The 72,089-nt window shown below is 40.8% G+C and overlaps 1 protein-coding gene and 1 pseudogene across 1 annotated transcript; both read right to left on the reverse strand.

The window, feature by feature from the left end:
- Positions 1-25,616: 25,616 nt before the first annotated feature.
- Positions 25,617-27,906, reverse strand: LOC147429348 (uncharacterized; annotated as a pseudogene).
- LOC147429349 (uncharacterized) lies at positions 26,581-27,135 on the reverse strand. The gene has a single exon (XM_086495008.1). The coding sequence runs from the start codon at positions 27,133-27,135 to the stop codon at positions 26,581-26,583; it is 555 nt and encodes a 184-aa protein (XP_086351134.1).
- Positions 27,907-72,089: the final 44,183 nt, after the last annotated feature.

Genomic DNA, 72,089 nt, shown 5'->3' on the forward strand with positions numbered 1-72,089 from the left:
TTTTCAGACCTTACCTGGATGATTTTGTCTTGGTTTTCTTTGATGACATTCTGATCTATTCTAAGAACGAGGCAGATCACGAAGAGCATTTCCGCAAAGTACTTGATCTTCTTCGAGAACACCAACTTTACGCTAAAGAGAGCAAGTTCACCTTTTGCTCACCAAAGGTCAATTATCTTGGATTTGTCATATCCGCAGAAGGGATTTCAGTGGACCCAGACAAAGTCAAGGATATCGTTGATTGGCCTCAACCATCCACCGTCAGTGAAGTAAGAGGATTCCTTGGCATAACGGGATGGTACAGGATTTTTTTCAAGGATTATGCACGTATTGCTGTACCTTTGACGTAACTCCTGAAGAAAGGAATGAGGATCGAATGGGAGACCGAGCATGAGTCTAGCTTTGCTAAGCTAAAAGAATTCTTGGTCTCAACTCCTATTTTAAAGCTCACAGATTTTAGTAAGGAATTTGAAGTAGCGACCGATGCTAGCAAATTTGCTCTAGGCGGAGTTCTTACTCAAGAGGGAAGACCGGTGGTGTATACTTCGCAAAAGCTGAGGGATCATGAGAAGAACTATCCTAATCATGATTTGGAACTTTTAGCGGTTATACATGCGTTGAAGCTATGGAGACATTATCTTCTCAGACGCAAGTTTCAGCTGGTTACAGACCACAAGAGCTTAAAATGGATTTTTACTCAACCTATTCTCAACATGCGACAACGGCGATGGATAGAGCTTTTACTAGAATACGACCTTGACATAAAGTATAGACCAGGGAAGGAGAATGCAGTTGCAGATGGACTTAGCCGAAAATATTTTCTTGGAGCTATCTCTATTCCAAATAACCCTATTTGGGATAGAATCAAAGAAGCATCCTTGGTAGATCCAGAGTACCAACGTATAGTATCATTAGTTCAACAGAATAAGATGCCTGAAGCTAAAGATTAGTCTCTTATGGGAGGATGTCTTTACTACAGACATAGGCTCTGTGTACCCAGAGACCCAGCTCTAAAGAAGGCTATTTTATATGAAGCACACGATAGCCCTACATCTGGACATCTAGGCTATGCTAAGACTCTTCATGCTGTCAGAAGGAGTTATTTTTGGGATGGAATGAAAGGAGACATACTTCACTATGTGAGGCAATGTCTTTCTTGTCAGCGGATAAAAGCCGAAAGAATCAAGTTACCAGAGCAACTTCAACCTCTTGACATACCCCATATGAAATGTGAATGCATCAGTATGGACTTCGTTACAGGATTACCTTCTACAAGAGTTTATGATTCTGTTTTCGTTGTTGTTGATACGCTCACACAAGTGGCCCATCTAATACCTGTAAAGACAATCTTTACTGCTTCATATATTAGCCGGGTATTCATCAAGGAGATTTTTAGGTTACATGGTCTACCCAAGCATATCGTCAGTGATAGAGATGCCATGTTTACATCAAAATTTTGGACTTCTCTTTTCCAATCTATTGGGTCACAATTAGCCTTCAGTACAGCGTATCATCCACAGACAGATGGGCAAACTGAAAGGGTTAATCAAGTCATTGAGGACATTCTCAGAGCCTATTATTCGCAAGAACCAAAGAAGTGGTTACAATACCTACCTTTGGTGGAGTATGCTTATAATTCTTCCAAACATAGAAGCATTGGAATGTCACCCTTCAAAGCTCTTTATGGACAGGACTGTTTAGCACCACTGAACTTCTCAGATCCAACCATCAAGGTAGAAGCCTCTAGGAAGATGTTAGAAGATATGGAAGCTCAGACTAGAGCTATTCGCCAAGACATTCAGGCCGCTCAGGATAGAATGAAGCACTATGTAAATAAGAACCGTTCGGAAAGAACTTTCAAAGAAGGGAATAAGGTTTTTCTATGAGTCCGACCAAAGAAAAGCAACTTATCACTAGGTAGATATAAGAAGCTAAGCCCAAGGTATTGTGGACCATTCGAGATCGTTAAGGTTGTGAGTGACCAGGCCTACAAGCTAAAGTTACCCGCAAACTTGAAGGTTAATGATGTGTTCCACGGGAGTTCTCGAGCTCCAACCAGACTATGTACTTGAAACAAGGGAAAGGAAGTTACGCAACAAAACTATCACGGAGCATCTAGTAAAGTGGAAGGATTACCCTGAAGAAGATGCAACTTGGGAGGACGAACCAATGCTCATAAAAGATTACCCAAACACATTCTTGAGATGAGGACATCTAAAATTCTTCATGTTGGGGAGGTTGTAAGGTCTCTGACCCGAACAAAAAGAGCACCCTTGTACCATGGAATGAACATAATGGAAAAAGTTACTATTTTTAGCAGTTTTTCAAATTTTGTTAGTGCCATGATGTTTAGAATGTTTTAAAGCTTCGAAATGTGAATTAAAATAATTTTTGTTAAAAAAATCCAAAAATAGTAAGTTTTTGGTCACCTGACCCGTCCAGTTTTGACCGTCTCGAAAAACTGCACCCGTACACCAAATTTGAAAAAAATGCATTTTCGGACCCTGAGGGCTGCTAAATATAGCAGGTACTCGGACCAGTACGCCTTAGTTAGAGCTTAGTATAGCAATTTACGGCATTAAAATCCGACTCGTATGGGCCGTTTTAGCCTAAAACCAATTTTCCCTAAAGTTGTGCGAGGAGGCACCGGGGCTCGAGGCTGTGTGGGAGCAGGTTCCATGCCACTTTGAGCTAGCTTTAGCATCTAGGGGGTGCCTTCTTGCCTTGTGGGAGTTGTAGGAGAGTTTCCAAGCTAGAGAGTGGGTGTGAGAGCCAATTAAACTAGCCAACTGGATACTTGGTGGGAAGGTAACTTGACTTGCCAATGCATGGAGTGAGTGCTCACTCAGATGCTTATAGCAGCTAGGATCGATTTTCAGCCTTGAGGAGCTTATTTAGAGGTGTACTCTCACACACACACACACACACACACACACACACACACACACACACACACACACACACACACACACACACACACACACACACACACACACACACACACCTTGGGGAGGTGTTGTCGGCACACACAATTTTTGGAGGAGAAGCAAAGGAGGGAAGTGCTATTGGATTCTTGTCTTGAGAACTCATTTGGATCAGAAAATCGAGAGGATTTCAGCCCCTAATCACGTGCCCACGACCGCGAGGCGGGAACGAGCAATGTGAATGGAAAAGGAAAAGCTCCTATGGACGAACAAGCACCGGCCATCTCACGAGCCATCGACGAAGAAATGGAAGAGGTAGGTCACAATTTTATTCAAGTTGTTTAATTTAACATTACACACGTTTAGCTAGGAAAGAACATATTCACAAACATGTTGGAGAAATCTGACGGAAACCTCGGCATTTGAATTCATTTGTACATTAAAGTCTAAAGTAGGAAAGAAATGATTGATGGATATACTGTTTGCAATAGGAAAGAATGTCTGCTAGGGAAAATTTAGCTCGACATGTTCATTCTATTTCCAATGTTGAATTAGTCTTGAACCCCCTCCTGATCACAGGGGGCAGAGTTCCTGGTTAAGGGCTCTTGAATCCATGACTTGCTTTCTATGCGGTGGATACCCACGACTTGCTTTCTATGCGGTGGGAACCCACGTCTTGCTTTCTATGCGGTGGGAATGTCCATGTCGTGCTTTCTATGCGGTGGACATACCTAGTTGTATGGGCAACTAGGGGACAAAGGGAGGAGTAAACTCTCGCTGGAGGGGGGATGTTGTACCTCCAGAACATTAGAATTTTAATGAATAACTTTGAGTTGAATTTTTACTAGAGTTTTTGTCTTGGTGCCGCTTTGCAATACTGGTTGAAGGGCTGTCTTAACGAACATTGTGAATCGGAATCTAATCAAGGAATGTTTATGTTGAACAATCATTGTGGTAGTAATTAGGACACACAAGGAAGTGTGAGTGTGGGGGTGGAAAGTGGGGTCTTGGCTCAGGTTGCCAATTCCTATGAGAAGGGTGGTCCGGATTGGTTGGAAACTCTCTGTCCCCATAGTGTTTAAATTGATACTAGTAATACTCATTGCCCCTAGAGCGGCAAAGTCTCAAGTGTACGTGCCTCTGAAACATGGAGAAAAAGGCACTCGCGATTTCTCTCCTCTTGGAAGGTGGGTCTTAGGATCACTAGATAGGTTAAGTACGCTTCCCCTACAAGGTGGAGCTAGATCTCATTACTAGTAGGCTCGAACTCGATTCACTTTGTGATGAGAGATCGTCCGCTAGTTGAACGCTGAACACCTTTGTTTGCTTCCTCTATAGAGCTTAGTGGCCACCAGGTTCACCCATCAGATCCGCCGTTTTATACGGCGGGGTGGGGACCTCACAGTAGCCATGGTGTCATCAAGAGAAAGATGAGCTAGACTTGGAAAAGTAAAGCTATCACTTGTATGCTCAGATTGCACTGAGACCCTTGGCAAAACAACATATGGGGGATGCATCGAACTTACCGAGGGAGTCTCCATTTGCAATAAGTTTGGTTGTTTAGCCTTCCCTGTATCCAAGAATCTCATGAGACCCGTTGAAGGCATATGGATCCCCTTGTTCTCTCTCTCTAGCTCAATAACCCTATGGATGACCTCACAAACTCTTTGTTGTTGATCCTCCACAGTAGTAGCACCCGTTGTGGATTGTAGGACATCTAAGCAACCCACATGATAGGTATGACCTGTGTATAGGTCGGTTAGAGTTTTCGTTTGTAGTTTGTACTCCCAGTTCTCATTTAGGAACGCTCCATCTAGTCTTGCGGTGCTAGGGGTGTCCTTTGAACTAGATGCAGTGTGGCTCTCTATGGGTTGACCCTTAGTGGTCGTTAATTCAAGAGCACTCGATTGCTCTCCTAGCAAAGATATTTCCATAGGGGCTTTCTCTTTTAACTCTCTTCGTTGCTCCGCCTTGCGTAGGGTCTCAATTTCCTTTCCCCTAATCGCGATGATATATCGCTCACCCTTTTGCACTTTGGCAAGGCTTCTACCATCAGGTAATATGACCTCAGAGGGGAATAGCTTTGAAGAGTCAAGGGGTGCAGTGAATGGAGTATTCACGTGCACACTCTCTAAGAGAATGGGTTCTACGCTGGTCATGAATAATGGAAAATTTACTTCCCCACCCCCCTCATTTACATCATTAGCTCCATGTTCAGAGTGAGTGGCTCTACTAAAGGTTTCCTTCAAGCGGCTAAGCACGCTCGGCCCAGACCGTGGACCCATGGCATGCATGTCTTGGCTTGAGCTATCAGGATTAGGCATTGGGAAACCCTCCATGACGTGGTAGTCAGAGGAAGAGTCAGTAGCCGCGATGTTTGGGTCTTGGTTTGTACTACCTTGGGTCCCCGTGAAGGGCCCGGAACCTAAGGTAGGTGGATATTGAGAACTCGCGTAATTCAAAATGCTCTTTAGTTGCTCGGACTCTAGCACACAACCAGAGCGCATATGCATGTGCCTTTGGTACCCTACAAGCGTCGACGAATAACCTTGAAAGTTAACCTCTTACTTTTTTAGGCGTCCGTTTTCACTCGTTTTTTGATGTTCTTTAATGTTTTTAAATGATCGGTTTTTGTATTAGAGCGTGTGATAGCTCAAAAAAAGCATATTTCTCACAGGATCGTGGTGTGCTTTACAGCACCGCGTTCGGTTACTCGGAGCTCCGTTGGTCCTCAAAAAGGTCGATTTTTACCTACACGTGAGGCTAAAATACGTAATTTGAAAGGGGGATTGACGCCTGAGCCTGAGCGTGGGCTTGGGCTTGGGCCTGGGAAATATTCCTAAGCCCGATCCTACCTTTAAATTTGTTTATAAAAAAAATTTAATTTTAATTTTTTATTTTTGGATAAGGTCGCCGCGGCCGCGCTGTGCGCGCGAGCACACACACACCTAACCTACCTACTTACAACTAATACAGCTACTGTTACACACTAACACACTACTATAGTAACTCATTAGGTAATAGAACTAGTTACTGTACTTTACACAGAACTAACATTATGGATCTACTACCTTAATCCTAACACCTTATCACAGAGAAAACACCTTATGAACAGAAAAAACACAGTACCTTTCAATACCTTATTAACAAAACAATACACAACAGCAAAACAAACTCCTTATCAACACACACACCTTCCTTCTCTACCTTTCCTACATTTCAAAATGCACCACAAAGTAGCATAGTGCTACTTGAGCTTAATGTAGGGTATTCCCCGACAGCGGCGCCAAAAATGTGCACGTTTGTCACACGTGTCAATGCAAGGGACTTGACGATACATTGTGTACGAGCCACAAATGGCTCCAAGCACACAACTAGACTAATCTAGCAAGCTCAAGAGATTAAGGGTGTGTCAGTCACCGCCCTATGCTCGCTTCGTAGAGGATTCCTCGCCGCGAAGAAGAAGGAGCCGCCGCTGTGCCGCGCTCAACCAATCCACCGTAGCCATGCCATCTTTGCAATGCTCGATTGCACTCTCTCTCTCTCTCTCTCTCTCTCTCTCTTGCGCATACACACACACACACACACACACACAAGGATATGATGATGAAGAAGATGGAGATGGAGCAAGAGCACGCCTCAATTGCACAAATGAGAGAATAAGTGATTTTTAGGTTTAGGTGACTTTTATATGAGCTCGTCCCATTCACACTTGGGTGCCCATACTTAGCCAACTAACCCTTGAATGTTCCTGTTAGAGTGCGCCTCTCATCGGCGATCACTCTTACCCTTTTCCTATTGGACCGACAAGCCCTGTCCCTGACTCTACCAAATAAATAATATGGCGTTTGTCGTAGTGATAGGAATGTGCGTGAGGGTTAACTGATGTGAGTTGTTTTTTGTTTTCCAAGAGATTAACAACCTCCCTTAGACTCTATGCACTAGTCGAGTCAGCTTTGTCCCATGGATTGACAATCTATTCGTGATTCTCGCTACATCTGCAATAAAATAGGAGTGAGGTTAGACACCCGTCCCACATCAAAGTATTTGGATGCAAGTATTTTATGCACATAGATAGAAGTCTAAGGTCAAAGCTAGATGAAAATTTCAAACAGTGTCTCTTCATTGTCTACGAAGAAGCGGACTTTGGATATCCCCTATGGAATCCCAAAGATGATAAAATCTTTAGAAGTAGGAATGTAATTTTCAATGAACACAATATGTACAAAGATTACTTGGAAAGAAAATAGACAAAAGGTACAGGTGATGAGTACATGGAGCTTGAGGACGGTGAAGACTCAAGAAGTACAAGCGGTGACAACATGCAACAATGTCAACCAGATGAGGAGCCTCAACCTATATCCCGTAGATCTATGAGAGAAATTAGACCTCTAGAAAGTTTTGTTCCTTCCTTCAACCATCTCTGGTCTTAGATTTTGGAGATCTAGAATCATGTGAAGAAGCTAGGCAACACGAATCCAAAGAAGAATGGATGAAGAGAATGCAAGTGGAGATGAAATCATTATATTGCAACCAAACATGGGAGTTGGTTGAGTTTCCTAAAGGTAATGGGGCACTATTGAACAAATGGGTGTACAAGCTGAAGGAAGAAGAAGGTGGAAAAAATTTTAGGTACAAGTCCAGGATCGTGGTAAAAGGGTTTTCTCCAAAGAAAGTTATTGACTTCAATGAAATCTTAAGCCTTGTGGATGCTCGTGACTTAAAGCTTGAGCAAATGGATGTAAATACAGCATTCCCTCATGGTGACTTGGAGAAGGAAATTTACATGCTTCAATCAAAGGGCTATGAAGTAAAGGGTAAGGAGAAAATGGTTTGCAGATTAAAGCACAACTTGTATGGTCTAAAGAAAGCATCAAGATAGTGGTACTTGAAGTTCGCAATCGAAGGATGTTGGATCACAAATTCAGAAGATGCAACTCTAATCACTACATCTACACGAAGAAGTTGGGAGATGGAAAGTTCATCATCCTAATATTGTATGTTGATGACATTCTCATTGTAAGTGCTAATATGCAAGATATCAAAGACCTAAAAGAAGAGATGATCTTTTTTAACGAAATATTTAGGTGCTACAAAGAGGATACTTGGTATGAATATATCAAAGGATAGGATGAAAAAGACACTAAAGCTATCTCAGGCAGATTACATCAAGAAGGTGCTAGACGGTTTGCAATGCAAGATGCAAAATTGATTTCTACACCTTTGGCTAGTCACTTTAAACTAACCAAGGATATGTGTCCAAAGACACAAGAGGAGACAACCTATATATCTAAAGTTCCATATGATGTAGCGGTAGGTAATCTAATGTATACTATGGTCTAGACAAGGCAAGATATTTCACATGCAATGGGAGTTGTGAGTAGGTTCATGGATAATCCAGGTAAAGAGCACTAGCAAGCTGTAAAGTGTATAGTTAGGTATCTAAAAGGGACAACAACAAATGCTTTGTATTTTGGAGGCACTGGCATTTTCTTGCAAGGGTATGTTGATGCATAAATGATAGGTGACAAAGACACTCAAAGGAGCACTATTGGCTATGTCTTCACAACTGGAGACACAAAAATAAGTTGGGCTTCAAAGCTGCAAAAAGTGGTCTCACTTTCTACCACGGAAGCGGAATATGTAGCAATGATGGAGGCAATCAAAAAAATTCCATGGCTTCACAAATTCTTGGAGGAGCATTAATACAAGCAGAACAATTATGTCTTGTACAATGATAGTCAAAGCGCCACTCATCTTGCAATGAATTCAGCCTTTCACTCAAATAAAAAGCACAATGAGGTGAGATATCACTTCATGCGTACTCTTTTGGAAGAGGGACAACTAAAGCTAATAAAGGTGCACACGAGTGAGAATCTTGCAAACATGTTAACAAAGGTGTTTAACAAGGAGACGTTGAGATTTTGCTCATCTTCAATTGGCATTCAAGGATAAAAAGCTAGGATAGAAAGCAGTCATAGGTTTGGTATGGAGATTATTCTCTAAGTAGGAGATTGTTAAGTATGGACCCTGATTCACCCCTTGTAATTTTTAGTCTAAAACACGCATATTTGCAAGACCCCCATGAGGAGGAGAATCCATCGTATGTAAGACAAATCCCTCACCAAAAAACCAAAAATTCAATCGTTGGAATATTCTCTTTCATCGAAATATTATGGCCGGATGGCGGTCAGAAAGTGACTGGAAAACGATTCATCGATCGATCGGTTGGCCAATGGCTGGTGGCCATGGTCAAAAGTCTTTGGCTGGTGTTTGAATTCAATGCAAAACTAGTTGCGGCTACACATGGGCAAGTGGGAAAATTTCAAGCGGACTTGTCTACCTAAGGACGGTCACACATGGGCTCATTGGAGAGTTCAAGGTGAACTTGTCTACACAAGGGCGGCTACACTTGCGGGTGTCTCTCTTGACAGAGGTCAGCCCTTTTGGCCTATAAAAGGAGGCCTCTTCTACACACAAAAAAAATCATTTTGAAGTTGATGAAGCAAGGTGTATGTGAGGTGTTAGGTTTTGAAGCCCATTTGGAGATCGTGGAAACATACCCTGTGTCATGCAGTTACATCTCCAGTTGTTAATAGAGTTTTCATGGAAAGTTTTTTTCCTCTATATATGTAATGGTTTTTCATTAATCAAATACAATAGCATGTTTTTCTTTTGTGTATCGAACTACTCTCTCTCTCTCTCTCTCTCTCTCTCTCTCTCTCTCTCTCTCTCTCTCTCTCTCTTTCCTTTCTGTTGCACCACGCCATGGCTGTTCATTGACTACATCCTCCTTAGCTGGGATCTCCAACAACTGGTATCAAATCCCAGGTGGTGCCTTTGAAGGGTGAAGCTTTTCAAAACATTGCCCTATTGTGGCATTGGCAAGGCAAGCTTGAAGGAAGCAATGCTGTCAAAACCTTTCAAAATGCAGTCGCCAAGAGCTTCCAGGCGGGTAGCATCTCAAAACGCTTGTGGCAATAAGCAACAGTTGAAGCCACGCTCCTTGGCTGGTGGTATAGTAAGTTGGCATCTCAAAATGCAATGGTCCTAGGTACTCCCAACATCCATCAAAAGAAACATCTCAAAACGCCTTGCGCATTGGTGGTGGTTCCAAGCGTTCCAAAACGTTGTCTGCAATGGTCATAGTTGGCAAGCTCTCATTAGAGGTGAGTTTGTTGGCAATTTTTTGCATGCTTATCAAAACATTGTTCAACAAGAGCTAGTTGACAAGAATCAACCTCTCAAAATCTATTAAGCCTATTGGAGGTATAGCATAGCAAGTTCTTGAAAACATCTTGAAAATCTACCAGTTACGAAAGTTTTATCAAGGTGAAGGTGCCATCTTGCATAGCTTTTTCAAAAGGCAATCTACAGCAAGTATTGGCATCACATAGTTGGCTAGTTCAAGAGTATCTTGAGATGCTTCCATTGGCTTGGAAATGTTGATTATTTTGACAAAAGAGATCTTAGCAATGTCATAGCAAAACATTATATCAAGCATGGCATCAAAATTGGACAAGTTCAATGGATCCGACTTTCATACTTGGAAAATCAAAGTGAAGGGATATCGGATGCGAAAGAATCTTTGGAGCATGGTCAAGACCCTTTCAATGGATGATGGAGGCACATTGGTTGTAGTTACCAGAGCGTTATCTCCTGAGCAACAATGCAAGGACAAGTAAGCATTAGGTATTATTCGCACATCTCTTGAAGGTGACTTTATTTATTATTTGGATAACATTCAATCTTCAAATGCTACTTAGATGGAGTTAGAAAAAGTTTCTGGTCCCAAAGAAAAATACTCAAAAGTGAGCCTTAAAATGGAGGTATATTCTCTTACCATGCATGATGATGAAAACATTTCCACTTTAGCTAGTAGATTAAAGAGCATCTGCATCAGTTAATTTATGTTGAGACCCCCGTGCTAGATGAAGATCTTATAGCTGTTTTCCTACCTGCAAAATTTTGTCACATTGTAACTATTTTAAAGGAGAAGGATCCATTTCCTTCTTTGGATGATATTGTTAATTCATTGCTAGAAGAAGAGAAACGAGTATCACGTGCCAGTTCTTTCGTAATTCCCATTGCATATGTATCTAGTGGTTTCACTTTGATTGCAGCTTTAACCAAACCTACTACCAACACTAGACATTGTGCAATCTATGGCCGTAGCAATCACCAAACCAAGGAATTTTTTTGAAAAAATCCTTGCATCCATAGTGAAAAGACCAATCATCCTTTGAATCAGTGTTTTAACACTAGAATGGTAACCTAACAGGACATAAAAGTGTCCTTTCAGGGTTTTGGGGAAAAAATCCAAAACCATAGTAGATCCACTCATTTTGAAAAATCCTTTCATGAGCTTATAGTTCAATAACTACTACATATGGAAAAAATGAGAAACTTGTAATTTTTCTCATCCCTTGGTCACTACAAGCCTCCAAAGTTGATGGACTAGTGCATTTTGCCCAAAACAGCAATTTCTTATGGTTGATTGCATATAAATAAGAGTGGGGATTTTTGTAGGACATGAGATAAAATGCCCCGTTAACTTCAATGGGTTGGTGACCAAAACATATGGTTGCTTTTACCTCACTAATTTTTTTTTGGGCAAAAAAAATAGGTACAAAAAAGTTGCATTTTTGCCATTCTGCAGACCTATCATCAAAGTTTCTATAGTCACGCTCAATACATATACTATATACATGTTTTCTTAGTTCCCTTTGGGCATTTCGATTCAAAAGGATCCATGGAGCATGTCAAAAGGATAATGGATCTCTTACAATTGGAACCTTGGGGGCAATGATAAAATGCTAAATACAGCAAACATGAAAAAATTGGGTTTAGCATTATGACCTCTAGAAACCCATAGAAACTACTCAATATCTAGACAAGTTTGTAGTCTATGATTAGATATGGTTACTACCTACAAAATACATACAATTGGCCTAAGAAACTAGCAATATTGAGAAAGTTATACTTACTACTCTAAAATGTATCGTATTCTTCAGCAAAATCAAAAAACTCAACCATCATCATATACTATGCTATATAGCATATTAGGTCCCCCAAAACTCAAGGAGGATTAGCTTTATGTTATACATTACACTTACACAATCAAAATTGAATTTGGATATCAAGAAAGCCAGCAAAAAAATCATAAAAGTGCTAATTTTGGCCAAAAAACAAGATTATGCAATTCTTGTAAATTGGTCATAACTTTCAATTTTAACACGTAGCTCTCCCTACAAGCATCAAAACATGTTGAGAACTATGAAGGCATAACCTCTTGCCATCTAAACCTCACAAACATGAAGTTTAGAGTGGTATAGTTGCCAAAAATTGAAAAAAAAGCAGGACCCGTTTTTTCACACAGTTTAGGTTAAAAAATGTTGTGCAAGAGTAAGGTTAATGGTGAGATCGATACTCAATAAAAAATGCTAAGCTTTTTTCAGCTCATAAGGCAAATTTGTGGATATATAGCACCTAGAAATTCATTTTCATACTCTTCAAATAATTCAAGCAAAATGGTCACTTAATAGGACACAAAAGTGTCCAAGGACATAAAAGTGTCCTATTACCATTCTAGTGTTAAGAAGAACAAACGATAGCTCAATGTGGTTGATAGTGATGAAGAAGAATCAATGCTTCTTGTAGGTAGTGATGTCTTGTTGTTTCAATTGGTCTTTATATTGTCTTTATGTTAGCCATTGTCATTAAATTTGTATGGGTTATAGACACTGCCACACATTAGTGGTAAGACCTCCCATTTTTGTTTGGGCGAGTTCTTGTTGTCTCACTTTGATAGTTGTTTGAGGGAAGTGCACACAGACACCTATGTTGTTGTCCAGGGGGTGGGGAGGGGGGGACTTCTACTCATAGTTTTAGGTGATTGAACTCTACCATGGTCTATACCAACCCATTGTCAGTGGTTTGGGCTTGAGGGGGGGATTGTTGGGTTTCGAGCCCATTTGGAGCCCATGGGAACATACCCTATGTCATGCAGCTACATCTCCAGTTATCAATAGAGTTTGCATGGAAAGTTTTTTACTCTATATATGTAACATTTTTGCATTAATCAAATACAATAGCGTGATTTTCTTCTGTGTGTCAAACTGCTCTCTCTCTCTCTCTCTCTCTCTCTCTCTCTCTCTCTCTCTCTCTCTCTCTCTCTCTCTCTCTCTTTCCTTTTTGTTGCACCACACCATGGCTACTCCTTAACTGCATCCTCCCTAGCCAAGATCTCCAACATGAGGTGGTGAGAGTGAAGTAAGGTGGGAGTTTCATTAAGGGTATAATCCCTTTGTAGCCTATTTCTAGTTTGAAGTACAAAAGCCACTGAGTGGCTGCTTTCTTGTGGATGTAGCCCACATTGGGTGAACCACGGATATCGTGCACACTCTCTCTCTCTATTATCTCTCTTGTGTGTGAAAATTATCTCTCTCCATTAAGTAAAACACTCTAATCTCTACTAATCTACGCCCCTTTTCCTATCACAATTAAAGGTGGACAACTAAAAGTTCCATTTGCATACAACAAAGACAAATGGAAGGCTAACCTACGAGCTTGAAAGTAAAAAAAACCATGTCCCAACACAACATCTATCTCAAATTCTCGGCAAAAAATATATCCTCACCACACAGGCATGCAAGAAACCAAGCAATATTGGGTAGGAACAAGCAAAAAACAAGAAAATGATCTGCACACCTCAAGAACCAGCTATGAAACCGAGAAGCAAGAAGAAAGTGAAATGGGTGTGGTAGCCAAAGAACTAACCAAAAGCAAAGACATCAATCAAAATGGTTTATAAGTGGGTATCAAAGCTTCAACAACCACCAAATCTTCCAACAAAGCAACAACCAATCTCTCAAAAGATTGATCAAACAGAAGAATATGGTTGCTTGCAAATGAGTATCAAAGAACGCACTTAGTTTCCTCAAAATCTTCTACTCAACCAAAAAACAAAGCAGGAAGCCTCGATATCAAAAACCCTTGAGCACTCCGCTCAAGACCCTTCTCTTGCACAACATCAAGTTTTACAATGCATTCACATCACAAGCATGGTAGACCCAATCAGATATATGCATAGACATGACCTTTTTAACCCATGCATCACACTACTCGGGCTACACATTGTCGTTTGAGGACTCCAACTAGGAGGGGGAAGCCATTTTCAATGTGGACCCAAAAATATAACTTTAATTAGAAAAAGGGTAATTTTTGAAGTTTTTGTATGTTAACGTTAGATTTTTTGCAAAATCTGTTGAAAGTTTCCTTCTAAGTACAGAGAATGGAGAAAATGTAATATGATAATCCCTAGGTGTGTGTACATAGTGTATATATCATCAAAAAGCATAAATTTTTTGTAATTTTTACTCTTTTTATTCTTTTTATGGTCAAAAAAGTGATTAAAATGGAGCAATCCACAAAAATATTTCCAAGTATGGTATTTATGCGTTTTTTGATATTTTTATTTTGGATTTCTATCTTTTAGACTAGATTTGTAATTTGTGTCTCGTGTGAGACTGTGCAATGTGAAAGTCGCTGAAAGCTCAAATGCATGAGCCAAAAGAATTTGGACATCCAACGTGTTCCACCATTAGTTAGTCATTTTTAGAAGCCTTCTAGGCAAAAAAAACCTTGACCCATCCAAAATTTTCAAAAAGCCAAATATTGCTTATTTTCAAAGCCTATAATCCATGTGCATAGCCAAAATCCACTTGTTGTGCCAAAATCCTACCCAAGATAATAATCGTGCTCGTTATCTCATATGTAAGTTTTTTTGTCAAAATTGGTTTTGTGTGATTGTATTTTGTTTTTATGGATTTTAGTAGTAATCTTTGGCTTCAAGCTTGAATTTGGCAAATCCCAGCTCAAATGGTGCTTCAAAAGATTGTCCACTTTGAAATGTACCTGACTTGTTAGATCCCGTGCAAAGCTCGCCAGTCGCAACAAAGAAGAAGATCACAAAGCAAAAACTACAAGAGCTTCCCCCATACCAATTTTGAGAAAGAGTCTATCAAAGTAGAAGAGAAAACCTGTGCAAGAGAAGCCTAGTTGGACAAGCACCATGTGACCCTTTTCCATGGAAGATTCAAGTATGTGGATAGCCAGGCGGTAGGGCTCCAACTACCACCCAAAGAAATCAAGGACGTAGCTCAAGCTTCAGAGGTCCAAGAATCACATAGAAGGTTTCTTGCTACCATTTTACAAGATTGAACCATGTGTCATGGACCTATAGAGGGATTATGATCTCCTTAGCTCAATTCAAGAATATGGTACAACCAGAATCACTGACCCCATTGGCCAAGCTATAAAAGCCAATATAGCTAAAGATATAGTAGTAGAGGCCCTAAGGCTACCGACAGAGGGTGAGTCTATGTCATCAAAGGAAAAGAAAAGAACAACAATTTCCACTGTAACAATACCGCAACCACCTTCACAAACATGATCCACAAGCCAGTAGAGGATCCCACCAAGCTCTTCCATTAGCACTTCCATTTCCTTTCTAAAAGACCACCAAAGTACACATGTCCAAACCATGTTGTGGCATTAGCATTTACCACATCATCTTGAAGGCTAGGCTACCAATGCCCATTGACCATGCTTCCTACATGGTCAATACACTTAAAAGCACAAAGAAGAGTAGTGGAATCTCTTATTTAGGAGCTCTTAAATTCCTATCATGGATTGCATACATGTAGTTGGCATGGTTGACAACATATCACTTGTAGGGGTCAAATTGCACTCGCACGATCAAAATCCCTAAATGTAGAATTCAAGGGGTCCTGTGATGAGTACATTGGTGGCTGACTCAACCAAAATTGGCAAAATTGGCATCTTTTAGGGGTGCAATTAATATCCTTCTTTATTTTGAGGGTTTTCATGGATAAGCCACCTTAAATGGATTAACCATTTAGGTCTTATGATGACCATTCACCTCACCTGCACAATGCAGACTATGAAGACTTGCGCAAAAAAATGGAAAATGACCTGGATTTAATGCTAATGTAGAGCGTATGGGACCTGGTATGCAATAATTGGTGTTGCAGTGATAGATGCTTACACGTATGAGGCTACCTAATGCCCACTACTTAAGGAAGAGGTGAGTACTTGTGAAAGTACTCACTCAGTGCGTGGGAGTGGTTTTGTGAGAGAGCACCTGCTGTTGAGTAAGATTAGATTAGCACCTTGCACTATGGAGAAGGGAAATGCGATTATCAAAGTTGGTTCTATTGAGATTGGTGCTTATTAGTTCATAATTGTTTGGATATACTTGTTGCGTGCTCATGAAGTCTACATATTGTAGCAAGCCAATATTCTCTATTGTCAGTATAAGAATCACAAAACTATTGATAAATATATATGTTGATCTTATGGATGTACTGGTAGCCAAAGGGCTCTTGGACAATGCGTTCAAATGGACATAATAGGCTGCATCTTATAAAGGGTTATTATCCCACTATACCATGCACTATCATGTATTTTTCTTTGAACTGTCACTCCCGGTAGGGATATAGTGTGACAGAGATTGTAGGTGATCTAGTCGGACTCAGGTAATGGTGATAACTGTATTTGGCAACAATATGTATATGGAGATACTTTTTTTGAGTAGACTCATGCAGTAGCATGTATACGTTTGCATGATGTATTTTGGGCAATGTGTCTGCATTATGCATTGAGCATGATAACAAACTGGGAACGTGCAGCTTTCATGATGATTCGAGTAATGGCAGCCTGTATAAGGGTATTGTGTTGCTCAAGAAACCTTGTTTCATCACTGTTGTGAGACTTAGTGTGATGAATGGTTACAATAGCTGGTATGGATTATCTTTGAAAGGTAAATATACCTTGTTTTTGGTGAATCCAAAGCATGCAGCTTTCATAGTAATTTGAACATGGATAGCTTGCATAAGGGCATTGAATTGATCAAGAAACCTTGTTTCACCGATGGAGATGATTTTTGTGTGATGAAAGGTTGATAAGAAGTCCCAACGGTTGGTATGGATTGTTTTTAGAAGGTAAGTATGCTTGGTTTTTGGAGAATCCAAAACAAGATCGTTGAGTATAATTGGCCAATACTTGACCTTACCATGGATATGGAGTACATGGTATGCTCATTTATGTTTTTTGTAAATGTGGCATGCTAGTGTTTTTGGGTACAAATGAGCACTCGTAAAATGCTCTCACAATTACATTACATAACAGAATCTTAGAAGCTTTGGGGTTTTGTCATGACACTGGGGTAGCTTATACATAACCCTTGTTTGCTTGCTTAGTAATAATCCTTCAAGATCTCTCCTGGCTTTGAATAGTTTTATACCAGTAAATAGCTTCTGGTGGAAACAATTTCATGAGTAGCAAAAGTATTGTTCATGACAAGTTAATTAAGTACTATGATTATGTTGCTCCCATCAATTAAGTTCACCCTCTATGTTCTCAAAGTAGTCTCAAAAAAATGTTCTCTCTAATTCTCTTAATTTTGCTATTCCCAAAGTACATAGGTCATTTCCATTACAATGTGTGTATGTGTTTAGGTTACACTACTACTGATAGCACAAGAAACTTTTAGAAAAAAAAAGTACAAGGACAAAAGAAGAACCAGTCAATACTAGTAGACGTATTATCATTTGAGTATCAAAACAATAGTACATCCCAAAGTGACAAGGAGTTATAGTAGTCAAACTTCCTCCCAATAGAGGGCCAAATTTAGGATATTTTTTCAAAAAGTCATGGTCATCAGTAGCACATCCTCAATCATCAAAAAGATAATATAGACCTTTACATACCTGTATCCACAGTAAAGACAAACATCTTGATTAGTGCCTAAAAGAGCATTGCAAGTAAATGGGCCTACCAGTTGTTATCCATGTACATGCCCCAATAAAAGAAAACAAATCTGCTGAAAGTTTAAAAAAACAATTATCGCTGCAAAGATTTTATAGTCTGATCCTCCCATACCCGGTCTAAATTTCACTACAACACCTTACACGATGTCCCATCTTATGCTACTCATGAAACAATTCAGTTTAGAGAACTTGACAACAATTCAGGACCAGATTTAGAGAACTTGACAACAATTCAGGACCAGATTTATGTGGAGCCGGTTCACCCCTCCAATAGGCATTTGTATTTTACATTCTCCCATCAAGAGAGACTTGGTACAATACAATCTTTGTGGGAGAGAGACTTATTTTGGGGGGCTCATGAAGAGGCCTCCTAAGCTCTCTCTCTGCTTGTAGAGGAAGAGAAATCCCATAAGCATGAAGTTGTTGAGTAACTTTGGCTTGCAAACAAAGTAGGGTTGCCCATAGCTTGTTGCAACCTAGTACCAAGGTAATTAACAAACATGGGGGCATCATCATTAGCACCTTCATGTGCAAAATCAAAGTTATCAATGTTGTTGGGGGTCCCATCGTTGCATAGCTCCAATGACCAACAAAATTAGCAATCCGGAGGGATGAGCTACCCGGTTAGGGCACGGAAACACTCACACGATTAGTGAGCTAATCATGGCAACATGAATGATTAACTCTATGAGGTGAGCTTCCCGTCCTATGGAGAAGCTAAGCCCCAATGATGGCCAATCTCCACATCCACTTCTCTTCACCTGTGGGATGCATGTCTAACCTCACCATCCTATCTTATTGCAGTATTAGCGAGAACCATGATTAAATTGTCAATCCATGGGACGAAGCTGAATCGACTAGTGCATAGAGGCTACAAGAGGTTGTCAATCCCTCGAAAAAAAACTAACAACTCGCATCTAACTCAAGCTACACTCAAGTGACTAAAATCATCAAAAGCCAATCGCTCATCGGCAAACAATTCACATCCATTACAGCATCAGATGACATCCAAACGTAACGAAACTTCTAGGACAAGTTTATAAGACCTAAGCACACATGATTACGGTTTCAAACCCCACTTTAGGTCAAGTTCCAAAATCATGATTATTAACAGTAGTGGATTTTTGACCTAGTCGTTTTTGACCCAGAATGCATCTAAATGCTTAGCAATGATGCCCCAATACCCCACCTATGCTTAGTTTTTGATTTGAAAGTGTAAATTCCTAGTTATGATAAAATTGGCGACACCAAAAGCTACAAATTACTGTAAACTGCTTACCTCAATGCGTAGAGCTCTTACCTACGGTTGCAATGCAACAAACGCGACAGCAATGTGACAACCGGGGAGGGAGTAGGAAGCACGAGAAGGAGAGGAGTGAGCGCCTTTAGCTCACGCAGTGTATTTTTTATCCAAAAACTTATTAAAGACTTACAAAAATTGGCTTTTATACCTTAGCCAAGGTTTTTGGTTGGTCAAAACTAATAATCTGTAGTTCTACCAAAGCTGGGTAATGACTGGCTGATACAATCTGGAAGCTTGTAGCCCCGGCTCATTGATTACAGAGTTTATCCAAGAAATTAGGAGTTACAATATTCCTGATTTATCAGAATAATAATTGTTTTAGAAAGAGGACTCCGAAAAATGGTATGCGTGTTAGCTTGCTGCTAACATTCCCCCCCTCATCGCCTGTATCGTCCCTTGACACAACTTTATGGGCTGAAATATTCTTCGGGTCGACGGCTGGCGAGTCGATCTTTAAGCGCATCCAGTGCATCCAACGATCTTTAAGCGTATCCAATTTCTTCTGGTATCTGATTTTTCGTTCTTTGTCGGGCACTTGAAGAAATTGCATGTTCACTCTATTCTTCAGCTCCACCGCTGAGTAGCCTACAAATCTGGATGTAAGGTTGCTGATCACCGGCGCAAATATCTTCGTTTGCCAGGTGAAGAATCTAGTGTAGAAAGCTTCCTCAAATGCCAACATATTGCTTGATGGTAAGAACATAAATCTGGCATAGAAGCCACAAAGGACTTATTCTGAAGGTTGCCCACTCAAATCATAGCATAACCCCTGATTTCCCTCGAGGAATGACATCCATGGGGCGCCTGCTTGCTCTGGCTCATGAAATACTTCAATACAAGTGAGCAGCATTCGGCATATTTTATATAACATGGCGCAGGAGAGATCTGGTAGACTCTTGAAGAAAGACATGGCGCCCGTTAGGGTTTTCACCATGTATTCCTTTGTTGACTGTCCTTTCTTTGGAGCTGGTAGTCTTGGGTAGTTTCACCAGGTTGGCCACTTCTTTGTCAATGACTCATTCTCTTGCCATGTCCTTACTCTGGGTACATGAAAAAATGTGGGATCTCTTTGCAGGGCTACAGGTTCTCTTGTGAACAGAATCAAATACCACGGATTCTTGTTCGGCTAGCTTAACCGCCACTTTGGGTGGTCTTTATCTGCGCCATCTTCTTGCATGTCTTTGTACAGCATCTCTTTTACCTGTAGTAGCTTCACTTTTATGAGAGGGTATGGCAAGGATTGTTGATGCCATTGAGCATTGATCTGATTGGGAGTGAGTTGAGTGACGTTGACAGAGTGTAGAACTCTCAACTCCCAATCCATTGCGGCTTTCCACTGCTCATTCACCTCTTGGGTGATCTTCTCTTTAAGTACGTCCTCCTCAGCCTTTGACAGCTGGCCCATAGGCACTGTGTCTGCATCTGTAATGTTAACTTGAAAATCCTCTTCACCACTCGGCTCTGCTGTGGACTGTGTTTCAAACTCAGCAAATGAGACTGAGGGTATGTCTATCTGTGGCAACTCTGAAGTGCCTGCCTCATCCTGGATTTTTGGCTTTCCATCTCTGAGGAGTTGGTTAACTCTCTTGAGATCTGCTATTTCCTTTAGGAGTTTTTCTTCTCTCTGAACCCTCATCAATGCCAAGTCCCTGCGATGTGAATGTTCCAGCTTTAATTCTAACTCAAGGTCTTTGTTTTTCTTTTCTAGTTCCTTGTACACGTCATCAGTCCCTTTGATCGAGGCCACGGATGGATTTTGTCTTATTTGCCGTAAGAAGATTGCCTGATCATTGATTCGCTATTCAGAGTACTGTAAAGAGGCATTTGCAACATCCAATTCCACTTAAATTTTTTGAGCTGACAGGGATGTTGTAAGAAGTTCATTTGTAACTTCTGTTAGCTGCTCGTCTTTTTGCAGGCATCAGATAATTTGGTGAGCAGATCACCTAGCTCCTCCATTTCTTTCTGCTATCTATCTCTAGCTAGCTGATGCTGTTCACCTTCTGATTTCATCTCTGCACTTGTCTCTGAAGATTGGTGATGGCAGCCATCCTGTCTTCTAACTCTCCTTGGAAAGCGTCAATTACCATATCAAGCTCTTTGGCCTTTGTGCTGCGGCTAACTGCTGCTGTACAGAGTCTCTCCGTCGTCTTGCATCTGCCTTGCATATTCGTTTACTTGAAGTATAACCTCGTCATTTGACTGCCAATCCTCCTGACTTGCCAGTTGAGTGGATGTGCCTGTAGCCGCATGTATGTCTTTCTGCTGCGTCGTAGCTGCTGGTTCTTCTTGCGTGAAGGTAGAGGGTTGGTATTTTTATTTGTCATCCTGAGGCCTTGTTGCCTCAGTGGTTTCTTGCTTGGTGGAAGTAGAGGGTGTTGGCCCAGACTCTGTAGTCTCTTCAGGTGGAGAGCTCACTTCCTTCTCTGGCTGCAATTTTTTCTGTTGTTGCTACTCATGTGTAGCAGTGGCCTCTTGTGCAGATTCACTTTGCTCTGCATGCTTTTGAGTAGCTTCGGCAGCTTTCTCTTGTTTCGGCTCTGCTTCTTTCTCTTTTTGCTTCTCGTGCTGGTCAGCCTCTTGTGCGGATTCTGTTTCTTTGGTGGACTTAGAATCTTTGGCTTCTCTTTCTTAGGTGATGGTGGTGGGCTTGGCATTGGATGGTCCTATTGTTCTGTAGGGGGTGAGGTGGGTATGGGAGACTCGTAACCTTGTTCTTGTGATTCTTATCTAGCCGTCTCCTCGGTTTGTCTCTGTTCCTTCACTTCTTTGGCTTTCCTGGCCACTTCTTCTACTTCCTTTAGCTTGAGGGCTTCAGCTTCTTGGTACATTTTTTCCAATCTCTCTGTCGGATCTTCAGTTCCTTGTATGATGCTTCGTCCTTGGGCCTTTAAGTCCAGTAGGCACCCATTTCTCTGGGTCCTTACCTTATGCTTGTCGGCTGCGCTGGTAGGCTTGTTTCTCTCTTTCAAAGCGAGCTTGTTTTTGAGCTGGCTCTTCTTGGTGGGCGGCCACAACTTTTCTCTTCATTTCTTCTCTATGAGCTCTCTTTTCCTCGTTATCAGAGCTCTCGTTGCTGTGCCTTTCCGGCGAGCTATCAGCTGATTCTTCATTGAATTTATAAGATCTCTTTTCTGACCTTGTAGTTCTTGGAGAGGGTTGTGCTGCCAATATCCATGTATTTTGATCAAGAGCATGTGGTAAATTGTCAGCCATGCCAATGGCATGGTATGCTATCCTCGTCAAGACATCTGGCGCACCCAAGTAAGTGATTTTGCCTTCTTTCTAGGTGCCCTTCAAGGTGGTGAGGACATACTGCACGTGGTCTACTGGTTGCCTGGATGTTGACTTTAGAACTTGGGTAAATGTGGTGGCAACCGCGTGATTTGGCATGGTGTACCGTGGTGGCCTTTTTGCCAAGAAGTGGAAGTGCTGATGGTACAATCTAGCTGGCTCTTCCACATGTTTGTGAATAAAATCTGCGAAGGTAGCCGCGGCTGTCTCTTTGGTAAAGGTTCCTGCTGTTTTCCTGTCTCTTGCTCTCATGGTCATTCCTTCTGTAGGCAGTCTGTGTGCCTCTGCCACTATATGTTTAGTGATGACCACTTCGACCTTGTTTCCATGAGTGTCAGTGCGGATAGAAGCTCATAAGCTTTCTGAAAATCCACTCCGCAAGGCTCTTGTTCGTAGAAGTCTCTGAGTCCAAGCCTACGGTTGGCTTCTTTGGTCTCTGGCTTCGCAGCAACATCATATACTTCTTTGGGTAAGAGTTGCAACTCCACCTGATTCCCCTCTTCCCTCTTGAATCTACCAGTGAAGACTGTAGTGTGATGCTCTTCTAGCTGTTTTCTGGAGAGGTATGCTGCCTTTGACTGAATTTGGGTCTAATTGATATGCGGGCAGTTCCTGCAACTTCTCCTTTTGGTTGAGCTTCTTCTTGGCCCTCTCTGCTGCTCTCATGGCTCCTGTTTAGTGTAGAGTGCAAAGTTAGCAAATTTATTGGAATTTTCTTTGAAATGTCCTTTAGTCTGAAATGCTGACAATTTTGGTCAAATTTGCTTTAAATCAATTTTTGAACAAGCATAGATGCATAAAAACATGCAAGGAACAAAACTGTGAAGTCAATTTTTTTTTTTGCAACCAAAGTAAATAATCACGGTTATTTATAGCTGAGCAAAATTTTCAACTTTTTGCAAACTTGGCTTCATTGGCTTGAAGTATATACCAAATACATGCTCTGAGTGAAATATGGGCTCATTTGGATGCATAGGGTGAAAATGATACCAGATTTTGGCTTTAGGTCTATGAAATAGTAGATATAAAGGAGATTTGAGATTTTGCGCTCCAAATTGGTTCAAACTTGGCTAGTGGGCTTAACATGTAATGTACTTTAGATGTATGATGGCAAAATATCCAAACTTCCCAATTTTGGCTAGAAAGTAAATAATCGCGATTATTAACTTTTCTTCCAAAATTAACACTTTTTGGTACAAACTGGTTCTAAGCATTGTATAGACCCTATATATGAGATATAAGGTGATTTGGATCAAGAAATGTTGTCCATAACCAAGAAATTGGCTTGCAAGGACTTCTTTGCATTTTTTGACAATTTTTCAAGTAATGGGTGGTCATTTTGGCTTATACTTGATTTTTGGCATGCATTAGGTGTGTACACATGATAGGTGAGGTGAGGTGACAATTTTAAAGCAAAAATGATGCAAAAGTAAATAATCGCGATTATTTACAAGAGTGACAAATTCTTTGCAAAACTTACAAATTTTGACATAGACATATTCTATACACCTAAAACAAGTCCTCGGACTTGTCCACAACATAGTCATGAAACAACCTGTCCAATTCTGGCTCATTTGGAGTCAGTTTGACCCCGTATGTCGAATTTGACGCTTTGTAACCTTCGAGCTATTTTCTGCTTTTCGAGGGGTTTGCTTGATGGATTTCACCAAACCAATCATATACATTGTATATGAACCTCATAAGCAAGCCATCTGTGGAGTCAGATCGGAATTCTGGCATTTGCCCAAAAACCTAGCTTTTCTACTGGGGACCCCCTCGACCCCTGCCGAATGGTCAATTGATGATATAGAAAGGTTCTATTATGTTATGGAATGCTATGGTTCAAATCCCATCTGATTTGGTCGAACGATTAGTTTTTGATTGTAGGTCTTCGTGCACTACTCGGTTTCTAGGGTTTTTTCTAGGGCTTTAGACTAGCTACCGGCCGTACAAAATGGATCATTGACGAGTAAAGAACTTACCCCTCATGTCTCGTGTGAGATGGTGCTGAAAATGTTCAACTGTAGGCCCCAAAAAATTCGCGCGAAAGAGGTCGAAATCTCACTCTGCAAAGACTGCAAGTGGAAATGAGGTGGTTTTAGCCTACCTTGGATATCTATACCCGGACTTCCCGAACCAATTTCCCCAGATTCCCCCTTTAGTCCTACTGGGCCGTGAAATCTATGTTAGACTCAAAAATTTCTTTGATCGGATTCTTGTAGCTCATTCTGTAAGAATTTTACAAAAGTAGGCTTGGCTGCCTAATTTAGGCTTCCCGCTTCTATCTTCTGATTTCATTGAAAATTTTTGTGCTTTTCCGCCTCATCTTTCTGATCACGATCGTGTCTTCTATTTTTCCATATGAGCTTCCCTGCTATTTATTATTAATTGTTGACCTATTTATTTAAAAAAATCAAAGAAAATAGCAAAATGCTCTAAAAAAGTGAAGTGAAAATCCAATAGTTAAGAAAATCCATTGAAAAACATAGCTTTATTGTTTTTTGTTGGATTTTTCTATCTTTAAGCCTCATCATCAATAAAAATGATGAAAAATATCTAAAAAATGACTATTTTTGATGATTTTCTAATAGTATATACACTATTTACACTCATTGGGAAGATATTATCAATGAATTTCCCCTTGATGATGAATTATAAGGGTATTATTAGGTAATTTTGTAAAAAATTACACATTAACATCAAACTTTTTCTTTCCTCTTCAAACATTGCCCTTAATTACTTAGTACTTAGTGCCCTTCCACCCCTCCTAGGTGGCGTCAGTGAGATAGGATTTGAAGGGCTAGCCCGAATGTCTAATGACAAGCATGTGCAGCTTATGCCCTTCTAAAATGAAGGGAAAATTTTACAAATGCCCTTCTGATGAACAAAAGAAAAATTTTGCACCATTCTACATCAAAATTCCAAAAAAACTAACATTTCACTTATCTTATACTCTCATACATTAATATTTCACTTATCTCACACTCTTCCATGCATTTTAACCATTCTTTTAGTATAACTTTGACAAAATTCATTATTCAAACAATGTTTTCTCAAACCACGGTCCACGGACCACAACTTGGTAAATTTTTAAAGATTACATAGAAATAGAGCAAATGAAACCAATAACATAATGAATATGAATTCATTTTCATCATTAAAGTACAAAATTGAAGAAAAAAACTGTCTTGAAATAAGATTAAAAGTTCTTAGATACCAATACAATGCAAAAGAGCCCTCGATAACAAAATCATATCGCTTGGCTTGAATATCTAAGAAAATAAAACTCCATAGTAACAATCAATTTGTTTCCAAGCTTCCTATCCTTCGCTTCCTCATAGATTTCCACATATCATTCTTCCCACAATACATCTTGAGGGCATGAAGCCTTCGGAGTATTGAGTCCAACAAACATTGCTATGCCCAATGATGCAAGAGACAGTCTATTACGAGACTTGTTTTTTATCTTATTCATTTTTGAGAAGCCTCTTTCACAGGCAACTGATGAAAGTGGAAGTAGAAGCAGAGCTCTCCATAATTTCATGGTCCATGGAAAAGAAACCTCCCATTCTTCATGGTTGCAACAATCTTGCCAAGCTAAATGCATACTCTTACCTTTCAAGCAATTACGAGTTCGTGTGATAAAAGATCTGCGTTCTCCTTTGCATTCTTCTTCATTAATGAAAGAGTTGGCTCCTTTTCCAAAATGTTTGCACAATACACCTAGCCACCTTATCATAAAGAAATCTAGTTTCTGCAAGTCTTGATCATAATCCTTCGGGCTAAAGTACTTTGCCGCTTCAAACAGATCAAAATCAACCTTAAAACAATTTGACAATGAATCCACCAAGCCTTTAATGTACATAATTTCCATGTACGCCAGATTACTCACCACCCCGTGCAAAGTTTCATGTGGATCAAGAACATCCTTGTCACACATAGGACCAAGATGTAGTTGATGAGAATGTGAATTTCCTGAGGAATCAATGTAATCAATGATGCCATGTTGATTTATCGCCTTTGTCAAAAAAAGTTGAGTATACATTGCCTCACACCCAAATACATTCCCTAGAAAAGCCATTTGCAAAGACTCTATAGTAGCCTTCAAATGATTACCGATAGTAGAAATATCAATGTGATCCTCTTGAAGTTTTCAACTCAAGACATTGAGCTCTCCAAGGACATCTACAAAGAAGTGTAAAAGGAACTATATTTTGTAGTTTGTGAGGTATGCATACAAGTCCGTTTCTTTTGCCTTCAAGACAGTCAGTAAAGCTGGCATTAAGCGCACTACCCTTATCATAACTTTCCCTTTTGAGAGCCATCGAACATCGTGCATTTTTAACAACTTCAGTTTTCCATTACGGCCAATATTGAAGTCCTTTACAACTTCTGCCAATGATAGATGTCGCTTTGCAGACCTGGAAGCCCATTCATACAACTTTCTGACCACTTTGTCCACAAATTTGAATTCCTTGTATAGTTTGAATGCATAACCTGCAGCTAAAGACTCCCTATGTGCAACACAATGAAAACTCAAAAGATGTGGCACAACCTTCTTTAATCTCGAAACCACACCATTATTAGCACTTGTCATAACACTGGCACCATCAGTTGCAATGCCTATCATTTTATGCAATGGCTGCTTCATTTTGACTAGGAATGCCATCAAGGTAGAATACAAGCTTTCAGCTTCAACATTTTTGACATGCAACAAATCCACAAATGACGTACATATAGACCCATTGCCATTCTCCCGCATGTAAGTAACATAAAGAATCATGTATTGTTGAGTGCTTACATATGTACTCTCATCAATTTGCAGAGAATAAAAGGGACTAGCAACAATTTCCTCTTTTAGTCTCTCCCAATAGACCTGTTTGATGGCATTTACAAACTCTTTTAGTCTCTCCCAATAGACCTATTTGATGGCATTTGCAAACTCTTTTCCTGCACTTGTGCTCGTATAAGCAAAATATTCACTTTTAGTTGGCATATTTGGTGTCCGCATAAAACGCTGGAAATTGCAAAGCTTTGAAAACTCATCAAAAGGCAAATTTCTACGAACCACAAACCACAACATTTGCATGACTGAGATGATTCTATCTCTCTCCTCATCTGCTAACACTTCAATGTGTTTCTCTATGGGAATTGTGGTTTTTTTAGTGTGAGCATTCCATATTGCCTTCGCATCTGAATGCGGACCTGACGTCGCATGCTCATCTAATGCAGACCTTTACAAGGTTGAAGATCCTTCTCCACTAAATTGAGTCTTTTTATGTGCAAAGATGCACCACCTACATTTGAATCTCTCTTTTCCATCATTATCACCTGTTGGAAAAGCCCAAGGATGAGGTATCCTCCAGCTTTCTATCCATCGTCGAACATACTTCTTTTTGCTTGAGCTACCTTCAACCTCAGTGTTACCTAAAGCTGTAGTAGCCGCCTCACCAGCCTCTTTGTCAAGAGAGTTGAGGATCATGCAAGCCAAGGACTTCTTGAATAGTCCTCTGCTTTTTATTTTTCTTGGGTCGTCCAAGAGGAGCCATCTATCAATAAATTCCAAAAACATAGTATAAACTATCTTTATAACTACAAAAGATATATTTCCACTATACAAAATAAAAAAACTTGTAATACATCGATTGAAAAAAAAAAAACATCTTTGATAGCCAACATACTCAAAGAGGAAGTTACATCTTTGATAGTCAATATCCTATTACAAAGAGATTTCACTTTAACTCAATAAAAGGCTGGCATCATTTCTACCAATGGCCACAGACATTTGGTCCCATCCAATTGCATGTGGCTTAAGTCTGTATGCAATTCTTCAAATGACATCCTGTTCTTGTCCTGTAGAAGATACCCAACTTTAATAATCTCTTGAATATGGTATGCTTCACTTGCTGAACGAGATGATAGCAAGTCGGTTCTGTATTCCATAGAAAACTCTCTACATAAGTTAACCATTTGATCAATAAGCCAGGCTAGTGAATATACATCAACCTCTCTGGTATACACATGATCATTCTGTGTGTCCTTCAATAGCTCTGGAGCAATCCAAGGTTTAGGCTTATGGGATTTGGTTTGACAAAAATTGAGTGACTGTCGTCTCTCTGATTCAGGCCTCATGGCTAATCCCCAATCAATGATACCAACTCGAGGATCTGAATCCCTTGTAAAATCCAACATAACATTGAAAGGATGCAGATCACAATGAACAACACCTACTTGATGGATATAGGCCATTGTGTGTATTAAAGCAGCTATAATATTTGGAAGACTATTCGCAAAAGCCATGACTCAAGTTAGTTCTCCTTCATTCAGCTTAGCTGCTTTGCCTTTACTTGAACCTGCACCATCTTTCTCTTCCTTTCTCATAATTTTGCTGAAGGTACCTTTCTCAGAAGATAGACTGTGCATCATTTTCCCAATGCTTCCTCCATTGAAGTATGGAAAAATGGCTACCAAAGGCTCATAGCACGTATGTGCAATACTACGCACAATCCCACTGTGTCGAAGATCAAAGTTGACCTCATCTTTGAAGGACTTTAGTTTCTGTCTTGGCATTCCTCGATACTGCTTTGCTGCATAAGTATTTTCACTTGGCAGATACGAAATACCATTAATTCTTACTTGGAAGCATGTACCAAAGGAGCCGACACCCAAGTTCTGTAAATAGTTGATGGAAACATGTGGTATTCTAAGAGTCATGGTACACTCCGAGTTTCTCGCACATCTTTGCAAAATATTCCCAGTCGGATGCCCATGGCAATCTATCTTTGACTCTAGCTTCTCTTGGGCATAGTTGACTTGCTCCCTTTGCAGCTTTTTAGATAGCACAAATTGTGAATCTATATCTTTGGCACGCTTACTCTTCTCTTTTTCAGCACGCCAAGCCAAGTCCCAAGCCTTGAGATTTATCAGCTGAACGCCTTCGGGAAGAGCTTCATATAAATCACAAGCGCACTTTTCCATATTACCAATGATGCTATAAGCAGACTGGTGAGCTTTGTCTTTACTTATAACAAAGGTTTCCTTGGAGACCGCGCTTACAATTGCTTTTTCAAGAATTTTTGCTATTAGCGTCTCGTTTTGCACAATACTCTGCACCTGCTTCTCCGATAAGTCACTTATCGTCTTGCAGAGAGTTGAACTTAGAGATTGAAGAAATGCTTTCTTCTTACCTTCTGCCATAGTGACTATATAGATGTCCTATAAAGAAAGAGAGAAGAGAAGTCAACCTACATATGTGTAGATGTTTTCGAGTGTACCTAAAACGATCACATTCCAACATCTACCTTGATCTAATGTGACACAATGATATACCATAAATCACTTTGAATGGTAGAAGAACTAAAAGGCAAAATTTGATAGCTCAAGATGGCACACCCGATCAAGCCATATGACCATGTACCTAAAACGATCACATTCCAACATCTACCTTGATCTAATGTGACACAATGATATACCATAAATCACTTTGAATGGTAGAAGAACTAAAAGGCAAAATTTGATAGCTCAAGATGACACACCCGATCAAGCCATATGACCATGTGATAAATTGAGACTATATTTGTAATTATATACGAAATAAATACATTATGTATGTGTAACACACATTTCCAAGGTGTCTGCTATCCTTGTTAATGTAAGAAGAGACATAATCTATGCTTTCGTAAGAAACTAAAGCTCAAGATAACACACCCGGTCAAACCATGTGACCATGTGGAAAATTGAGACTATAGAATTTACAACTGCATAGAAAAGAAATTAACAATAGTAAAAAAAGTCACACATTATCATTTGGTAAGAATGGATAGCTCAAGATAACACACCCGGTCAAACCATATGACCATGTGGCAAATTGAGACTATTCTAATTTCTTCTACATAAGTCTATTTCAATTTTGGATTGTCCCAATACCTATATACACGTTTACGATTGATAATTGATACTAAAAGCTTAAAGAAATCTCTACAACAAGAAACGCCTTAGAGTTTCTTTCATTTCGGTCTATAAACAAACTGATCGCTTATGCTACTTCAAAAGAACTTGAAAATAAAATTCTTTAAGTCTTTGAAAAAGGCATCACACACCTACGGCCTCACACACCCGGCTTGAGACTTAATGTACATTCTTTATCAAGTTAGTACCACACTATTAGTAAAAATTGTGAGTATGGAAAAAGAATTGAAGATTACAAAAAAGTTTAAGACTAATGCATTAAAAACACTTTAAGTGTGGGATACACGTTTTAATGTTTGAATCCAAACTTGCCTTGAAAAAAAATGACATAATATAGCAAGATTTAGATTAATCGCCAACAAATGCTTTAAATTATGATCTAAAAACCCGAATAGTTCAAGTTTATTGTTTGCCCCTATTCGCTTTGATTAAGAATTAAAAATGATTTTGGCAATCCTGAATCCCGATTCTTTGCAGGCTGTAGCAATGTGCATTGTGCAATGTGCACCAACCTTCAAGCCAACTTTAAAGACAAGTAAAAAAAAAAAAAAAAACTAAAGGCTGAATGCTAAAGAAGCAAGCTTACGTTCTCTATCAAGCTTAGTCTTGAGATTCGAGAATCGAGATGGAATCCCAGCAGCCTCGCACTGCGTAGGTCTGCATGCAATTAGGCTACACTCTGCAGCTCTCGGCAGGTCGGAGAGTCGGAGACGCAGGTCTGTAGGCAGTCGCAGGCTGCACTGTGCAGCTCTCGACAGGTCGGAGAGTCAGAGACGGAGGCGGCAGGAGAATGACACAGGTGGCAGCAGGTTGAAACTTGACGCAGGCGACAGCAGGGCAGGCCGCAGTCTGTATAGAGTGCAAAAGCTCGGCTGCTCAAGGCTGGGATGACGGCAGGGGGCGCACACGAAGGCTGCTTCCTGACTCTCGTGACTCGTGAGCTATGGAGTACTCACTGCTCAGTAGATAACGAAAGAGCAGAATCCCGTTAATTTTAGGGATTTGTACCTTGTACATGTGTTCACACCATGGTCACACTTTAAAATAAGTTCAAAGGTCGCGACTCACAACTCATTGCTCAGTGGCAAGTTGAAGGCAATTGCTCAGTGCTCACAATATCATCAAACTCCAAATCATCACTAAACTTACTATAAAGAACTCGTAAAATTTGAAATCGGTTTTTGAAGGGCAATGGGATGACCGGCCCTTCTAATGACAGATTAGAGCAATTTTCTTCCTTCGCAATTGAAGGGCAACTTCAATTTGATCCCTTCAAATGCAAGGTTCTTCACGGCTTAACCCTTCCTATGCAGGGTTAAGAGCCATTTGAAGGGCAGAAGGGCGTCAAAAACTATCGCTGGGTGGCGTACTCCGGGACTACTGTGTGCATGGGTTGAACATTTGTGTCTATGCATAGCCGTGGTTGACTCTACCATGCTATGAAGATCAATGCAATTCAAACCATTATGTTGTGCAAGAGCTGGGTCTTGAGTAATTAACTCAAGGGTTTCTGATATCGAGGTTTGTTGCTGCTATCTTCCAAAGAGCAAATCTTGTAGCTTGTGTGCTCTCTGTTTAATTGTCCCATTAGGATTCTTTAGCACACTGATTGCTTGAAATGTTGGTGGCACTTTTGTTTGTTGTCGAGCTTTTTCTCGCCATTGGTAGCTTGGTCTGCTTGGTGCTGTATGGTGTGGTGGAGTCTTTTGAGACTTGTAAATACTGAGTTCCGTTTCTGTCCATGTACATTTTTCCTTGTTTGTTTGCCCTAATCTCTTCTTCAAACTCAATCCCATGGTCATCAATGCGAATAGCATACTCCTCGTTAGTGTCCAAGTAAACCTGTGCTCCATGACGGTTAGTCTTGTAAAAGGATAGTATATGCTTATAGCGCACTGTCGTTCCGGTTTTTGAGTGAGTCGAGTAAGAAGACATTTCGGATGTTGAATTTGAAAAAGTGTCTGAGACTTCTTCAAGAATTGTATGCAAGGAATTGCCTTGATTCACGGTTTCTTTGGTGGATACTCTACTCGAGGTTTGTTCGAGTATGCCTTGATTTCCTACTGCACGACTCGATCTAAGGTTCATATAGACTTATGAAGCCCTGGATAGAGTACTCACCTTTGGATTGACTTGTCGTCAATTTCCACTTGATTCGATTGCAACTTTCTGTCAAGCCACTGATTCCTTGTCTGCAACCTGATTCCTGTACAAATTTGATCGAGTTAGATATTCTTCTATAAAGACAATAGAGCTTTTGACAACTCTCGTGATTGGTCTATGTGTAACACTTCAATTCGAGCTATAAGAGTCAAACTGACTATCAAACTTGACTTAGCGAAAATTCAAAGGTTTGATCTGCTACCTGGAAATTGAGTGAACATGTACCAATTCTGATCCGATTGAACCCAAAATTACACTGTGGCTTTATATTATGTTGGCCTAACACTGTATAAGTTCAAAAATCAAAATTGCTGTCTCTGGATAGCAGAAGTAAATAATTGCGATTATTTACTTTTGTCAGCTTTTTGCACTTTTTTGATTGGTTTGGCAAGTATACAACTTTTTAAAGTCCTTGGACAAATTTCAACAAGTTTAGACAAAATCTGATCAAGTTTATCAGCTGTTTTGTGTCCGCGGACTTTGATTTCGAGAATCTGGCTTAAGTCTCACTCTTATTATCCAAATTTCACCAAAATTGATTTGTGAGGTCTACTTGATGTGCTTGACCTTGTCATACACTCAAACTTGCAAATTTCTCAAGTTTTGAAGCAGATGTAAATAATTGCGATTATTTACTCCAACTATATTTTTACAACTTTTTGCCCCAACTTTGACGCAGATATATTAAGCACCTTTAGTTAAGGTCACTACCAAGTTTCAACAAGTTTCGATAATTTTTGGTCAAATGTTCATCAATTATCCGTCCATAGACTAACTTTGCAAATTTAGTCACAATTTTCAATCCAATGATCCAAATCTTACCAAGTTTGGTTTGTGGGCTTATTACAACATGTTAAAACTAGTGGTATGCTGACTTGGTCAAAAAATATGAAAAATAGAGTAGATGTAAATAATCACGATTATTTACTTCTGACAAGTTTTTGCAAATTTTTGGTCAACTGAGCATGTACACATGTTTATCACATCAATATGAGCCTATAAATCACAAGTTTGGACAAATTTTCCCCAATTTACACTCAAGATTCAAAAAGTCAGTACAAACTTTAGTTTTTACTCAGTTTTTTTGCTAGTTTAGTGATCCAAATCTCTTGGACCTTTACAAAAGTTGTTTATACACATACAATGAGTCAATGGTATGAACCTTGGTCAATTTAGAGCAAAAAGTTAATAATCGTGATTATTAACTTAAGGCTTGAAATGAACACTTTTTTGCAATTTTTTTAAAGACAGTCTGTATATAAGCTATTTTAAGCCTATGAATCAAGTCAAAACTTAATTTGGCCTAAAATGTCAAGAAAAAGTAAATAATCTGAGTTTTGGCCAATTATTGAAATTTTTACCTTGACGTGTCTTTGAGCTTACCAACTGGTTCAGACAACTCTTAATCTTACTCTCCAATCGGATTGAGTGGTTTCGAGTCTTTTCGAGCTATTTCTAGTCGTAGACCTAAAATTTTGCAACTTCCAATAACAACCCACACTTGATTCCTTCAGAGAGAGCAATGATTTGAAATTCACCTCGGATCCTAATTACCCTACTCCTAGATTCTCATGGAATGGGGTTGTGGAAAGTATCCACAAACGCTCGTTTTCTTGTGTTTTATCTTTTTTCGAGCACTGACCTTAAGACTTGTCTCGTCTACCAATCATTCTCAAAATCCTAATCTAATTCTACAATCCTACAATCCTAAAGGTACTCAGCAAGTACGATTACTTCAAAGCTACCTCTACATAGCAAAAGACGACAATCTTAATCTATGCGGTTTCTAAAAGAAAGTTTTGAACTCTAGGCAAATCTAAAGGAAGTTAAAGGACAACTACACAAGATGCTCGTGTTTTTCCCTAGTTTAGGTCTCTTCGATCCCCGGCAACGGTGCCAAATGTGGGACTCATGTATAACCTCACCATCCTATCTTATTGTAGTATTAGCGAGAACCACGACTAAATTGTCAATCCATGGGATGAAGATGACTCAACTAGTGCATAGAGGCTACAAGAGGTTGTCAATCTCTCGAAAAACAACTAACAACTCGCATGTAACTCAAGCTACACTCAAGTGACTGAAATCACCAAAAGCCAATCGCTCATCGGCAAACAAATCACATCCGTTATAGCATCAGATGACATCCAAACAACGAAACTTCTAGGACAAGTTTATAAGACCTAAGCACACATGCTTATGGTCTCAAACCCCACTTTAGGTCAAGTTCCAAAATCGCGATTATTCACAGCACTGGATTTTTGACCTAGTCGTTTTCGATCCAGAATGTATCTAAATGCTTAGCAATGATGCCCCAATACCCCGCCTATGCTTAGTTTTTGATTTGAAAGTGTGAATTCCTAGTTATGATGAAATTAGGCCGCGGGTCGGCGATGCCAAAAGCTACAAAATACAGTGAACTCTTACGTCAATGCATAGAGCTCTTACCTGCGGTTGCAATGCAACAAACGCGACTGCAATGTGACAACCGAGGAGGGAGTAGGAAGCGCGAGAAGGAGAGGAGTGAGCGCCGTTAGCTCACGCTGTGTATTTCTTATCCAAAAACTTATAAAAAACTTACAAAAATTGGCTTTTATACCTTAGCCAAGGTTTTTGGGTGGTCAAAAGTAATAATCTGGAGTTCTACCAAAGCTGGGTAATGACTGGCTGATACAATCTTGAAGCTTGTAGCCCCGGCTCATTAATTACAGAGTTTATTCGAGAAATTAGGAGTTACAATATTCCCGATTTATCAAAATAATAATTGTTTTACAAAGAGAACTCTGAAAAATGGTATCCGTGTTAGCTTGCTGCTAACATCACCTCTAATTAGCCCAATCACACACGCTACAATTGCAAGACGCACACAACACTAATTTTATCATGCAACACAATAATTGCTAGCACACACATAGATCTATCGAGCACCATACTCCAATCAAACCTACATGCACACAAAAGAAAAAGAGGGCAATTACACAAGATTAGAGAGGAATAACCACTAATTAGTTAAGATCTAGCTAATCTAAGGCATCATAGGCAATCATAAGAAGCATGAGAGAGGCATAGTGAAAGAGAATCAAGCATTTATTAGTGTTAACCAAGTCTCATGAGCAAGGAGAAGTTCAAGGACTCCATAGCCACACACCCCAAGAGCTCTCACCAAAGAGTGCTCTCAACAAATGAGCTTGAGAACCCTAATTTCTTTTACACACTACCTTATATACCTAGGGTAAAAATATGCAATGTCTGGGTGCCCAAGGCCTTAAGGGCTCCACCATTTGCTGAATCTGCAGCCTAGACACACTAACTAACCTGTTCTTTACAGCTTGGAACTCTCATTGAGCCCGTAACACTTTAAAATATTACAATGTCTTGAAATAAATCGAGAATTTACAATACATGACCATTTTGGAAAAATGTAGAAAACGTGTAACTCCAATCTTCACTGCTTCTTTGTATTCATCCTTGATGTGCATTCGTACGTCTTTGGTCTTTAGCAGCTTCTGTTAACTAACGTTGACTGTGCGTCTTTGGTCTTTAGCAGCTTCTGTTAATTTACGTTGACTCAATTAACAAATGTTCATTTTACTCTCTTGGTTATTGTCAGCCATGATAATTATACTTAACCTTAGTTGCTACTCTTCTTTGCCTTTCTTTGAAAATCAATTCTCAAGCAGCCACACCTTGGTTTAGACACTCTCGATTGCAAAGACTAGTGGAGAGGGTCTAACATTTCTTGGTTGATTATGGTTTGTGTTGATCTTGCTCGTAGCTCAATAATGGTTAAGCCAAAGGCAAGCTCTGAGAGGCTCCATTATTAAGACTATAGTTTCCAACATCACACTTGGAACCAAGTCCTTCTCAACCAGGATAATAGATCCCTATCCCACTTAGCCTATTGCAATAAACATGCCCAACCTTTCATGGACAACTAAAGGACTTCTCTTCTTAAGCAAGAAAAGAGAAACCAATAGCTCTCATACCAATGTAATGGAAATGGCCTATGAACTTTGAGAATAGCGGGATTAAGAGAATTAGAGTGAGCATATTTGTGAGACTACTTTGAGAACATAGAGGGTAAACTTACTTAGCAATAGCAACATAATCATAGTACTTAATCAACTTGGCATGAACAATACTTTTTCAAGAGAGAGAGAGAGTTTAGAGAACCTGACAACAGTTGAAAGACCGAATTTATGTGGCGCCGGTCCCCCCTTCAATAGGATTTTGTATTATAGATTATCCCATTACGAGAGATTTGGTACAATACAATCTTTGTGTTCCTTGTGACCTAGGTGATGCAATGAAGATGTAAATCTTCATACATCACGAGCATCACATAGACTTTGTAAAAAGCATTAACTATCCCCAGACTCAGTCCCAAGGCCTCAAACACCTTCCAAAGATGAAGAGAGCTAGCAGGAAATGAGGGTAGGGAAGAGGACGAAGAAACATTCATAGGATAATGAAATAGTTCCTCACTTATCATCACTTCTCTTGCTTATCATACATAATAGCATAGTAATGAAGATGGAAAATATGCCAAGCTTAAGCATTGGAGCATGGCTCTTGGTTGGATTTTCATTCCATAGCCAAGAGTGTTGGTGTAGGCTCTCAACTTCTCTACAATCTTGGAGAAGGAGATGGAGATCTTGCACGTTGCAACTCACACAATGAGAGAGAGAGAGAGAGAGAGAGAGAGAGAGAGAGAGAGAGAGAGTGGGAGAGTGGGAGAGTATACCCCCCAAGATAGCCCCCTCCTTGATTAAGTCGACCCCCTCTTCTAGCACTAGCTTGCATTTGATTGGACCTCCTCAAGCATGGCCAATCACATGCTAAGTGCATATCAAGAAACATGGGTAGCCTTGGGACAACTATCCCCCTTTCCCCTTTGAGAGAGAGGACTTGATAAATGTATAAAAAATTAAATAAATTAACTAAATTATCATTGGAACCCTTGGGAGGCCAAACAATAGGCTTTAGGTACATTATGAGGGCAACATGAAGAGGAACTTGATAAGTGTCCTATTTTTCATTTATTTGTACCAAGCTTGTCTTGTGTGAGGGTGTGCGTGTTCTCTCTCTAGCTTCTACAATGAGGGCTTGCCCCCCCTTGAGTAGGGATTGTTGAGATGTCGAGCTCAACATCTTGAGCTGGCATCCACTACGGGTCTTGGTCGCTGACGATATTTACGCACTGGCGTGTTAGGTGACCGACACGGAGGATCTCTGCTAGCGATTCTACAGCTGGACTACACTTATAGTGCCAGCCTAGTACGCTTCTAGCGAGTTCACACTTAGTGACCACATGTTACATATGTGCAACTTTTCAGTTTTAGCACTTAGTCATTTTGTACTCTCTTTTCTGTGTGAAGAAGAAGAAGAAGCTTTCCATCTCTGTGTGCTTTGTGCTTGTCTTGTGTAGCTCTCTTGCATCCTCTTTCTTTACATGGTATTAGAGCCTGGTGCAGGCAAGAGAGGCTAAGAGAGCAAGAGCATCACAATCCCTTCGTTCGCAATCCATGACCAGATGTCGATTTTAGGGGTTTTTCGTACAAGTTTCTGAACAGGTCTCCAAAGTGCAGTACACAGAGATTTACTGTACAAGTACAGTGGTTCGTGGTCGAGGCCCAAGTGGTTGCAGGGGCCAATTTCGAGAAGGTCAATCAAATCAAAACAATACAGGTGGCAGGGGAAACCAGTCTCAAGGCAGGGGGAGTCAAAGAGGTCGTGGTGCAGGATCAAGAAGGCAGCAACATACTGCAGATAGCAGAGAATGTTGGACTTGTGGTGGTGAAAGAGGTCACATGTCACGTGACTGTCCAAAGGGAAAAGCAAGTGGAAGAGAGAACATGGCAACTATGCATCTACTAGTAGAGATGCAGATGATAGCAAAAACGAGCGCATGTTTGTTATGCAGCATGTAATGAATACAATGACTGCAGAGAACTCCACCCAAGATGATGTTTGGTATGTGGATTCAGGTGCCTCTAATCACATGACGTCTCGTGGAGAGTGGTTTAGAGATATGCGCAAACCAGATGTGTCAGGCTATGCGCAGACAGGAGATGACACAGCTCACCCCATTGCTCATGTAGGGGACATACCTCTAAATACGAAGAGTGGGAAATCAAAGTACTCAGCAGATGTACTTCATGTCCCAAACATTACAAAGAATCTTGTTTCTGTTGGAAAAAAGGTTGAGCAGGGTTTGCAGGTTCGCTTCAATCCGAATGGCTGTTATGTAGAAGATTTCGAGAATGGCTGTAAGCTGATCACAGAGGGCAAATGTGTGGGTAGAATGTTTACGTTGAATGTAGACATGCCTGAGGTAAAAGCTGCATTATTTGCACAGGGCACAGGTGTTGTGGCTGATGTTGACATTTGGCACAAACGCATTGGCCATGTCAATGAGTAGTGATTGCGCAGCATGCAATCAAAACAGATTGTAAAAGGTTTGCCCAAATTCAAGGTGGATGGTATGCATAAAGTGTGTGTAGCATGCCAGTTTGGAAAACAGTCAAAGGGCTCATTTCCACATGAGCACAATGTATGTAAAAAGCCACTTGAGGTGGTGCAAACAGATGTTTGGAGTCCAACCGATACTGCAAGTATACATGGTTGCAGGTATTATGTCTCTTTCATTTGATGACCATACAAGGAAAGTATGGGTCTCCTTCATGCGTAACAAAAGTGAAGTGTTTGGTCACTTTCAGGACTTCAAAGTCATGATTGAGAAGGAGACAGATATGCAAATCAAGACATTGAGGTCAGATGGAGGGGGAGAGTACTTCTCCAATGATTTTTCAGTTTTTTTGCGAATGCATGGTATACACAGGCAGTTTACATGCAGATATACTCCATAGCAGAATGGGGTACAGAAAGGAAAAATAGGCACATTGCAGAGGTCGCACGTGCATTGATGAATGAGCAGAACATGCCTCATCATTTCTGGGCTGAAGCTGTAAATACAGCTGTGTACATTATGAACAGGACACCTACAGCTGGGGTGCATGATGTAACGCCTGAGGAAAAGTTTACAGGTACAAAGCCTGATTTGGCACACTTGGAAAGGTTGCATAGCTTACGTGCATGTACAAGATGCGTTGTGTAGGAAATTGGATCCTAAAGCAGAGAAATGTATTCTTGTGGGATATTCCCTTGAACAAAATGGGTACAGGTGCTACAATCCTACTACACGAGAATTACGAGTAAGCAGAGATGTAGTCTTTGATGAGATGAGCAGCTGGTACAGTAATGCACATGGCACTATTGGGGCTGATGTAAAAGATAATGTGGTTGTACAAAATGTGACGCCACAGTCATAGGTTTTGAGTGGACCACAAGATTCGTCTTCTCATGGCTCTGTCAAGAAGCCATGGAATGGTAGACTACGTACGTAGGTTACTCCACCAGCAGGTACAGGGAATGTATCACGAAAAGGAAAGGAAAAGGTTGATGAACCTCCCTTTATGGATGATGCATCATCAGGGTTTTCACATGTAGATATGGATTCAGATGGTTCTGAACAAATTCTTGATGAGGAATTTGGAATTCCAGCCGTCAGGACACCTGGTGTAAGGAAAGTACAAGAAGATGCTAGAGGGCAAAAGAGTGACCCAGGACCGCGCAGATCTAACAGAGTCAGAAATCCAGTTCAGAAATTGACTTATGATGGGTATCTAGCGCATCACCAAGCCTACATGGCTAAGGTGATACAGGATGTGGAGCCCACATGTTTTGAGGATGCAGTTGGAAATGTGCATTGGGATGATGCAATGAATGAAGAGATGGTTGCATTGGAAGCAAACGACACATGGGAGTTGGTGCCATTGCCAAGTGGAAAGAAAGCTATTAGTTGTAAATGGGTGTATAAAACCAGCATAAGGCTGATGGTAACATTGAGCGTCACTAGGCAAGGCTGGTCGCAAAGGGTTATGCAGAGACGTATGGCATAGACTATGAGGAGACCTTTGCTCCAGTGGCAAAGATGACGACTGTGAGAGCTATCATAGCAGTGGCTGCATCTAGAGGATGGATTATGCATCAAATGGATGTAAAGAATGCCTTCTTGAATGGTGAGTTGCAAGAGGAAGTGTATATGGATCAGCCACCTGGTTATGTCGATCCAGGTTACCCAGATTATGTATGCAGACTTCTCAAAGCTTTGTATGGTTTGAAGCAAGGCTCTAGAGCATGGTATGACAGGATTGCCACGTATCTTGTCAGTATTGGTTTTAGGAGAGCTCATGCTGATCATTCACTCTATGTACGTGAGAGTGATGTGGGGATTGTGGTCATTACCATATATGTAGATGATCTTATTATTGTGGGTGACAATGCTATGGAGATTGACCATGTGAAGGGTCTTCTCAAACAGGAGTTTGAAATGAAAGATTTGGGCGAGTTGCGCTACTTTCTTGGCATTGAGATGATCAGGACTCCAGAGGGTGTATGGCTGTCACAGAGACAATATGCTTTGGACATGTTGTCAAAGTATGGTATGGCTGATTGTAAGCCAATTTCTATTCGCTTGGATGTGAATGCAAATTCGAGTGCAGAGAAGGGTGATGTTGTTGAGGATGTCAAGATGTACATGAAGATTGTGGGTAGTCTAATCTACTTGACTATCACGAGGCCAGACTTGAGCTACACAGTAGGCTTGGAGAGTTAGTTCATGCAGCTTCCGAGGAAGCCACATTTGGATGGAGTGCGACGCACACTTCGGTATGTGCAAGGGACTCTTGACTACGCATTGTTCTATGCAGCAGATGTGCCATTAGCATTGTATGGGTATACAGATGCAGATTGGGCAGGTAGCATTGTTGATAGGAGATCTGCGAGTGCCTTCATGTTCTCTTTTGGGAGTGCTACTGTTACTTGGAGCAGTAAAAAGCAGCCTACGGTTGCTTTATTGAGCACAGAGGCCGAGTACAGAGGTGCAGCAATTGCAGCGTGCGAGGTAGCTTGGCTACACACATTACTTGAGTACTTGGGAGTGCAGGTGGACCAGCAGATTTTCATCCATTGTGACAACCTCAGCAACATGAAGTTGGCTAAGAACCCAGTGTTCCATGCCAGGACCAAGCACATAGAGGTCCATTACCAATACGTTCGAGAGTGAGTGTTGGCGGGCGACATCGACTTGGTCTACGTCAGCACAGAGGAGAAGATAGCGGATATCTTTACCAAGGCCCTCGGAGCTGAGAAGCTTCGATGTTTCCGAACTATGCTTGGACTGTGCGACATGCAGATCTAGAGGGGGAGTTTTGAGATGTCGAGCTCTACATCTTGAGCTGGCATCCACTATGGGTCTTGGCCGCTTACAATATTTAATCACTGGCGCGTTAGGTGACCAACACAGAGGATCTCTGCCAGTGATTCTACAGCTGGACTACACTTATAGTGCCAGCCTAGTACGCTTCTAGCGAGTTCACACTTAGTGACTGCATGTACATATGTGCTACTTTTTAGTTTTAGCACTTAGTCATTTTGTACTCTCTTTTTTGTGTGAAGAAGAAGAAGAAGCTTTCCATCTCTGTGTGCTTTGTGCTTGTCTTGTGTAGCTCTCTTGCATCGGATCATGTTGAATTTTTGAAACACCTCAAGCCCTTGAAGCACCTTAGTCATTAAGCACCTCAAGCACCTTAGTCAGCAAGCACAACAAGCACCTCAAGAACCTTGGTCAACAAGCGCGACAAACGCCTCAAACTTGGGCCGGGTTCTCACCTCAAGCACAGCCCTAGCTTGCCTAAGGTCAAAGGACTTTTAACACTAACCATTGTAGGTCTTTAATGAAGCTAAACCTAAGGTCTTTAAGGTCCATTAGCTACCCTTTCTCTTTGACATACCATCTCTCATTTGGACCCCTTTACCATTGGTCACGTGTTGAGATAGACATGGCACATGTCTATATTCTAACACTTGTTCCCATTTATTCTCCCACATTAAATGATCAGTTTAATATGAGAAAATCATTTGGGTTGGATAGAAAATCAAGAGAAAGTACGTCTTTGCACACCACTGGGAGAAAACTATAAAAATAATTAAAAAGAAAAGAATATCAACATTCATGGAAAAGTACCTTTTCTTGGGTTTGGCATGGATTTTTAATGCCTTCTCCTTTGTCTTCCACTTTGAGAGATCTGGGTGACTTTGTAACAATGATCTAGGTGACTTGTTCCAATAATAGAAGCAAGGCCTTCTCTATCTCTGATGTGGACATCTTGAGCATTTTCTTCCTTGGGGATTACTCTCTCTCTCTCTTTCTCTCTCTCTCTCTCTCTCTCTCTCTCTCTCTCTCTCTCTCTCTCTCTCTCTCGCTAGTGCAACCATTTTTGACCTAGTAGACAACAGTTCACTCTTTTGATCATAACTTCTTCATCGAAACTTTGATTTGGGTGATCTAAAGCCTCAACCAAAGAAATTAGCACCCTCTAGACATTGATGTAAAGACTAAAAATTTCATAGTTATGGAAGATATTTTTATAGTATCATTTTTGAAGTGAACATGTTCGAGGAAATTGACTCTCATCTCTTACTTTACATACAATGTCTTTCGGCACTCGCAAGGGTTCTTCTTCTTCAAAAAGGTCTACAACCATTGTAGAAAATGATCCAAAATCTCCTAAGTGTAGAGATAGAAACACAACCACTGAATCAACGACATCAAAAACCATGATCGTGGCATACATGGTATCATTGCAAGAGACCGTAAATAAACAAGGTGAAAAATTACGGACACTTACAATGGAGAATGGCACGCTAAGGGTTCTTGTGGTTGAGAATGAGAATCTCAAAATGACACTTGAGATGCAAACAACATGTTTGATGTAACTTGAAGAGAAAGTTAATGAATGTAAACACTCTCGTGGACTTGAATGCTTTGAAGGAGCGCATGAGCAAAGTAGAGCATAACCTTGTAATTGAAAAAGGAGAAATTTGACACCATGAGCTGGAATGTATGCGACATGAAAAATGTATGCACAAGAAAGTCTTAGGCTGATGTATGTGGTAGCAATGTGTTTCCTAATTTCTCCTTAATGCAATCTTTGACTCAAACAAAGAATGTTGAGAATGTGAACCGAGGACGTAAAGATGCCAAATTTCATATGTAATCAACTTCAGACAAAGGCACCCAATCTTCAGACTTATGTATCTTTTCGCTTCGTGCTCCGTTTGATGTGCAGTCAGTTCGTGCTAGCTCCATAAGATGCATATCCTGCTCTAGAACCTTTTCGAGGCTCAAAAGATGCCAGATTGTATGATTCTCTATGTGGTTAGGTGGGCACCAACCTAGCCCCCGACAAAACTTCAACTGGCCATAAACTGCAATCCGTGGCTCCTATTTGCAATCTGAAAAGATAGGCTCCATAAATCGAGCACTACATGCCTATACCCTAACTTCCACTTGGACCATCTGTCCCTAGCTGCCCTGTCCAGCAAGAGTCTGCAACACACTGAACCTTCAACCTTCAATATCTTGAACTCTGTAGCTGTGTTTGGTGAGCTGCCTAGACCTACTCCTTTAGCACTTCAAACTCTACATTCTTGGACCCAAAGACTGCATCTTGAATCTCCTTCATTTTCTCTCCACCTTAGCCCCTTATGGAGTCCTTCTTGGCCTCTAAACCATATCAATCATACATCCCCGCTTCTACCTGTCAGCCCATGATCTTCCTAGCAGCTCAAGCCCTTTGCCATGCTTTTGTTAGCATGCACATATCTGCCAATTCCATCTTCTATTGTAGACACACTTTGGTTGTATCAATGGCACCTTTGGTGCTACCAAAAAAGTATTGGCCTTCATCCAACAATTTGATGCGGCCTTTGGAGATGAGAGCTTTATGGAGTCCTCCGAGCTACGCCATGTAGCTATGCACTTCCAAAAATATTCTCGTCAATGGTGTGCTACCCTTCATGGAAATGACAGAGCCCCAAAGACATGGAAAACTCTACAAGTTTCCATCATGAAGCAATCCTTGCAAGCAATGCAAATGACAAAGTGCTTACCAAATGGCGGAGTTTGAAGCTGCTCTCCAATGAGTCTATCCACAAATATGTGGAAAAGTTTTGGAATTTACATCTCAAGGCTATTGTCTTTCAGAAGATAGACTTCATCGAGCAAAAGCAATAATTATGTGCAAGAATACCTGAAGAGATGGCCGAGTACGTCAACTCCCAACAACTTGGTTCTATCACCAAAGTAACCCACCACACTATGGTTGCTTTGCACATCAATTTCCAGCAATGGGCAGAATCTATGCCAAGCCCATGGAAAGAAAAGACAAAAGTGATGCAAAGGGAAAAAACAATGCTCAAAATTCTTCCCAAGTTAATTCCAACAGCAACAACAACAATCGGTACAAGGAGAAGAAAGTTTACAAAGGTAAAAATAAACTCTCTCTTGAAGAGCTTGAAGCTTCTTGTAAGGACAACAAATGCTTTAAGTGTGGGGAGCAAGGACATGGCTATTGTTCTTGCCACAAGAGAAATGCCCACAATGGGACTCCTAGAGCTTCCACGATTGAAGTTCCAAAAGAGGATGCTCATTGCCAAGGATTATCTCTCTCCTATTCTTGGAAAAAGGTAAGGGAGCGTGATGAATTCTTCTTGTTTGACCCTGAGTCTACTCACAAATTCATATCAATGGAGTTGGCCACTAAGTTGGGCAATCAAGCTTTTGAGATGGGAGATACTGTTATTGCCGATGGAGCTTTCAAGGGACATCAAGCCTTCGTTACTCCCTTGATTGGGAAGTTGAGGCTTCATGTCCAAATCTCGTTGACAAAGAAGACTTTTCATCTCTCCTCTCCAACATGAGGATGTTATCCTAGGGGCACCATGGTTCAACCGCATGGATGCCAACATGAAGTTCCCTGAAAGGAGAATCTACTTCACCTACAAGGAAAAGAGCATGTATATAGATTCTAGCGAGTTCGATCGTACTATACCACTTGTAAATTCACCTTCTTTTGATAAGTCAATTAAAAAAGCTCAGTTTCTGTGTGCATGATTTTTGTCAAAGAGTTTCTAAATGATGCTAACATTTTAGCGAAGCAAACTACTAGGAATCAAGAAGAATTAGACTTTTCTAATTTTCTAAATGGACTCCAAGATGTTTTCATTGATGATATCCCTATGGACTTACCTCCAAAACAAGGGGATGATGAACATCGAATTGAGCTCCTACCAGGAAGTTCACCACCTAACCTCCTTATCGAGTTTCCCAAGCTCAACAAGAGAGATTGTGAGGAAAGTATAGGAATTGGTAGACAAAGGGATGGTAAGGCCTAGCTACTCTCCCTTTTGTTCTGGAGTCCTTTTAGTGAAAAAGAAAGATGGTACATACTGCAAGTGTGTGGACTATTGAGCGCTAAACCATATCCCTATTAAAAACATATTTTTTGTACCACGGGTAGAAGATCTGTTTGATAAGCTACAAGGCTTGACCTACTTTAGTAGGATTGACCTTTAAGAGGCTATCATCAAATACGGATAGTGAATGAAGATATTTCAAAGACCGTGTTCCCTACAACGTTTGGTCTTTATGAATATCTAGTCATGCCTTTTGGCTTGACTAATGCACCGAACACATTTAATCATTTAATGGAAAAAATATTTAGACCCTATCGCAAATTCACTAGAGTGTTCTTTGATGATATCATCATCTACTCCAAGTCCTTGGAGGAGCACAAGAAACATCTCCAGGTGATTTTTTAAGCTTTGAGGGAGAACAAGCTTTTTATGAATCAAAACAAGAGTGATTTTTTTCTTCAAGAGATTCAATACTTAGGTCATATTATCTCTCAAGATAGTATCCGTATGGATCCATCAAATTGGAGATAATAAAAGTCTTGTCTAATCCAAGGAATCTACATGAGCTAGAAGCTTTACAGGTATGTGTGCATACTATAGACGCTTCGTAGCCAAATTCTCTCAAATAGCGGGACCATTGCATGACTTAACAAAGAAGAACGTTAAGTACTCATGGACTACTAAAGAGGAGAATGATTTTGACAAGCTCAAAGAGAATCTTATCTCCCAACCAGTCCTTATGCTTCCGGATCTCTCAAAGCCATTTGAGGTCCAATGTGATGCTCGTGGTGATTTCCTTGGAGCAATCTTACTTCAAGAAGGGCATGCCATAGCATATGAGAGCCGAAGGCTCAATTCCAATGAGCATGTCTTGGGCATATATGAAAAATAGCTTTTAGCTGTTCTACATGCCCTAGACACATGGAAGCACTATCATCTACTAGTGACTCCATTTATTTTGCAAACGGACCACCAAAGTCTCCAGTACTTCATGACGCAAACCAAGCTTTTTGACAAACAAATGAGGTGGAAAAATTTTCTTTTGCAATTTTAATTTCACATTGCTCACATTGTTGTAAGCACAATCAAGTGGCCAATACACTTTCACGATGACCAAGAGTCAATGCGGTGTCTATAGAAACTCACAATGATCTATCTTCTATGATAGATGAGTATGCTAATGGCCCTGATTTTAAAGATATAATGTCAGTCCTTGCATTGAGGAAGAAAGAAGAGCCATTCATGTTGCAGGATGGTTATCTTCTCCATAGAAATAGGCTATGTGCTACCCACTCCCTTCGTGAGAAGTCATGTATGAATCCCAAGCTCCTCCCTATGCGGAGCACAGAGGCATTCAACCTATTCTTTGAGGAGTAGAGACATACTTCTATTGTCCCACCATGAAAGTAGACATACAATAGTATGTTTCAAAATGTGTGGTGTGCCAAAAGACCAAGTATGATAGAGGGAAGAAACCTAGATTACTCCAGCCATTGCCAATCCCTAATTCACCATGGGAGAGTTTATCTTTGGATTATCCATGTCTATCCATGGGAATACAAGAATATGGACAATAGTCAATAGGTTTAGCCTAAGCAAGCACACTTTATTCCTATGAAAAAGATTATTAAGACACACCAAATGGCAACCCTCTTCATATCTCAAATTTTCAAACACCATGGATTGCAAACATCCATCGTGTCAAAATATAGAGATCCTAGAATGACCAATAATTTTTGGAAAGGTCTCTTTGAAAATCTAGGTACAAGATTTAATTTCTTTCTAGCCTATCACCCACAAATGAATGGCCAAAGTGAGATAGTCAACCTTACAATTCTTGATCTACTAAAGACTTATGTTATGTAAGTAGATCAATGCTCACAATGGGATAAGTACTTACCCCTTGTAGCCTAGAATGTATCTTTAAAAAAAGAACCATTTTTTTATTAAGTTTGATTAATGTATCCCTTGATGCATGTATACCTTTATGAGGCTAGCATAGGTCATTGCGTCCAACAAAAGGCCTTAACATTTCAAAAGTTCAAAACAGGTGAGTGCTTTTTAAGCACTTCCATGATCATTATATATTTCCACCAATAGTGCATTCCATGGCACTACACCACAAAAAGGAAGCTCACCAAATACATATTGTGCCTTTTGGAAGCTCACCAAAGTTGATGTACACATCAAAAATTGCATTGCCAAGCCCAGCATTTGCACTCTGAGACCCTCTCTTATACCTTTCTCAGTTTCTCCTACCACATGATTTTAAAAGGGAAAGGAATGTTACTGTGCCATGGGCTACTAGGCTCAATTTGATACATGAGTGCTTGTGCAGTACAACCATTTTAAACATAGCCTGTCATGAGTGTATTCTATATTCTCATTCATTGCTTCTTTCTACTTTGGCAAGATAATAAATGTGTAGTATATATATCTATATGCAATATAAAATTCAAAATTAATTTGTAAATAAATAAAACCAATTATTTTTAAATGAGTTTTTGAAAAACATTAGCCAAACATCACGATGCAAGGTGGCAAAAAGAGGAAGAAACGTAGAAAAAGGGTGTGTAGAGCGGGGAAACACGGCTAAAAGAGGTCGATCCGAAAAAAAAAGACGGGGACAAATCCCCCCATCATCCACACTTTCTTTTCAAATAATACACATTATAATAAAAATCAATAACATTTTGAATACAAAATATAATATGAAAATTATGTCAATTGATTATATAGTAGATGGTATACTAAATATTATAGTGATATATAGTTATATGATATATACTATATATTATAGTTATATATAGAATACAATGTCTATATATTATAGTGTAGCGAGATGTGACCACCTAGCTGATACTGAATTTTAGTTCAAATGCAACCATATGCTCATGCACGACCAGATATTATCCATTAGGTTGCATCTAGCCTACTTCTTGTCCATCTCAATATCTAACACTCCGTTGACCAGTAAATTAACATTTCTCATTTGGTCTATGACACTGATACTACAATGGAGCTAGAAATAGTAATTGAAATGGAATTGACAGATATATTGGAACTGGAACTGGAAATTGTAAAGTGGAACTGGAACTACAATTGGAAAAAGTAATTGATGTGTCACTTGTCGGATCAAATTGTTGCATCCTCTGAAACTGCCAGATATCTGATTCTCCCACTGCTAACACAACTATGAGTTGATATGATTCCGCTCTCAGATGTAAACACATGCTGATTGGCAAGATGTGACTACCTAGCTGATATTGAATTTCACTCCGAATGCAACTAGATGTCGATACGTGACCAGATGGCATCCACCAAGTCTAATCTGGCTTGCTTCTTGGTCATCCCAAACTAGTGCATGGAAAAATTTCAACACCAGATCTAAAGTCTAACGATTCCCTTGTGTTGAACCATTAGTTGCTTTGTTGGTTGCCGATGATGGTAGGTTTGTATCCTCGAAACCGGTGCATGGAAAAATTCTCTAAAGTAGTTGGCTAGGTGTAAGGTTCATTTATCCTCAAGATTCCCATATGAATCTCTAATTATCTATTCGCTATCAATGCCAGCATCTGGTCCCTTGAACTCCAATTGTCTAGAATCTTCAAAAATAGGTATATCCATTTCGCTACAATTTGGCATTTGTCTTTTGATTTGTGACCATCAATATGTCTCGGTGTTTTCCATGCTATCTAATTATCTATTCGCTATCAATGCCAGCATCTGGTTGACCCTTGAATTCCAATTGTAAAGAATCTTCAAAAATAGGTATATACATTTTGCTGCAATTTGGCGTTTGTCTTTTGTTTTGTGACCACCAATATGTCTCGGTGTTTGCCATGCTATATTGGGGTATAATCGGAGATCAATTGCTAGCTATCCATCATGTAGGATTACTGGTCTACTAGTTGAATGATCAATTGACCCCCACCAGCCAAGCATGACTGAAGAAACTGTCATCATACATGTCTCAATATCTAAATCTTATCTTCGATTAGATATCATATGATCTCCTGAGCCTTTGACAAACCGCAACAATTTGAAACACTATGATTCTATAATCTGGCCATCTGATTTTGGATGTTACACCATCTACATTTTGGCAATTGATCCCTCTAGACTTTTGAAATCTTGACTCAAATTTTTGATACTTGGATTTGGATATGTCCAGCTGGTTCTCAGATCTTGACTTGGTGCAACTCTGGTCATTTGGTTGTCTTATTGCTAGCCATTTGAAGTTTGAGGCGAGACTATTTCCTAACCATCTATCTCGCAAAAATTTCCCCTTCTCTACCTTTGGTATCAACGAGATATTATCTGGAAAACTGTTGATTTCACCTTGGACCCAATGTGCAGATGAATATGTAACGCTTTCAATGTGAATGGGAACCTGATGACAACCTGATCATCAAACATAAGTGCCTTGAAACTGATATTAGAAAGTCATACGGATGATCTTTGAGACCCATTCTTGATAAGTACCCATGTTCAGAGGCCCGATTCTAAAGTTAACCAAGTTAGGAACTTTCCTGGCTAGAGCATTTTTTGATGCGAGTTTTCTTTCTTGTCCTTATTTGCACTACGTATACAACATGAGAGCATTGTAGGTGATTGCAATATGTGATATCATATCTCCGCGGCGGGGGGGGGGGGGGGGGGGGGGGGGGGGGGGTAAGTATGTATAAATTCTGTATATCACGTGCGTTCAAGGACTATTTTTAAAACTCCTTATCTATGAATTTTTGACATATACTTTTTCTATTCAATCGATAATGTTTTTTTCCAATTCCATTTTAGGGTACCCTTTTGTATGTGAAAATATGAGACAAAATAAAATTTAATAATCTCTTCTATTTCACTCACGTGATAATCACATATTATTAAGTGACCCCCCCCCCCCCCCCCCCATCATATCTTGATAGATGTTCAAGCTCAAAATTAGGACTTTTCAAAACTTATGGATATTTTTTGGTGTGTATCTTATGAGTAATGGCTATTTTTTTGGTTATCTTTTTTATGTCATTAAAAAAGGCTCCAAATTGAAATTACAAAATCTTGCAAAAATTGTTTTCATTGCAAAAGCTCGAAATCAGAATCTTGCAAAAAAAACACACTCCAACTTATGGATAGTATGAACCTTGTCAATGCTCACAATGCTATATTAGAGTAAGAAAATGTACATGTTTCTTTTAAATGATCAATGTTTTTGTCTTATAAGACTGATTATATTTTTGTTGTGCATAAATTTAAGTAGTATGCATGCTTAGAATCATGTTTGTGATGACGATGTCTCTCAAACACCAAGTGGACTTTGCCACTCTACTTTGGGAGAATGAAATGGACTAAAGAGCAGACATGCTTGCAGCAGCTGAGTCTCCCAAGCCCTAAATGGATTAGTCATTCATCTTGGAATGATGTTGTAAGGTAAAAATGGATCCTCTATCCGCTAAGAAATATCAACTAATGACTAAGGCATTATCTCTTGTACCTCATAATCAAGGATGACTATGATTTGAAGAGAGAGGTAATGTCATAAAATCTAATATCTAACCAACCCAAATTATTTTCTCATATTAAATTGATCATTTAATGTGGGAGAATAAATAGGAACAAGGGCTAGAATATAGACATGTGCTTATGGATCCATCTCAACACGGGGCCCAGGTTCAAGGGGTCCAAATGAGAGAGGGTCTGTCAAAGAGCAAGGCTACCTAATGGAGATTAAAGACCTTAGGGTGAGCTTCATTAAAGACCTCCAAAGGTTAGCGTTAAAAGTCCTTTGACCTGAGGCAAAGCTAGGGCTGTGCTTGAGGTGGGAACTCGGCCCAAGCTTGAGGTGCTTGTAGTGCTTGCTGACTAAGGTTATTGAGGTGCTTAATTACTAAGGTGCTAAGCTGCTCCATGAATAAGGTGCTTAAGGGGTTCAAGGAGCTCCCAAAAGTCCAAGATTCTACTCAAGGGGGGGTGATCTCTCATTGTAGGATCTAGAGAGAGAACACACACCCTCACACCAAGTGAAGCCTTGTCTAAAGAAGTAACAAGGACACTTGTCAAGTTACTCTTCATGTTACCGTGATGGTGTGCCTATAGCCTATAGCCTATTGGTTCGTCTCCAATGATAATTTAGCTAATTTATTCAATTGATTATGCATTTATTAAGTCCTCTCTCTCAAAGGGGAAAGGGGGACACTTGTCCCAAGCCTAGCATGGTTGCTTGATATGCACCTTGCATGTGATTGGCTAGGCTTGTAGGGGTCCAATCATCTTCTAGCATGAGCTACAAGGGGGGATCAACCAAGGAAGCTAGGGGATAGCTTGGGGGATATACTCTCTCTCTCTCTCTCTCTCTCTCTCTCTCTCTCTCTCTCCACACACACACACACACACACACACACACACACACACACACACACACACGCACGCACGCACGCACGCACGCACGCACGCACACACACACACACACACACACACAGTGTGAGTTGAAAAGTGCAAGAGCTCCTTCCTTCACCAAGCGTGTTGAGAGCCTACACCAACACTTTTGGATATGGAATGAAAATCCGATCAAGAGCCATGCTTCAATGATTAAGCTTGCTATCTTCTTCATCTTCATTCTATGGTATTATGCTATGCTAAGCAAGAAGAGTGATGATAAGTGATGAACTATTTTTTTCTCCTACGAATGCTTCTTCTTCCTTTTCCCTACCCTCATTCCCCATTAGCTCTCTCCACCTTTGAAGTTATTTGAGGCCTTGGGACTGAGGCAAGGGATGGTTAATGCTTTTACAAAGTTTTGTGATGCATGAAGCTTTCCATCTTCATTGCATCACCTAGGTCACAAGGAACACAAAAGTTGTATTGTACCAAGTCTCTCTTGATGGGACAATCTATAATACAAAAGCCTATTGGAGGGGGAGTCGGCTCCACATAAATCCAGTCCTTAAGTGTTGTCATGTTCTCTAATTCTCTCTCTTGAAAAAGTATTTTTCGTGCCAAGTTAACTAAGTATAATGTTTATGTTGCTGTCGCTAATTAAGTTCACCCTCTATGTTCTCAAAGTAGTCTCATAAAAATGCTCACTCTAATTCTCTTAATTCCGCTATTCTCAAAGTTCACAGGCCATTTTCTTTACATGCATCAAAGGAATTGATTCAAAAGAAGAGAAGAATATGGGAAGTAAAACAAAAAAAATTTCAAGTCCAAGAAGAGGCACATGCATGTGGAAGATTTTGGAAAAACTTGAGGGGAAAGCGTGTTGAGAGTTTTGGTAGGTTGAGTTTTGTGGATATATACATAAATTGTGGGCAACTATATGAGCAATCAAATGTTGGAAAAATGTAATTTATGCTTCACTCCCATGTATGCCCTCTTTTTTTGGTATTGAGGATGTTGGAAAAATGTCATTTTATGCTTCACTTCCATGTATGCCCTCTTTTTTCAGTATTGAGGATGTATGCAGTGGGCTCTAAAAGTTGGCCACTCGCAAAGAGAGAGATCTTCACGGTATCAACCCGAAAATTATGTATTTTTGGATACCTCTCTGTAAACCTTGTAGTTGTCTACTATAGATACAACGCTTCTCTAGTGACCTACTCAAATGTGGTACATACTTTCAAGTGAAAGTCCTTTTTGAGAGTTTTGTTTCTCAACCCCTTTATAAAGAGATGACGGGCAACTACATGAGCAATCAAATGTTGGAAAAATGTCATTTTATGCTTCACTCCCATGTATTCCCTCTTTTTTTAGTATTGAGGATGTTGGAAAAATGTCATTTTATGCTTCACTCTCATGTATGCCCTCTTTTTTTAATATTGAGGATGTATGCAGTGGGCTCTAAAAGTTGGCCACTCGCAAAGCGGGAGATCTTCACGGTATCAACCCGAAAATTGTGTATTTTTGGATACCTCTCTGTAAACCTTGTAGTTGTCTACTATAGATACAACGCTTCTCTACTGACCAGCTCAAATGTGGTACATACTTTCAAGTGAAAGTTCTTTTTGAGAGTTTTGTTTCTCAAGCCCTCTCTCATCTTGCGGTAGCTCTCTAATTAGACATCTCTTGATGTATTGCTTGAAGCGAAGCAAAGCTTCCATCACTTTCTCGTTCTCTTTTATCTTGAATGCATAGATTTGGAACATTGTGTTGTGCTTGATTCCCCTTTTAGAGAATTCCTCAGCAAAATCTCGCAGAAGTTTCTCTATGTTAGAAAAATCTGTGTTATTAAATCGTTGAAACCATGTTAATGTTGTTTTTCCCAAAGTTAACCCAAATCCCTCGTACTCAGTATGGAAATTTTCCGCTTGCTTAGCACTCAAGACCTGCTTGAAGCATATGGATCCCTTGACCCATTGTACGTTTTGACAACACACTTTGCCACTTGAGATGGTTGATGTTAGGTCACCGTCATGGACGTCTGTAGCATAGCTATCTGGCACTAACATAATAGGTCAATACTCAGGAAAGTGACTCGGATGGGGCATGGAGACTTTTTGAGGTTGTCAACCCTCAAGAAGTGAACCTAACAAGCAAACGCTTCAATTCAACAAGCAAACCACCACTCAATAATTGGAAAATCCACATATGTTCTTTCTCATTTCTCTATGTCATCACGCCATTTTGTTTACTAAACCAAATTGGATCGTCATGAAACTTGAAGTGAGGCTTTACTAGGTGTAAAGGGACAAGTCTACAATAGTCTTGTTGCATTTCAACAAGGCACATGGATCATGATCCATCATCACTCAAGTCATAGAAATTGCAATATAACTATCCACAAAGGTCTTCCTATGGTCTAGGAACACTCTTCTATGATCAAATTTAAATGTCAAAAAACAATGGTTTAAGCACTCAAATTTGTAGATTAAGCTCACAGACACGTAGCCGCAAACCACATCAGAACTTAAAAAACTTACACTTGAATGAAAGAGCAAAGAAATAGGAGTACAATGCACTTTTTGGTGGAATTGAAAAAGGGTTACCCAATGACAAGATATGTTAAATACAAATTGAAGCCGAGAATTCGCTTGAGCGTACGTACAACAAAGCTCTTTTCTCTCCAAAAGATAAGTCTCAATTCACATTAATGTTATTATCTTTTTATCCCTAGGGCTTTCTAAATGGTTAATGGCCGGCTCACATGGGCATTTACAGATATCATGACAAAATTACAATTTAGAGAATTGATCTGCTACTTTCAAATCAATATTTACACACAGTCTAGCTACACTAGCTCAAAAAAATAATAGAGTACAAATTCATTAAAAATGTGGTGTCTAGCTAGGTGCCCATGTACTATATCCAATTAACCTTCACCCCTTCCTATTTCGGGTTGTCCCTTGACATGAACATGTGAAATCTTGTCTGTAGGGTTGTCTTTGGTTTTGTCCTTAAGGGTATTCTTTAGCTTTGAAATTGCATTGTAGTCAAAGTTGGTCCCCCCTTCCTCGAGTAAGTCATATTTGCTGTGTTTTTCATTTTCCTTTGGTTGCCACTTTTGGTTGTAAATATGACGATGGGTGTTGTCTGCCTTTTGGGTATTGAGCCTCTTTGGAACATTGACTTGAAAATGGATCTTGTCTGCCAGTTCTGTTGCAACAAAAGTCCTCGACAATATTTCAAACCTTGAAGCATTGTGTGAGCTCCTTATGATTGTTGTTGATAGCTCTAATAATGAATTTGTCATTGCTTATTACTGTATACCATTCTTCAACTTTCCATTTTTTGATGGAGCTTTGTTCATGTCCTTGAAGATAAGAAATTCTCTTGACAAGTATAGTTGAGGCTTGCAGTTGTTGCTCTGAATCTTGGATGATTGATATGGGTAGAAAATTACTTATTGCTGATGTAGAAGGAATACATACAAGAGGATGATGATAATTGTTTCAAGATTAAGGTCTAAACCTTGGATGACTAAAGAAAAAGTCCCTGTGGGAAAAAATGCCTTTGGTATACGCTATTATTGGAGTTGAGAAGTTGGCATTTAAGTACCTTCTCATGCAAGGCGAGTGCTTGGGAGAAACAAAGAAGATTGTCTAATGCAAGTGTTAATTATGGGACACTCTATATGCATATGAGAAGTTTGTTAAACAAAAGCATGTAGCATGAAAGATGGAGTCGATGGGTGCTTCAAGGAACAAGTGTAGCACATGTGACATCAAAGGACGTCTCAATAGCTTCCACCTTTCCAAGAAGGGTTTTCGATGTAGAAGCTTCTCCACTCCTGCCTCATTGTTCTCAATGCGTGAGTGTCTTGTGGACTTCGTCCTTTAGTGCACCAAACTTGAAATACATAGACTTTGAATCTTATGCTCTGGGCAATACATCATAAATATGCTCAGCTCTTTCAGCTTGAGAAGTACCTAGAATAGCTAAGACTCTTAGACCACGGAAAATATTGCTTGAACCTTTGTACTAACGCCTTTCTCATTAGTGGTTTAGCTTCTCGATTCTAACTCTTATGCCATATATTTTAATGGTGACTTGGACATACTTGTGCAAGGCCAAAAACCCAATTCCATAGGTTCTTGAGATTTAGGCCTCTGTCATTGTTTTGGTCTTTGGATGCCACCTTTTTGTTAGTAGGTTGGCATACTTTTGCTCCTCTAGACTCATTTGTCACGTGTCAATACTGATATATAAAATACGTTATCCTAGAGGCTTTTTTGTGATGGAAACTTTGGTCGATAAAATTTTTGCTTTGGTTTCCACTGCATTGTTGATAGTGTGGCTTTTGATGTAGAGGCTGCACTGGAAGTTTGGTGGAGACTCTTTGAAAGAAATATTGACTTGCAAGTTTGATCTACTTTAGTTTGCTTTAGTTACATTACCTTTTTCTATTGTAGTTAGTGGTTTCTTCTCTACATGGCTTTGTGATGCTTATGGTACTTTTGGTTGTTGTCAAAGAAGAGTTTGTCCAACTTTTTTTTAGGACCAAAATCTCTTGATGTGATGGGAGTCAATTATGTGAAAGGTGTCCTTGAACTCGCCATTACTCAACTTGAGTACGGCTTCTATCACTCCAAAGCTAGGAATTGCTATTTTCGAACTTGTCTACACAATTTCCTCTAGCTCTTTGATTGATGGCTTTCCCATCATTATCCAATTCCATAAGACATTAGATTCTTTGTTTCATAAGGATCGATCACACATGGACATGTGATATTAAGTCCTTTTTTGTCCACATAAGCTGACTTAGATCATGGTAGGGAACAATCAATCTTCTATCTTAACCTTGCTCTTCTTTTGATCTTGAGTTTGTTGAACACTTGTTGTGGAAATTAGTTCTTTATCTGCTTTCAATTGTGCACTTTTTGGAGTTGGCTTCGTTGAAACAACTTTTGTTGATTCTTCGAGTATGTCAATGATGAAACATTCTTGTGGTGGCTGCTTCTCTTCCTTAGTTTGTGCTTTTGCATCATGGCTTGTGAAAAAGTTGTTTGTCGCTTGCTCTACTTTTATAGTTATAATTCTCATTTTCTTCCTTCAACACTTTATCATAAAATAGGGAGCTATGTCATGGCCTTCCTCATCACAAAAATTTGTAGGAGTTATTCTGTTTACGTACACACCTAGAGTAGCCAATATTTGATCTCAACCAAAAGGTTCAAAAATTCTTCTCAAAATGTCTCTTGAATGTAGCTCTTATTCTCTACTGACCTCTCTAGGATGAAATATTCTTTCGTCATGCTCCCACATTTGGATGCTCCACACATCCAAATATGCGTTTTGTCATGCAGTCATGCACGTATTTCCTTTTCCATTGACCGTTGTTGAGTCAAAGTTTTCTATAAGAGATTGATTCACATCTATATAACTATGATCCTTGATGTTGACCCTCGTGACACCCTTATACTGCAAGTAGAGGTGGTTGTAGCCCCAATATTGCACCATTTGAGTAACCGCATGAATGGTTACCCCAAAATGACACCAAGCTTGTTGCCTTTTCCAAAATACACTATTGCAAAGGTATGCCTATACTCGATTTTGGATGAGGATGCTATGATTTGTTCGAGCATGCCCAAAGGTCTTTCTATAAATCCATATGCAAATTGCAGTTTCATGTTTTTCAAAGAGCTAGTCTTTCCCATTTTTTCCAATTTCTTTGGTGGCAATGGCTACTCCAACCCCGTTATCAAGTATAGCAAGTGTTTTCACTCCTTTGTGCTCCAACAGTAAGGTGGTGTTTCCTTCTTCTCCTTCACAATCTTGGGGGGTTCACCATTCATTACCCCCCTATATAAGGTGCATTCGCGGGGTATTAAAAAAATCTCTCTTTTAACATATCTAAATGAATAAAATGACCCCTTATTTTATTATTATTTTTTCCACAATTGAATATTAAAACCCCTTATATTGATGTATCTATGTTAAATTGCCTAGATTTTTTGCATTTTAAAACCCCTCCTTTTGAACTCACGTTATACATTAACATGATTACATAGTGCAAGCCCCGAGTTCACAATGCTCTCCCACCTTGTTTACATGTATTGGTTTTGTTTGCGGTTTCTCTTGTGTCATTTTACCCCTGTTTTCATCTATGAGGATATTTTGATGAGAAATTTTCACTCCCATTCTTTTCAAGTTTTTGCCCATTTGGCCCCATAGATGCGGTCAATTTTCAACAGCTTTGAGATAGTAAGTGTGCAATGTATATGAGAAGACATCAATTCATGCAAGCTTTTAGTATCCATCATTTTTTGTCTGGCTTTCCACTAAGATGGTACCACTCAAACCTTGTACCCGCATTCCATATTGATTTCAGTGATAGGTGCTGATTGTGAAGTAGCACTACCATCTTTGCAATTTTTCATTGTTTCCTACAATGGTTCCTCCACCTCTAGGATAGGCACCACAAATTGGGATCTTGCATCGTCAGTGGTGTTGGCCACTACCCTTGTATCCAAAGTTGTTTCTATGTTGGGATTTATTTGATCATTCGTTTCATCTTTTTTGTGCATACCTTTACGAATTATACCTTCTTATTTAGGGATGTTTATTTTCTATGTCTCCATTAGAGATTGAGCCATCTCTATGATTCATTTTTACATTTCCAATGCTCTCTGTTCCAATGTCTCATTGTTGTTTAGTCTTGTATCAGAAGCTTTCATCTGAGTATCCAAATGCTCATTAACTGTATCTACCAAGACGGAAGCTCCTGATAATATTTTGGATGATTTTTCTTTATCCGTTGGTTTCTTTTTTTCCTTTTCTTGTTTCAACTTCTATTTGGTTTGTTACAGCTCAGTTTCTAAGGCGGTTTTCTCCTTCAACCTTTTTGCTTTCATTTTTTCACGTTTGGCAATCCTAAGTGAATAAGTTCTCAACTTCTATCTTTACAGGCAATTGTGGTTCATCCTCAATAGGTTTGTTTCTAGTAGCTTCTTAAGCTTGAGCTTGAGTCATCACATTTATAGGATCTATGGGTTCTACATCAAATCCTCTTGTTGCTTTCTCCTTGTTTTTTGGGTGTTTTGGACAATCAAGAGTCAGGTGTGTAAAGAACACATTCTAGGCAATATCCCATTATCTCTATGTTCATTGCATGATAGGGACAATTTCTTGCCCAATGATTCCTCCAAACTTTTAATTTGGCCCTACTTGCTGCGTAGCTAGTGGTGCATCTGATGGATGTTCTAGCCGAACAAGAATGGTCTTTGAACTATAATTTTGATTGGCTATGAACATTAGTGTGTTCTCATGGAGTAATGTTTTTTTGTGGGTTGTGGAAACTATCATGGTTGAGTGTAGTTGACTATCACTCTATTATCATTTGGAAGAGTTGATTGTTTCCCTGACATACATTGTGGTCTTGACTGAGTGTTACACCATGGGGTGAGATGATCCCCTTTACACGTCTCACATCTCCTCAATTGAAGCAGTCATACATTTGGGTTTTGTTTATAGCCTTCGTTTATTCTTCTCACCACTTCTTCAACCTCTTCATCAATGCTCCGCAGGATAGGAGTTTGAAAATCTTGCTTTGCTGTGGATTTTCTTGTCATAGAAGAGGCACTACTAGTCGCATTGTTTGCATCATCCATCACCTCTTTGTAAGCCACTGGCTCAATGTTTGATCTCTTTATCGTTTTTAGATTTTGAGTTGATCTGCGACCTTTTGAACTTCGAGTGCCACCTGTTTTTCCAGAAGGGAAAACAACGTCTCCCAGGATCCCAACAGATCAAAGAAGATTTAGTGGGAGATTTCACAGTAAGGGCTCCACATCCCAGAGGATCTATAGGGCTAGAAGTGGGTTCGCTGCCTCACGGAATCGGCCTCATAGATGTGGATGACCCCTTTGTTGGGTGCGCAATTAGAAACTACCTTAGGGATGACGATCCCCTTATACAAGAAAGGACACCCTCAAGTGGCCTTCATCTTTGGGGGCGCGGGATTCCCCTCTGGGAGAAATCTATGAAGGGAAGTTTGTGTTGAGCAGGTGCCTGTGTGGAATATTTTTCCAGTGGGAGAATAACCATCCTGGGAGAGGGCCGTGAGGTATATAAGAGGACCCCCTAGCTAGGTTAGGCCTGTTCTTGCATCCTCTCTAGCCTGCCCATATGTAGCTGAGGTTAGAGCGCCTATTCTTAAGGGTACCCTGTGGAACACTCTTTACGGGCAGGTGATGGGTAATTGGGCTATGCAAAAGGAGACCCTCCTCTTTCAAGCTAGCTATCTCTACGACCCCTCTTTTGAAAAGGAAAAGGAGTTGGATCTATTAAGGATCATTGAAAATCCAGTAGAAGAATAGGCAGGCGAAGAGATAAGAGGAACAACCAAGTTGGACATCGAGCTGGACGCCCACATAGGGGTGTTACTGGCCGATAACACCATATTAGTGAATTTGGGAATTTCTCAATTCACACTTTCAACAAGAACTTAAGATTTGACCACATGGTCCAATCTTAGCCAAAGTTTTGAGAGCATGGATTGGATGATCTTTTCAAGTACTACCTTGTGGAAGGCTTTGGTCTTAAAAAATACGTTGAGATTTGTCCGTATGGCCAAATCTTCAAGACATTGGTGATTCCCAAATTGGCTCTAAAGTCTCAAACTCTCTAATGTGGTGTTCGATCGGTTTAATGATACCTAGCCTACGTGCTTCCAAACAAACAGTGGTATGAGTATAAAAATCAAAGGTGGGATAGCCCACCAGATGGGCTTACGAGATGCTCTATAAGATAGAGGAGGAGATGAAGGGGATGGGGGCCATATTCATACAATCCCAAAGGAAGAGAATGAGCTCCCAACATCTTCTTAGATCCGTGTAGGAGTGCCCGCACTGGATCCTTAAGCGGGCCAGGACGGCTGATGCAGGGCTCCCCTTTCTCAACAATCCTCATCCCTCATGAGTCAGGGCCGTTGTTACACCCGCCAAACCCCTCGTGGGTCTGCACAAGCTATGCGGGTATTGATCTGGATATGTGTACACCAATGATCACTATTCATAAAAGCTTCCTCCTTACCCTGATGGATGGAGATGTCCTAAAGCTAAACTTGTTGAGAGCCTTCCTGAGGCTAGTCTTTACATTAGATACCCATGAGCAGTTTAGTCTCTTTTTGTGGGGGCCCAGGGCCATGAGGAAGTCGACCCTAACAGAGCTCTTGGAGTACATCCTACGGGAAAGGTGCAAGAGTGGCGTGAGCCGGATAGTCAATCAATTTGAGATGACACTTGTAGAAAGAAAGAACTTGCTACTCTTCCCAAATGCTACTCAACAACCGAGAAATACGGCCGCCAGCATATTAAAAATTTTGCTTCCCAATGAGAGGGTAATAGTAGAGGCTAAAGGGAGGCCTGCTATGTCGGTTAAGCCCGGCGCCCACTCCTTATTTACGACCAACTGGAGGTGATGTCATAATAATAAATATCTAATTCTCCTAAATGATTTTCTCATATTAAACTGATCATTTAATGTGGGGAAGTGCCAGAAGAGAAAAAGCTAGAATATTGACTAAGCTAGCAGACCGGCCACAGTAGGGATCCAAAGGAGGGAAAATAGGGATCCAAAGGGGAGGCCATATGCAAAAGATCCATGTGCAACAATGGGCTAAAAAGACCCTAAGGTTCAGCCCATTAAGACTTCTAAAATGCTAAGGTTCCAAAATTCAAAGGTTGTGTCCAAAGGTCAACCCTAGGGAAAATTGGATGCTTTGTGTGTGCCCTAAAAGTCTTTGCACATCCCTACATAGGAGGGGGCGAGCCCTAAAGGTAGGGGATGAGAGAGAAAGCCACACACACACACACACAGGCTCCCTTTACACAAAGGGAATAAGGGACACATGTCAGCTCCCTAGGCCAGATGCCCACAAGGTGTGCCCAATTTCTATTGGATGACCCTTGAAGTGGACCAATGAGAATTAAGCTAGAGTAAATCTAGTTTAATTAATTTAAAAACATTTAATAAAAGAAACCAATGATAATTAAGTCTCCTAGAAGACTATTGGGCAGTCTCCCAAGGGGCCCAATGAGCATTCAGGAGCCCAATGGCTTGCCTGATTTCTATTGGCCAGGAGGCAAAGGGGTCCAATGAGAGTTTAGTTTAATTATTTAATTACCTAAAGCTCTCACAATAGGGGAAAGGGGGACACATGTCAGAAGGCTATCACTTATGCTGCTTAACACCCTTTGGCTTGACTTGGGGAGGTCCAATGAGGCAAAAGCCATACCAATTTAGCAGGAAGGGCTCGCCCAAGAGAGAGAGGGGGATGATTTTTGCAACGATTATCACACACACACACACTCACACAAGCTCATGTGTGAAGAAAGATAAGACTATCTCTTCCCAAGCTTTAATGGAGAACTCATCACCTACTCCAAGCTTGTGAGATAGAACCAAGAGACAAGATCTATGCATGCTCATCTCCTCTACCAAGCTAATTACTAAGCTAAGCTATGCTACATATGAGTGATTATGTGAGGAGATGTACATCTTTCTCGTAAGATACTCCTTCTTCCTCTCAATCTACTCTCATACCCTGCTAGCTCTCACCATCTTTGAAGGTGTGTGAGGTCTTGGGTCTGAGAATGGGGATAATTCAAGTTGTGTTTGATTAAGTGTTTTTCTTAGTGCATGAAGCTTCCATCTTCATTGCACTAGCTAGTCTTGAAGGAACACAAAGAATTGTATTGTACAATGTCTCTCTTGATGGGAGAAACCATAATACAAAGCCTTTTGGAGGGGGGACCGGCTCCATGCAAATCCGGTCCTCAACTGTTGTCAATAGATTAATTTCTCTCTCTTTTGAAAGTATTGTCGATGCTATCTAACTAGGTGTTATGCTTTTTGTTGCTCTCTCCAACCAAGCACTCTTGTAATTCTCATTAGGAATCTATTCTAATGAAATGCCCACTATGTTCATGCTAATTTTCCGCTACACATAAGTTATTAGGCCATTAAATGTTACATGGCCCTACGTGGACCGATCTAGCAGGGGGAGGACACGCTTCCTCTTTATACAAACACCCAAAACGGTGGCACGCCACAATCCCTTTCTTATTGAAATGCTCAAGGGGGATGCCAACGGGCTAGTTACCTAGGCCTTGGGAATACTGCCCAGACCCGGATAGGTCACAGTGTAGAAGCCCTTAAGGAGTTCACTGGAGGTGGGGTGGACTTCTCAGGGCTGACAGAGTGGGTAACAAAAAAAGTGAGGTAGGACCCGGGGGCTGAAATCCCACTAGGAGCAAAGAAGGTACCAATCCCCGGGTCTCTCTATGAGGATTATATCCTCTATGTAGATGGGAATGGGATAGAACCAATCAAATTTAACCAATTTGGGGATGCATTAGACGACATTATATGATTAAGGAGAGTAGTGCAACTGCCAAGTCTCGGTTATGGTGGGGAACCCATAAGGAAGAACAAAATAACTAGTTTGATGTGGTACCTGATGAAAACTGATCCTTGGCCTTGGTTTAAGGAGGACAAGGAAGGATGGGAACAAGGAGGCTGCAAGACAATCGACCACGTTGAAAGCGTGGATGATGTCGATAGTGTTGATATTTTATCCAGCTTGGGATACATGGAGGTAAAGGATGATGAGCCGGAAACGGGAGGGTGCCTTCTATCCAACGCGGGGGGGGGGGGGGGGGGGGGGGGGGGGTGCAATCCTGGAAGAAGAACGGGCCATGGGAGTGAATGAGGGCGAGTCTCTAGATCAACTAACCTGCCCCAAAGTGGAGAGGACCCTGTGATTCTTAAAGCAGTATCCGGAGCTTGGGTGGCCTATTGCAAGAAGGACATATGGATGGAGGACCAGATGGTTCAGTGGGCAGTGTCTTGCATCAAGGTAAGGGAGGGCCTAAAGGAACAGGTGGGGGGGCTCTATTTCTAGGCGGAGAAGGCCCCTACACAAACAGGTTATGGGTTGCTACCCTTATTGCCTAGTACTACCTTGGTCGGCTTGCCTTATCCTCTATCGAGCCAGTTGGGCTCTGGGTTATCGAGGTTGGCTGCCACCCCCTCTCGATATGAAGAGCTCGTTAATCTTCTCAATGAAGAGAGGAAGGCTATAACCAGCACATGTTACCTACTCTTTTTCTTATTTAGCCCAAAAGATAGCCCATATAACAACCATAGATGCCCTGCAAAACACCTCCTTGCCACCTCATATGTAGAGCTTCTCAGTTTGTGACTCGTGCCAAAGAACGGCTTTGGTGCAGCCACCCTAGACAACCTAAGATGCAACATTAAGAGGTTCATTCAATGAGTAATTGACCAGCTAGTTCTCCCCAATGAGCTTACCTTGGAGGAGATCGACATGGTGGCATGCCACACTGGCATCTATGCGGGCCTCATGGGCCAAACTAAGGCACCCAATACGTGGGAGGCCTACCAGTCCCAATCCTTCTGGTCATTTGTTATGGACAAGTGGGGAGACAAGTGCCCCAAGCCCCTCCTGAAATGGATCCTCCACTCTGCCCTAAATGGGGCCAGCTTGACTAGTCAAACGGGTGCCATCACATTGAGCATTAAGGAGGCAAACCAGACATCCCTGTCCACTGACCTCCTTGGATTTCAGAGGAAGGTATCGGGGCACTCAATACTACAAGAACTTTCCTTTTTTCATAATATGGTGGACTCAAGGAGCCTGGTCTATCTTCCCTTCGAGAAACAGTTGTACTATGGAAGGCATGAAGAGGAGTCTTTGCTGAGAAAATCACGTAGCCTATACCAAAGCAAGTTGCTTACCTCTCTATACTCTCCTCCCATGAATTTGTTCTTCTCATGCATCTCATTTTTTAATTGGAAGAATCTCGTTTGGGGATCCTAGTGAGCCTAGAGAACAGCGGGTTGGTCTACCTTACTTGACGTTCCAGCTGTCTTTCTGCCCTCCATTCACTAGACGCTTTGCTAAAAAACCTGTCTTTCTGCCCCCCCCCCCCCTCTTTAACAACCTTATTTTTACCTTTTGTATGGGATTAAAAGTACCAAACAGGACACCACCTTCTTTCCTTGCTATTTTCTTTCTCTTCTATTCATACCTCATCTAGAACAGCCCATGCCAAGTGCCACCAACTATCACATGGGTTCATCCTCCCCAATCCTATCTTGATCATCTTGCTCAATCTATTAATGAAGGGATCCCTCATATGGTTTCTTTCTTTCAGTCAATAGTCCAGATCTTTGGGCCTAAATGAGGCCAGTAAGAGTAAGAAGGGTGGGACCACCTCCCTTAATGATGCATATCGCCAAAAGCTCATCATCACTGATGTGGGTCACCAGGTGTGGGATCGGGTTGTGGCTCACCTGGATGTTGGATGCGTTGGATGGTGGGCCGGATAGGCTATCCCGGAGGGCCTTCTCAGATTCGGTAAATGGGCCTCCACTTCATTTTTTGCGTCCTTTGTGTGGGTCTCGGGTAAAGATAAGGCCCGGCCCATGCGTTTGCCACTCAGGAAAGGACCCGCCAGCTTGCTGCTCAGGGTATGTGGAGATTCCTAAATCCCGCATGCCTTACTATCATATCCGTGCACCTCTTTGTCTGGGAGGTTGAGTTCATTAAGACTGCTAGAGATGACAACTATTATTCTAACGTGTCTGACCACTCAGGGCATATCATGAAACGGTTCATGTTTGGTGGGGGTAAACTGAGCTTTTCCATACCCTATAACCCCCTAATTCTCATTGTTGCTCAATTTCTTGTAGGTGTCTCGGTCTTCCAATCGGTCAGCTTCCTTATCCTTGTCTTGTCCTATCAACCTTTTGATAAACCAATGGGGTCCTCACCCTAATAGATATAGACTCCTCTTGACTCATGTTACTATTTAATATATACTAGTTGGGTACACTTATGATCTATTACCATACATATAACCCTACTCCACTTGGGGAGGATCCTATGGTGGGGGGAAAAGGGGAGTGTGGGCCTCTACCAGCCCCTTTTCCAAGTGTCCTCCTGGCAAAGGCCTTGGCGCCTTCATCCTCAGAGCCTCTCGTGTCCTCCCTCCCCCTTTTGTATTGTAACCATATAAAGGCCTCTCAGGGAGTGCTCAATATTTTGACAACCTAGGGGGGTATTCGAGTGGCTCTACTACACCCTCTTTCCCCCCCCCCCCCCCCCCCCCCACTTCCTTAACTTTGCCAACCCGCTTTTCTCGAGCGGCACAGACCCTCCATCTAATATTGAGATAACGGAGGACGACATGCCGCCGTCCTCATTTGCCGATTTTCAAACTATTGAGGTTCACCACTAGGAGCTCTCTAACAAGGCCCTTATCCCCATCCCATCTGGCATGGAGTTCCCCGAAGGATTCCCTTGATGCAGACCCTATTTCTCCTATAGTTATTGGCCCAGACGGCTCCTCATCCGTTTATGGACAGGCTAGAAGTGTCTCTAACCCTGGTCCTCTTAAGCACTTTATTATAGTATTGTGCCGAATATGGCCAACATCGGCTCTTGTGCAGGCCCCCGTCAGGGGAACCCTAGGACTTGGGCACTCATCCGTGCGGGGCAATTTGATTGCCTTGATCAGACAACTCTTTTGCAGATAGGGGCCTTCTTATTGCTTGTCCTACTTGTCCTTTTCCTGGTATACCTGGGGTAGCCATCTCTTCTTCGGACGATGGAATGCCTCGCAGGTGCACAATCTATATAACTAAAGGGAAATTAAGGAGAGAACGGGATTGTCGAAAGGGTAAGGAGCGGACCAATGAGAAATCCCAAAAACTGCCCCCCTACAAGGACGTTGCAAACTCCAGACTACGATGCACTTTATGAATACCCACCCCCGTGTCCCTTAAAAGGAGGTGGATTAGAGATGCCAATAGATTGATTTGAGGAGGTTCCACTTAGACTATAGAAGGGCAAGGTAATAACAGTCATAGGTTACTACGGCTTAAAGACAGTGCAGTGAAATATTCCTTAAGAATGGATTTTGAGGTGGTTTGTTGGCCATTAGGTTCATCCAACCTTAGGTGTCTTGCGTACTCTTCTATTTCCCACTGGCTCGAGATGCTCTTGCTTCCCTTGCAATTGTCATTTGAGATGAGATGGTACAAGATGACCCTTTACCTTGCGGTAATACCTATCAAATACCTTTCGTGGGCAAGTACGGTAAGTTTATGGGGCCGTAGAATACCAAAAAGATGTTTGAGGTTAGCCTTATTCCTAACCAGGGGTCTAAAGCTACAAAGACGTTCCACCTTTGAGGCGTAGCTGAGGCCTATGACCAGTTTGACCGCCTTGATCTCAAAGCACCCAAAATAATCCAACAGGCCCAGATCCTTGAGAGGTCCCTGGTCACCCCAATGATCTTTTTGATCGCAAGCAGCATTGAGGGGGACCAAGACGTCTCTAAAAATACCATAGGTGGAAAGGAGGGCACGGCGACGGGATCCTAAGCGGCACGGGAAGATTGTACCCATCCATTTCTTAGCCGCCTTCTACATGGGATTTCATTAACCGGGAATAAAATGGGTGGAGGGAGGTAACTAATGGTTGATACAATAGAGGGGGGGCCACTCGCTCAATGCTTGATCCCCCTGTCGGTTTTAGAGTTTGAGTTGATCTATGAGCTTTTGAACTGTGGGTGCCACCTGTTTTTCCAGAAGGGAAAACAACGTCCCCTTGCAGATAAAGAACGGAGGTTTCTCAAAGAATATTTAGTGGGAGATTTCACAGTAAGGGCTCCACATACCAGAGGATCTATAGGGATGGAGGTGGGTTCTCTCCCTCACGGAATCGGCGTCATAGATGTGGATGACACCTTTGTTGCATGCGCAATTAGAAACTACCTTGGGGATGACGGTCTCTTTATACAGGAAAGGGCTCCCTCAGGTGGCTTACAATTGTCAACTAGATATAAAGCTTCTCTAGTAACTTTCTCAAATGTCTTGCAGGTGTAGGTCATGAGGGCAACAACTTCCCGGGAGGTCACCCATCCCAGTACTGTTCCCGCGCATATGCGCTTAACTGTGACGTTCCACAAATTGGTCTAGCCATCCAGACCCCAAAACCTTAAGGTGTTAGGGACCTCCAGTCTAACCAATTTATGCAAGCCTCATAGATAGACACCACTTTGTCACCACAAGTTGGGCTTACCCCAACAATCGCCCCCTTAAGCCAAACTTGGGACTTTCCCGTCCCCTTGAGTACCAACGTGTTCCGCCTTTTTCTAGGCTCAGAGGTTGAGAGCTTCAACGTGGCCGGGAGCTAGCTCAGAGGTTGAAGTCAACATCAACATGTCCTGTTCCACGGACTCAGAGGTTGGACTTTGAACCATGGCTCTGATACCACTTGTTGGGATCGGAGAGCACACACACAGAGAGCCAACACGAAGAAGGAGATAGACACAGTGGATGGCGGGGCGGCCGATTCTACATTGTGATAGCCAGAGTGCCATAGCGTTGGCACGGAATCCTGTCTTCCATGCGAAGACAAAGCACATTGAGGTGAGGTATCACTTCATACGAGAGGTGCTAGAGGACAAGCACATAGAGCTTGTCAAGGTACACACTGACGATAACCCTGCTGATCTACTCACGAAGTCGTTAGCCTCACAGCGGTTTGCACACTGTAGATCGCTGATGGGTATGGCTTGACTTCTTTTGCTGTACTTTGGCCACTTTAAAGGCACATTGCCTTTAAGTGGGAGATTGTTGGGTTAAAGGCCCGTGTGCCCGGCTGCCCGTTGTTCAACCGCCCATGTACAGCCATTCATTTACTCATTCATAATAACTATACTCATAACTACACATTGTAGTGTGAGTACCGCCCCGCCATACACTGTGTCTATCTCCTTCTTCGTGTTGGCTCTCTGTGTGTGTGCTCTCCGATCCCAACAGCAGGCTTTCAAATGCATGTCCTTTATAAGAGTCTCATTCCTCAAGTCCTCTATGAAGAGAATAGATAGCCTCTTATCTTGTGGTAGCTCTTATGGGACATCTCTCTCTATAATGTTTGAAGCAAAGCATTGCTTTCTTCACCTTCACATTCTCTTTTTGTCTAAAAGCGTAGATTTGTAACACCGTGTTGTGCTTGATCACCCTTTTGGGGAACTCCTCTGTAAGAAGCAGTAAAGATTGGAGTTACACACTTTTCACATTTTTCCAAAATGGCCATGTATTGTAATTTCCCGATTTATTTAGCCATTGTGATAATTGTAATGTGTTACAGGCTCAATAAGAGTTCCAAGATGTAAAGCATAGGTCACTTACTGTACCTAGGTTATAGATACAATAAGTGTGGAGTCTCAAAGGTCTTGGGCACCGAACATTACACATTTTAGACCTTGGCTAAGGTATAAAAGCCAACTTTGTAAAGATTTTATTAATTTTTGGGATAAGAAATACATTGCTTGAGCTAACGGCGCTCACTCCTCTTCTTCTCACGCTTCCTACTCCCTTTTTGGTTGTCACATTGCGATTGTGTTTGTTGCATTGCAACCGCAGGTAAGAGCTCTACGCATTGACGTAAGCCATTCACAGTATTTTGTAGCTTTTGGCATCGCCGACCCGCGGTCTAATTTCATCATAAATAGGAATTTACATGTTCATCAAAAACTAAGCATAGGCGGGGTATTGGGGCATCATTGCTAAGCATTTAGATGCATCCTGGGTCGAAAACGACTAGGTCAAAAATCCAATGCTGTTAATAATCACGATTTTGGAACTTGACCTAAAGTGGGGTTTGAGGCCATAGGCATGTGTGCTTAGGTCTTATAAACTTGTCCTAGAAGTTTCGTTACGTTTCGATGTGGGTTGATGTTGTAATGGATGTGAATTGTTTGGCGATGAGTAATTGGCTTTTGGTGATTCCAATCACTTGAGTGTAGCTTGAGCTAGATGCAAGTTGTTAGTTTTTTTTCAAGAGATTGACAACCTCTTGTAGCCTCTATGCACTACTCGAGTCAGCTTCGTCCTATGGTTTGACAAATTAATCATGGTTCTCACTAATACTGCAATAAGATAGGATGGTGAAGTTAGACATGCGTCCCACATTTGGTGCCGCTGCCGGGTACGAATAGACCTAAACTAGGGAAAACACGAGCGTCGTGTGTAGTTGTCCATTAACTTCCTTTAGGTTCACCTAGAGTAAAACTTTCTTTTTAGAAACCGCAGCGCTTAAGATTGTCGTCTTTTGTTGTGTAGAGGTACCTTGGAGGTAAGTTGTACTTGCCGAGTGCCTTTAGGATTGTAGGATTGTAGATTTAAATTAGGATTTGGAGAATGATTGAAAGGCAAGACAAGTCTTAAGATCAAGTCTCTGAAAAGCATAAAAAAACAAGAAAACGAGTGTTTGTGGATCTTCAATGTGAACATTGGTCTTTGCATAGAGATAACAAGTGACAAACATTCAATTGTCCAAAAACATATGCAATTAGGATTAGATAGTGTAAAGTATTTAATTTACATAAATTTTGCCAGAGTCTCCTTTGTACGGAGACAGCTTTTGAAAAAAAAACCGCACACCCTATATAGGGATCTCACATGAGATTTAAGGACCTTTTCTCCAACATAAACAAAAACAATACTTAATATTTTCTCTAGCAACTATCAATGGTATTTATATAAAAAATGGTTCACCCTTTCTTACTCTCCCACATGGTTATTAATTACCAAACTTTCCAAACGAAAAAAAACGTCCATCAAATTTAACAATCTACCATTGAAAAATTTATAATATAAACTACGTATTGACATAAAATTATAGCATACACTCATAATGTACCTGTGATCTCTACGTCATCTTCGATGTTGTCGGAGTCTTCATCAACTTGAGCCTCATCATCAATAAAAACACACCTTTTGAGAATCCTGTTCTTTTTATTTGGTGGAGTGTCCAAATGTCGGACTCATGATTATGCCTCCTGATTGATAGATCCCTTTGGTATACAACTGAACCTAAGATTCATGCTCACTTGACAGTTGCTCAAAGGAGAGACTGGAGGTTTTATTTTCTTGCTATCCCTCTTTGGTGCCATTATCTACACAACACATATAATATAGTTTTTAGTTTATATAAGACCACATCAAAAATGCAAAAAAAGAAGGAGGCAGAGCTTCCCCATCATCCGCATGAGAGTAGATAATGGGGGAGCTCTGCCTCCCCTTTTTTTTGTCGACACAGATGATGGGGGAAAAGCATTTCAAAAACCTTAATCAAAAGCCTATTTCCAGCAACACCATTGACAAAGCTCACCAAATCTACAAAAAAAAAGGGGGAGGTAGAGCTCCCCAATCATCCGCGCGCGCGGATGATGGAGTTGCTCTGTCTCCCCTTTTTTTTGCATTTTTGATGTGTTTATTGAACAAATATATACCAAATAACGTAGGTATTATTTCAATAACCTCAATCAAAAGCATTTTTCCTACAATACTTGACAAAGCTCACCAAATCCACAAAAAAAGGGGGAGGCAGAGCTCCCCCATTGTCCGTGCGTGCGGATGATGGGGGAGCTTTGCCTCCCTCTTTTTTTGTAGATTTGGGGAGCTTTGTGCTATTTTCATTAATTTTGTGGAGTTAATCCCAAAATTTAATGAAATCTATCTGATAAATTGTATCCTTTAATCCAAAATTTCCAAAAAAAGGGGGGGAGGGAAGAGCTCCCCCCCTTTTTTTTGGAAATTTTGTATTAAAGCATACAATTTATCAAATAGATTTTTTATGAACACCAAAAATGTTATTAATCAGAACTTGAAGAAAGCCAGTCATCTCAAGAAGACAGACCCCAGATAACCGTTCAACGCGGAAAAAAAGGGGGGCGCACAACCCGCCTATCATCCGCACGCGTGCGGATGATAGGCGGGCTGTGCGCCCCCCTT

The sequence above is a fragment of the Adiantum capillus-veneris genome, chromosome 22, assembly GCF_014529385.1.
Source record: "Adiantum capillus-veneris isolate H3 chromosome 22, ASM1452938v2, whole genome shotgun sequence".
Classification (NCBI taxonomy): Eukaryota; Viridiplantae; Streptophyta; class Polypodiopsida; order Polypodiales; family Pteridaceae; genus Adiantum; species Adiantum capillus-veneris.

Excerpts from the sequence above, each read along its gene's own strand:
- LOC147429349 (XM_086495008.1), bottom strand. The coding sequence starts at position 27,135 with ATGCGGGAGAATGGCAATGGGTCTATATGTACGTCATTTGTGGATTTG.